General features: G+C 49.4%; 3 protein-coding genes across 5 annotated transcripts; 1 reads left to right on the top strand and 2 right to left on the bottom strand.

The window, feature by feature from the left end:
- The first annotated feature begins 20,537 nt into the window (after positions 1 to 20,537).
- On the top strand, positions 20,538 to 33,286 carry CUNH17orf114 (chromosome unknown C17orf114 homolog). Of its 3 annotated transcripts, XM_088459519.1 has the most exons (5): positions 20,538 to 20,629; positions 21,026 to 21,096; positions 27,516 to 27,806; positions 30,126 to 30,207; positions 31,426 to 33,286. In XM_088459519.1, exons 4-5 carry the CDS (start codon positions 30,132 to 30,134, stop codon positions 31,593 to 31,595), a joined length of 246 nt encoding a protein of 81 aa, XP_088315645.1. In that variant the 5' UTR covers positions 20,538 to 20,629; positions 21,026 to 21,096; positions 27,516 to 27,806; positions 30,126 to 30,131; the 3' UTR covers positions 31,596 to 33,286. The 3 variants fall into 3 exon arrangements, with proteins under 3 accessions (XP_088315645.1, XP_088315643.1, XP_088315644.1); XM_088459517.1 differs by lacking the exon at positions 27,516 to 27,806; XM_088459518.1 differs by lacking the exons at positions 20,538 to 20,629; positions 27,516 to 27,806 and adding an exon at positions 20,671 to 20,679.
- A 3,634-nt stretch (positions 33,287 to 36,920) lies between these two features.
- On the bottom strand, positions 36,921 to 46,486 carry PSMB6 (proteasome 20S subunit beta 6). The gene is made up of 6 exons (XM_088459508.1): positions 46,344 to 46,486; positions 38,869 to 38,936; positions 38,627 to 38,758; positions 38,349 to 38,478; positions 38,118 to 38,262; positions 36,921 to 37,136 (listed from the first exon to the last, which is right to left on the bottom strand). Exons 1-6 carry the CDS (start codon positions 46,437 to 46,439, stop codon positions 37,009 to 37,011), a joined length of 699 nt encoding a protein of 232 aa, XP_088315634.1. The 5' UTR covers positions 46,440 to 46,486; the 3' UTR covers positions 36,921 to 37,008.
- A 7,810-nt stretch (positions 46,487 to 54,296) lies between these two features.
- On the bottom strand, positions 54,297 to 66,491 carry LOC148473744 (dnaJ homolog subfamily C member 18-like). Its single transcript, XM_088459520.1, has 2 exons — positions 65,229 to 66,491; positions 54,297 to 58,716 (listed from the first exon to the last, which is right to left on the bottom strand). The coding sequence occupies exons 1-2, from the start codon at positions 65,718 to 65,720 to the stop codon at positions 57,730 to 57,732; spliced, it is 1,479 nt and encodes a 492-aa protein (XP_088315646.1). The 5' UTR covers positions 65,721 to 66,491; the 3' UTR covers positions 54,297 to 57,729.
- Positions 66,492 to 71,138: the final 4,647 nt, after the last annotated feature.

Raw genomic sequence — 71,138 nt, 5'->3', positions numbered from 1 at the left:
ATTATGATGCTTTATTATTGTTATGGTAAATGATTTAAATGTAATAAATTGTTCACTTGCTTTTATATATACTGTACATGTGATGTGTTCCTAATTCAAAGTGCCCCCTTAGACTTATTAGTCTAAAAAAAATTTTTTATTTAGCTCTTGTGCGTGTGAGCTTCTGATTTAGTCATATGAAGCCATCTAGCCAATGTTTGTTTGTCGGCTCTCCATTCCTTCTTGTGAAATCCAAAGAGCACAAATAAGGAGTCCGATTTCCGAAGGGAACTGGTCCGGTCCACATAAACTTTGAGAGCACGGACCACATCCAAAGAGGCCTCACCTGCCGAGAGGTCAGATGACTGAAAGGCCGGTACTATAATTTGCTGATTAATGTGGAAATTACAAACCACTTTAGGAAGAAACTCAGGGTGAGTGTGAAGCACAGGCCTATCCTGGTGAAATATCAGAAATGGAGGACGACAGGAGAGCGCCCCCAATTCTGACACCCTCCTGGCAGATGCAATTGCCAGAAGAAGTAGAGTCTTAGCCGATAACCACTTAATTTCCACCGAATCTAGCGGTTAAAATGGAAGGCCCTGGGCCTGAAGAACTACCGGCGAATCCCAAGGAGCCACTGGAGGGACAAAGGGAGGTTGAATCCGGAGAACAACTTGGAAAAAGGTGTGGCTATCCAGGAGCAGAGCTATCCTTCGTTGGAACCACACAGACAGCAGAGACATGCACTTTCAATGAGGCCAGGCGGAGGCCGAGGTCCAAACCAGTTTGAAGGAATGCTAATATTCTGGAAATACAAAACACTTGAGGGTCGTAATCCCTTGTGCGACACCACTGAAAATATGTATGCAACACTATGTGGTAGATCCTGGCTGAGGCAGGCTTACGTGCTCAAAGCATCATGGTGATGACTGAGCTAGTGAATCCCTTGGACCTTAAGATGGATGTTTCAAGAGCCAAACGTCAAAGACAGACAACCCAGGTCCGGGTAAAGCCAAGGACCTTGAGACAACAGGTATGGACATTGAGAGAGTAGGAATGGAGTGTCGATGGAGAGACTCCTAAGATCTGAGTACCAATGATGTCTGGGCCAAGCCGGAGCCACCAACAGGACCGTGCCCCCATCTTGCTTGAACTTCCGAAGAATCTGAGGATGCAGGGATGCTGGAGGAAAGAGGTTCGCAAACTGGAGGGTCCACTTCACTGACAGAGCGTCCACTAAGCTTGCTTCGGCATCTCTTGTCCTGGACCCGTGCACTGGCAACTTCTGATTGTGACGGGAGGCCATGAGATCTACCTCTGGGCCCCATTTGTCCACAAGGAGTTGAAACACCTCTTGGTGAAGAGACCATTCCCCTGGATGCACGTCGTGAAGGCTGATGAAGTCCACTTTCCAATTGATGACTCACGGAATGAACACTGCCAAGATGGCCGGGAGGTGACACTTCTGTCATTGCTGCCCTACTTCGAGTGCCTCTTTGATGGTTGATGTATGCCACCATGGTGGCGTTGTTGGACTGAACCTGCCTGGCTTTTCCCTGAAGGACGTGTCTTGTCATCATGAGGGCTCTGTACACAGCCTGAAGTTCCAAAATGTTGATTGGAAGAATTGCTTAGTCCACTGTCCAACAGCTCAGAAATGAGTGTGGGCCTGTCACTGTGCCCCAACCCTGGAGACTGGCATTCAGAAGTACCCAGTCTGGGATCCAAAAGGGACGACCCTCAGTTAGGGAGGACTTTTTCCAATTGATCAGCCACTCGTGCACTTGTAGACAAACAATCAACAGGTGCAGATCCTGCTGAAGTACTTCCTGAGAGCCTGCCAGCAAGAGGAATGTCATCGAGGTACGGCAGGAGTCGAATACCCTGACTCTGTAGGTGGGCTGCCATGACAGCCATAATATTGGTAAATACCCTTGGAGCCATGGAGAGGCCAATGGGCAGCGCCCGAAACTGGAAATATTGTTGCAGAATAGCAAACCACAGATAACGCTGGTGAGAAGGCATTATGGGGATATGAAGGTATGCATCCTGAATGTCCAGTGATACCATGTAATCCCCAGGTTCCACAGCCATTATGATGGATCGCAAAGTATCCATCCTGAACCTGGGCACCCTGAGGAACTTTAGGTTGAAGATAGGCCAATGAGACCCATTCATCTTTTGAACCAGAAACAAAGTAGAATAGTAACCAGTCCTGCGCTGAGATAGTGGAACTGGAACAATTACCCCTGCTTTTAACAAGGACTCTATGGCTTCCTGGATCTGCAAGGCCTTGTTCTTGTGCAGAGGAGGGCTCATGCAGAAAAACTGGTGGGGAGTTCTTCGACGGAATGGGAGAACGTTCCCCTGTGAGACCACTTATTTTACCCAAGCGTCTTTGGAGGTGAGGCACCAGCGCTGGGCGAACTGAAGAAGTTAGCCTCCCACTTCGGGATCCCCCAGAGGGAGGCCCGTCCCATCAGGCTGAAAGTTTATCCTCTGAAGGCGCAGATACCGATGGCAGAAAACCTGATTTCGCCAGTGTGTCCACAATTTTGTCCAAGCCTGGGCCAAACAATATCTCCCCATTGAAGGGTAAGGCCTCCAGGGCCTTTTTGGAATCAGCATCCGCCCTCCAGGAGTGTAACCACAGGGAGCGAGCAGACACGGCTGCGGCTGAGACCCTGGAGGTCAGTAGACTGGCATCCAAAGCAGCCTCACCAATATAAGCAGCTGCATCCCTCATGTGGCCCACTAAAGACCTTTGAGCCTCAGGAGCCTCCTCGGGGAAGGTGTCCTCTAGAACATTTTCCCAGCTCTCCATAGCCTTGGCCACCCATGAGATAGCCATGGATTGACAGGCCACAGCTCCTGAACGAGAGTAAATCGATTTCAGGCATGTATCTACCTTCCTATCAGTAGAATCCTTCAGGGAAAAAATGGAAGGCAATAGCAGCGTAGTACTTTTAATCAGGCGAGTAACATGAGAATCTACCACAGGCGGTGATTCCCAGTTCTTGCAATGACCCTCAGGGAATGGATAACATGAGGCCAAATGCTTTTGCGGTTGATACCTCTTACCAGGCGACTACCAGGCCTCCGCCATGTGGCCATGTGGTCTACCAGCTGGTCAGAGAGAGGGAAAACTGCCAAAGTCACCTTTGCCTGTTTAAACTGAAGCTATTTGGATTTAGGGGAAGAAATGTAATCCTCAATATCAACTATGGATCGGACCTCCCTTACCAAGGCTGGAATATTAATATTTGATTTAGGCTCCACATTCTGTGCAGGGGAATCAGAATCCGACCCCTCAGCCACTTTCCCATCACCTGATGATGCATCTGTGTCCGATAGCTGAATAGACTGGGATGACAATACATGACATTTAGATGCCTTCTGAAGTTTTGCATTCCGCAACATGGTCTGAAAGGCCCTGGACGAAGCTGCCAAACTCTGAACCGAACTAGATAAAACATCCACCCAGGGTGGTTGTCCAGCTAGCGTAAGTCCCTCGAAGGGAATGACAGAATGTTGTGGTACCAGAGGGGATTGCATATAGTGTGGTAACCCTTAGTAGGGAGCAGAGCTGTAACTAGACTTTTTGGTGCCCTGTGCCAGAGAGAGCATTGCCCCCCCCACCACCTATTTTTTAAATAGGAAAATAAGATGGTGTAGGTGAAAAAAGTCCATGGCCTCATGGGGAAGGGCCAGGGGAGAGATAGGGGAGGCCAGGAGATGCTGGGGATAAATAGGGACATAATATAGTGCACCTGAGAGAGGGCCATGGCCTCATGGGGAAGGGCCAGGGGAGAGATAGGGGAGGCCAGGAGATGCTGGGGATAAATAGGGACATAATATAGTGCACCTGAGAGAGGGCCATGGCCTCATGGGGAAGGGCCAGGGAAGAGATAGGGGAGGCCAGGAGATGCTGGGGATTAAAGAAGAGGAAGATACAAGTGAGAATGATAATAAACAGGAAAATTAACAGGCTCAAACAGCGCCCCCTGCACTGCCGTGCCCTGTGCCACTGGTCGCACTAGCCTAGTTACGGCCCTGGTAGGGAGTGACAGTCTGTGGCACAGGAGTAGACTGCAATGACTGCAGGATACCCTGAGAGGGAAGGATGGCTGGTCGGGGTAACCCCATATGGGGCAAAACAGTCGGGACCGTCAGGCGATCCGCAATGGAGGCCAGCACCTGAGAAAAAGCGGCACAAGGGGGATCCTGTCCCATCATTGGGGGGTTTTAGGGGCCAGGCAACTGATAGCACCTCACACATAACCCATCCTGAGATAAATCCTCCTTTCCTACCCCTGCAGCATATCGCTTGCAGGAGAGCAGAGTGGCTGCAGTCGTGCGCTCGACCTCCTCGTCAGACATGTCCAGCAATATATGAAGAAAAAGGGAGACAAGGACAAGCGCCTGATAGTGTAGTTGTTAGTGTTAACTTAAATTAGATACATATATATTCATATGCGCGTATCATGAATATGCTTGTATATTAAGCATATAAGGCACCAATCCTCAGATCATACACGACCGGTTTCCACAGGAGTCTTAACCTTCAGCCAGATTTCACCCAGGGAATAGCTGACCAGATATCTACAACCTTTTTGGAGTAGAAAAATTTGTTTCCATAGTGTGGTATGTTTTATAAGTATATGGTTTTTAATATACACAATATATATGTCACACACAAAAACAAACATGAGAACGTAGCTTATCTTATAGGTCGCAGTGGTCAGTTCCAGTAGTAGTACCTCCAGGTACATCTAATAAAAGTCCATATAAGTCCCTTCAGGGTAAGTCTGGATGGTTTGTAGAGTTGGTGTAGCTTTCTCAACGCGTTTCGCCTTTAACAAGGCTTCCTCAGGGGTTTTACATGATAAATTTCCAGGGGGCTTTTTATACCTGTATGGCTTCCAAGATTTTACACCACGGGTAGGGACACCACTGTCTATCTCATATCTATCTATCTCATATCTAATGTGACACAGTCAGGATAGGGGTCCCTCTCTTGGGGTAGATGGACTCCCTCTGTACACACACAGCAGCTGTAGAAATAGGATACAAGTCTGGGGTTCTCGTACAAACTGGTCGGTGCGAGTCTTTATTGTGCCAAATGAATATAAACACAAACAAAAGATAAACATAAGTCCTAGCCCGGCTGGGCACTAGCTACACAGCAGATTCCCTCTCTATAATAATGGTAGGGCCTATTGCCCTCACCATCAATAAAACACGTGCACAGTACTTACAAGGAAAGTAACCAAGTGTCTCTGAACAGGCTAGTCTGCCTGCTCTCCCAGGTGTGAGACACTCAGCCACAAATAAACCATGCTTATAGTAGCATTACCAGCTGCAAGCCCTAATAAGCCTGTTACTAGGCTGAAAGGGCCAAAACCTGGAGTTGCTTGTGGATGCAGCCCTCCCTCTCCTCACATCCACACCCCCAGGACCCAAACAGGCTTTTCCCTAAAGCCGACATTTCTAGTCTGTTTTTTCCAAACAGACTTCTCCTGGGGGTTTCAGAACACATATGACAGGAACCTAGGACACACATAGAAGCCTTTCCACACTTCTCCAGTGCTTCTATCACACTATCTCATATCTATCTAATATCTATCTATCTAATATCTATCTATCCGATATCTATATATATTATATTTATTTATCTCATATCTATCTATTCTGTAAAACACATGGAAATTATGTTTTTGTGGGTTTGTTGTGTTATTTTGTATATCTCTTGGTTATGTGAGTTCTTGGGTCCAACAGGCGCCATGACATCAGTACTACGCTGATCCTCTACGGGACTGGCCGAGATCGGCAGAGACGGGACTTCTCTCTCCCCATTCCGACAGCTAATATATTAATACATATCTGCGCTGCTGCTTCCTACTTCACCTCGTAAAAATATCCACGCAGAAACTGCTTTAGTGGCACGGTATGTGCTGTAATAATACATCTCCCCCAATATCTCTGTGTACTGCCTATGAAGTGTTCAAGATGGCTGCCTGGCCGATCCTTTCATAATTAGGATGAACAGTCCATGGGACCGATATCATTCCTTCAGTGTCTCATATTTTGTATTCACCCACTGTGACCATTGTACTGTGTGCGCAAGATGGCTGCCTCCAGTGTAACATGGTTTATTTCCTGCAAATGTAAAGCACTTTCTTCTGGAGAAAACCCCCTATAAACAGTAATATATAACGTCAGCTGTATATCTTCCCTAAGGGAAACAACAAAATCAGGATATGGACATTTGAGCATGAGACTGTTGAATGAGGTGTGAAGAGGGTGCGCTACGTGTTTTTGGTAACGTGTCACATTCCTCCGTCCCTATCACATATGTATCATGCTGTGTCATCATGTCACAGTGTCTGCTGTAGAGAAAGCGCTGTGATTCCTTATATAACAGTGCTGAGTATATCCAGCCTTATACTGACACTGCAAATGGCTACCGAGATCCCATTCATTAGCAAGAGGGGCACAGACACATATACTGGTAATTATACATTTATCATATCGATCTTATAAATGAGCAATTGCTCAGGGTAACGTTCCCACAAAGGTTTGTCAGATCGCCATTACGCACAACGCTTCATCGAATAAATGGCGCATTAAATACCTAAAATGTCATTTCATCCCCTCATGCGCGGATCATCCGCCTGATACATTGTGCCTCTACCTCCTTACAGGGCATATTTATTATACAATATTGTGTGCTCCCGAATATATCTAAAATAAAAACAACAACTTATCACTACATAGGTGCAGGTGGGGATTGCGACTTGGGATTGTGGCCCCCATTTATCAACGATACATAACCCCATTTAGCGCTCGCTAAAGGGGTTATGCCAGGTTTCTGGATTTAACAAACAGCAATAATCTAAGACTACCGCTATTTGTCAAGCATCGCACTCGCCATCTTTTAGATGGCGATAGTGATGCGGTTCCCCTTGCCGGCAATGGAAACCCAGTGGTGCCTTTCCGGCTTCAGCAAAGCTCTCCAGGTACAGCCGGTTCCCCGTGTCATGCGCATGCACAGACGGACCGTCGCGCATAACACTAGTGCCCCATCGCTGGCAGCGTTGGGCTGCCAGTGGCCCAGCAGAGGACGAGGACTTTGCAGGATCTCGCCGGAGGGGTAAGTACCGGTACATTTTTCATTTGTATCACAGTCATAATAAACAAAAAATTTCACTGGTTTAATATCGTTGATAAATGGGTGCCTGTGTGGGTGGGGTGTCTGTGTGTGCCTGTGTGGGTGGGAGGGCCTGTGTGGGTGGGGGGCCTGTGTGAGCCTATGTGGGTGGGGGGCCTGTGTGGGTGGGGGGCCTGTGTGTGCCTGTGTGGGTGGGGGGCCTGTGTAAGCCTGTGTGGGTGGGGGGCCTGTGTGGGTGGAGTAATAAATTGTTTCAATGCAGCCCCATCCCCACTTTTCAAAACTGCAGCATTGTGCTGCAAGGGGGTGCGGTGAGGAAAACGCGTCATCAGGCCCTCAGTCTGCATATCGCTCGCAAGCGGTTCAATGGCCGGGCAATGCGCACGCGAGCCCCGGAGCGAGTGAGAAATCACTCGCTCCGGGGCTCGCTACAAGACGTGGCGGCTATCGATGTAGGCGGGTCAGGGGGGTGGCTGCACAAACGGAGGCGTTCCCGAAGGGACGCCTGTCGTTTGTGGCGGCGACCCTACTGACATCACACGTGATGTCAGTAGTGAACTTCCTGCTCTATTAGAGCAGGAAGTTAACTGGGGCTTGCGGTGGACGAGACCCTACGACAAGGGTCTCCTCGCAAGCCCGATGGTCGCGATAATCGTGACCATCGCCAGGCCGCCCGCTAAAGCTGGAGATAGAGGGAAAGGTGGGGGAAGCAGAGATAGGAGGTGTGTGGTTGTCTGTGTGTGTGTGGTTGTGTGTGTGTGTGTGGTTTTGTGTTTGCGGTGTAGACAGCCCGAGGGGGCCATATTCATTGGTCTCTTCTCTCCTTCTGTACATTTGTTTCATAAACAAATCTAAAAGTTTATTCTGTCATTTACAAAAAAAAATTAAAAATAGATGAAACACATGAGGTTTGATAAATCCCCCCTTTGTAAACTGTAGTGGGCGATGCTGGCTATTGCGATGCCAGCATCGATGTAGGCGATTTGTCGTTACAAAATAGCAAATCACAGGAAAAAAAAGAGATTTGCCCCCCAGCACACTGCAGCAAAAACAATACTTAAATCCTACATAATAATAGAGATTTAGAGGTATTGGTTACACATATTTGCAAATATATGAATAAGCGCCAGGCCAATCGTCAAGGCTCCTCTATACTGGCGTCCCTAATATTAAGGGGCTCACGTCCGAGAAGCAAGGCACCCCAAAAATATTCCAACCAAGGGCCATCCCCAGGGCATCACACGAAAAAGGTGATAGTGAAGTATGTAGAAAAGATGTGTAAGTATAAATCAATAAGTGTTAATGAAATGATAAAGAATTAAAATGACATAAATAATGTACAAACAAATAGAGAAGTGATACAAGTATTCTATGTGAATTAAGTGGTGATGCCATGAGAAAGGCCCAGTCAGAACCCCCCCAGGGGCCCCACTCCCAAATGCTCACCCCAAAATAATTATTGCTACATAATAGTAGCACCCACTCTGGGTCATATAATTACAATTGATGTACTGCATGATAACAGTACATATATAAGCTGGGAGCTAACTTACCTTGGAGGTACCCCAAGCAAATCAGCCTGACATCGCTCCAGTGTGTACCCAGATTTATTCATTGTCCTAGGATAGCAGTATATGTATAGATTGTAAGCTCCTAGAAACAGCAATATATCTCCTTCTGTCCCTTTGCTGGTTGTTGACTAATGAAAGCTATTTGCTTTTATTGACTTTAGTGACATTAGTGTCATTTAAGCTAATTACAGGCTGGAGGCTGCCAGTCTGCACTTTATCAGATAATGTCCTAGTAGTGCAATCAGTGTAGTTCTGCTTTGTGTCACTGTTATACTCCCTGGCACCAGAGCTTGCCATCTATTAATGGTGACACAGAATAATCGTGGGCATGTTGGCCTTGAACGGCTGAATGCTTGCTCCCTTGCTGAGGTTACCGCACACATTAAATCTTGTCTATGGGCATGGAAAGCAGCTGTGAAAATATGGTAATGAGCACCAGCGCAAGATGACGCCCACTTCCGCCTTCTCACATCCGTACAACGTCCCTTACCTGCGTAAATATCGGTAACATTGACACACATCGAGCGCCCATTTTGCTCTTGCGGCAGGTCTGACGTGCCACAGGTTTGGCAGCTCTTCTGACACGCGAGGGCTAATTTATGCACGCCCATATAACAGTGTTCAGACGGTCAGACACGCCTTTGTTTTTATGACCACCCCCCAAATGCTGACAGCCTGTCACTCACTTTGTGATGGATTCCTCTGTGCTTCCGTAATCACGGTGCGATTGCTGCGCACGTTCTACGTACGTAATCGCCATTGCGTTCATCTCTGATAAAGGCCCTATTGTGTGCTGTGATTTTATTTATCTCAGAGAAGAAACCACTAGGGGGCTCATTTATCAATACATCTCCGATACCTTCTGCGATCATCCATTCCCGCCGGAACCAACAACCGCGATGCTGCCATATGTACCAACCTACCGCCATGGGCTACACATCGCATAATTAGCCGGGAGAGGGTTCCGCAGGAAGATATAGAGCATAATCAGTACATGGGGGCCAAGACATGGGGCAATATTAAATTAATACAAGGGAGGTTATGACATTGGGGAAGTAGCAATGCGTGATGACAAGGAGCAGTATTAATACTGCAAACCCTGCCGCTACTTAAAAAATAATAAATCCCCCCCTATTGACGTTCCTGAATCTGACAGTCAACCGCCCCTCTCCTGTGGCTGGCGTGGAACACGCTCCTGCTGTACTTTGAGCACACGTGCACGCCCGTCCAACTTCCTCGTAGGCAGCGTCCCAGTCGCCAGAGGGAAGGATGCATAACGATTTTCGGTGCGTCCAAATCTGCTCGAGCCCCATAATATACAGTACAGTACACGTTAGCCTGGGTGAGGCACATTGATAAAGGTTTGATAGCACCATGGTGGTGTGAGTACAGGGCCGTGCTCCAGAAACCCCTGCACCAGCTGTCTCCGCAGGAGGACACGCCTCAGTCCTGCTGATGCCAGGGATGGAGGAGCAGTCCTGAGCCTTAATTCGACCAAAAAGCACAGAACCCATCTTATATTATACCAAGGCAAAGAGCCTCCTTGTAACCTACAGCATCCTGGCACCACCCCTCATCTGTATTATGGAATCAGGTATAAACCTGTCAGGAGAGAACTGAGGCAAACCTCCCGCCCAGTGGCATAAGTTCATCGAAGATGCCCGGAGGCAAGTTATATTTTGGTGCCCCCCCCCGTCACAGCCGCTGACACTGTAATGTAGCAATTCGCATGCAGAGAGGCTGTAAGTAGACGAAGGCAGCAGCTGATGGTCTTACATGGAGCTCTCCACTAGTGTATGGTGGCTTCTCAGGTGCCATGTATTGGGCGGCCATGTGATGGTACACTCCGGGTACATAGTTACAGCCCTATGTGGGGTGAATATGTTGTGGACAATGGAGCAGGTGCCCCCTTCAGAGCTGGAGCCCGGCGGCAGGCGCCTCCATTGTCTCCCATAGTTCTGCCCCAGCTCCTGTCAGCAGGCTGTGGAAAGTTATGTAGCTCAGCAGAGCACCACCCTAATGTCTATTACCAGTTACCTATATAGCTCCAGCGTATTCCGTGACAATGTACAATTGGGAACAATGGAGTAATAAAACGAGACTGGCTTACACTCTATAGAGAAAATGTATACTGAAAAGTCAAGCTTTAATGTAGCTGACTTTGTTACAATGTTTACTGTGAGCTATTACCCTCTGTTATCAGCCATATCTTCAGAAGACCCACAGACAGAAATCCCAGTGTGCCCTGTGCCCTTTATCTCAGATACATTCAGTTCATACTTGCTGAATTTCTGGCTGCCCCCCACTGTGGTTAGCTAGGTGGGTGGCGTGGGGCTGCAAAGTGGATGGCGCGGAAGGCATGGTAGGACAAAGTGAGCCGCACATACGCCGTGACCGCCGCATCATGACCCCTCCCCCGCGCTACACAATACCCCAATTACTGACAAGATTCAGCGTGAATTGCGGCATCGGCTGCCTGGACCGCCCACTTCACCAGGGAAGCGACAATCCTTAGCGCAGGCGTCCGCACCCGACACCCTCCTGGGCTTTCCAGGAGTATATAGGCAAGTATCAGTCAGCTCAGACAAGTTCCTTCATGTTTGAGTGTTACCGGTAACAGGTTTATATGAAGTCATCTGGCATTTTAGGTTTATTTCTATTGTAGCTTTATCACTAGTCTCCCCGCACTGATTGTGAACCTTTTATCACACAATCAGTGGCAGACAGCGGTGGAATTATATGGTCAGGTTACGTGAGATATACTAAGTTATCTCTCCAGTAATTTGTGGCTTTACATTGGTGACAACGTGTTAATTAGTAGTTAGGTTAATCAGGTTAATTGGTAACAGAACAGTCACTCAGGCCTTGAGCTGAATAAAGTCTTTATTGTGAATGAGTGCAGGCGGATTACATGAGGACGTTACTGCAGATAAGAACTGTACAGAAAAGATCGGATTAAATAAAGACTATTTTTTCAGCACCAATAAATAAATGTTATTTTCTGTGTGGAAGGTTGTATCTTACCATTATATACCATTATATATCTCCAGCATGTTCTGTTGCACTTTACAACAAAACAGAAATAAAAAAAAAAAAGACTGAGTAATAGGAAACAAAGGGGCATATTCAATTGGGGGCGAGGTTTAGCGAGGTAGAAAAAACTAGCACCCCTCGCGCCCAATTTTCGATTACTGCGGGTATACGCGCACCCGATACCCCCCCAAAAAAAATTATACTCACCTGATCGGGGGTCTCCATGGCTCGTGGTGGCCTCCCCATCATCTTGTCACTGGGGAGGGGGCTGCTGGGGGGCACCTGGGTCAGTTGGGTGGCGCAAGGGCTGCTGGGAGATGTAGTTCTCCCAGTGCCGGCTCCAGGGTGGGTAATACACTTTTACCCCTTTTACACCGGAGCTACAACCCGGGTTATTGCAGGGTTGGGAAGGGGGTCACACACACACACCTCCCAAAGCGGGATGCAGAAGACACTGCACCGGAAGGTGAGTGATACCCCTTTAACACCGACCTAAAAATCCAGGGTTGATGCTCATCACCCCGGGATTTTTGTCGGTGTAAATAGATCCACCCGGATCGGGTAGTTTGCAGGGTTGGCCAGTGGTCGTTCCCGTGCCACCCTGCAGTGTAAACGTTGTGATCCGGGTCACGATTACCCGGATCGTGCCGCATGCCGACCCGATTGGCCGACTTCAGCGGCACTTGGAGATGACATCATCTCCAAGCGTCCACTGCAACGCCGGAAGAGCCGGCAAACTGCAAACCCTACACTGTTGTGAATGGCGCTGACTCGGGAATAACCTGGGTCGGCGCCGCAGTCTGAAAGGGATTATTTCCAGGTCTGGTCCAGATTTGAACTGTTCCAAACCTCGGGTCAGACCCAGAACTTTAGTCCTTAATCATACCTCTTTTATACCAATTAAGCTAATTGGAAACTTCCAACTGATTAATTAGTCATTAGGAGGGGTGCCGGTGGGGTCCCAGAGCATTCCCCGACCACTTTTCCTAAAAATATGGATTTTAGGAAAAATTGGTCGTGCTCTGGAAATGCGCAAAAAAAAAAAAAAAAACCTCCCAGCGCTCAAAATAGGAGAAACTCTGCGCCTAATTGAATAGCAAATGTCGGTGGGTGCGTACTAGCGATATGTCTGTGACCAACATTGTTCACAGACACATCACGTTGGCTGTCATGCAGTCTATATATCTGCAGATATATCAGCACCTCGTGCTGTGTGTACGAGGCGGTCAGCCCGACGCATCGTGTCAGATAGGATGGCGGTTGGGCCGATCCGTCGTCCTAGTGTGCGGGCTAAAGCTAGGTACTCACTTGTTTAATTATACTTTCGATGCAATTTTACTGTCCATTGCACTTACGTTCGGTCGTCCCCATCAAAGTGCCGATTCATGCGTTCAGACCTTTGCAAATTAACTTGCGATCCAGGAAACTCATCTGTCTAAAATATCTGCTAAAAAGACACACAGGCGGCGCTGCGGCTGGGGGAGTCTGGGCATAAGCATCGGGCAGGATTTTGGAAAGTGCGCACACACTTCACTTTATGTGAGATATTGTACCGTGGAATCTGATGCTGCACATAAAACCTGATCTTCAGATGCGACCAGTTTTCTGCCGATTAAAACACATACGGAGGTGCGTACATACTGTTAAGATACCACATGAACGGAGCGGTAAGGGGAGCTCTGCAGGGCCAGGCTTTCTGGATATGCCCATAGGTAGCTTGGCTACATTTATTGGCATAAAAGCCGTTTTTTTACTAGGTGAGGATCACTCTCCACCCTGCCACGCATCGCAGAGCAGCACAATGTCCCCAACAGTCCCCACCGTCAGGCCAAAGTCCTTGTGCAGGACAGAGGAACTAAGTGACAAAACTATCCCTCTATATAGAATTTCCATCTCTCCCATAATTACATTTCTTACTGCCCTGTACCTTTTATTTCTAACCCCTTCCCATTAAATTCCCATTGGTCTCCCCAAATAGTATTGGCAGACCTAAGGGGGGGGTTATAGATATGCCTTGGGGCAGAGAAGGCTGAGGACCCTGCCCCCTGCTGCTCCGTTTGTGCTTCAAAAATACCCGATTGGCTTTTACAGCCGCAGTTACTGGTGTGACAGTGTGGTAGATGGTGCTGGTCACCCACCAATCAGAATACAGGAGGTGGTGGGGCTACGACTCTGTTATATAGAGCACAGTGATTATTATAACACACTAGGTATGATTTATGTACATATATCCCTCTGCACAGGGGCTGCCCGAAAGCTGGGACCAAAGCAAGATAAACAAGTAACTTTGCACCATGGTAAAGCCATGTATCGCTGCAGCTGGGGGCAGATGTAAGATGTGCAGAGAGAGAGTTAAGCTAGGTACACACTTATAGATTTATCTGTCCAATCCGATTGGTAGGAACGGAAATCTGGTAATGTTCACTATGGGAGCAAATGACAATCAACCCAAACGCCGGGAAACAGACAAAAATGGTCGTTCGATTTAGTCAATTTGCCCGAATGGTCGATTGTCATTTGCTCCCATACGTCACCGGATTTTCGCTCCAACCAGCCAGATTGGACAGAATCTACAGCTGGCCATACACTAGACCAGTGGTTCTCAAACTCGGTCCTCAGGAGCCCACACAGGTCACGTTTTCAGGTCACCCAGCAGGTGCGCAGGTGTATTCATTACTCACTGACACATTTTGAAAGATCCACAGATGGAGATAATTATTTAACTTGTAATTCTGTGAGGAGACCTGGAAAACATGCACTGTGTGGGGTCCTGAGGACCGAGTTTGAGAACCTGTGCACTAGACCAACCTACATCCAACTAGCTGGGTTGGTTGGAATGGAAATCTGGTAAGGTACAGGAGCCAATCATAATCCACCATTTGCTCCCAAACCCCTGAACAATGGACAAAAACTGTTGTTTAAATCAAACATTTAACCAACTTTACTGAACGACCATTTTAATCTGTTCTCTGGCATTTGGGAGCAAAGTGCCGATTATTATTGGCTCCCATGTCTTACCAAATCTCCATTGCAACCAGCCAACTATTTAAATGGTTGGAGGAAAGTCGGTCTCATGTATAGTGTGTGCTGTATGCCTACAGTAGTGTTAGATTTGGGAGGGCCATGTCCAAACCCATATCTAACTTGCATTGTAAGAATAAAGCTCCTGAGCATCCGTGAGCTACATGCACCAGCAGCCGGTATTTACCCTGCATGCACACATAACACATGTATGTAGCAGCCCTTGTATTGCAGCATGGTTTGCCCAGGTGCAGTTATTGCTCTGCCCCCAACAAGACAGGCAGGCGCTGATACTGTAATAAATATAACAGCAATGTCTGGCTATTAACTGTCTGTATTGTGCGTTCTACAATTAATATATCAATAATTGTATCTGAATTGCTGCACTCAGGAATACATAGTCTACTAACTTTGTGTTTTACATTCGAGAAGATTAGAAACACGTACAATGAAAAAAGCGTGATCAATGGCAAATACAGAGGAATACACGAGCCAGCCAAATATTATGGAAGAGATGGAAAGTCTGCTGCAGCCTGTGTCGGCAGAGTAGTCTCTCCCAGTCTGCTCCTCCTGGAGACATCATTCCGCTGGATACGTGTGTGGACGATCTCACTTGTGACCGTTTCCTTTCGGTCAGAGGTTGACATTACTTTGATATTTTTATTTTTTATGTTTGTGCTGCTAATAAAACTAGCTGCGGATGCTGGTACCAGGGCCCAGGACTGGTGTACTACTACACGGCTGCTGCAAAGACAAGGGCAACCGTTTACTCCAGCCGACGGCACCTTTACCCTGAAACTGCCTACAATGGTGGAGAATGCGAGCATTGCACCTAAATAGTGTGTCCTGATGTCTGTGTATTAGGAGGAGGGGAGAGGTCAGTGTCCCCTGATGTCTGTGTATTAGGAGGAGGGGAGAGGTCAGTGTCCCCTGATGTCTGTGTATTAGGAGGAGGGGAGAGCTCAGTGTCCCCTGATGTCTGTGTATTAGGAGGAGGGGAGAGCTCAGTGTCCCCTGATGTCTGTGTATTAGGAGGAGGGGAGAGCTCAGTGTGTCCTGATGTCTGTGTATTAGGAGGAGGGGAGAGCTCAGTGTGTCCTGATGTCTGTGTATTAGGAGGAGGGGAGAGGTCAGTGTCCCCTGATGTCTGTGTATTAGGAGGAGGGGAGAGGTCAGTGTCCCCTGATGTCTGTGTATTAGGAGGAGGGGAGAGGTCAGTGTCCCCTGATGTCTGTGTATTAGGAGGAGGGGAGAGCTCAGTGTCCCCTGATGTCTGTGTATTAGGAGGAGGGGAGAGCTCAGTGTGTCCTGATGTCTGTGTATTAGGAGGAGGGGAGAGCTCAGTGTGTCCTGATGTCTGTGTATTAGGAGGAGGGGAGAGCTCAGTGTGTCCTGATGTCTGTGTATTAGGAGGAGGGGAGAGCTCAGTGTGTCCTGATGTCTGTGTATTAGGAGGAGGGGAGAGCTCAGTGTGTCCTGATGTCTGTGTATTAGGAGGAGGGGAGAGCTCAGTGTGTCCTGATATCTGTGTATTAGGAGGAGGGGAGAGCTCAGTGTGTCCTGATATCTGTGTATTAGGAGGAGGGGAGAGGTCAGTGTGTCCTGATGTCTGTGTATTAGGAGGAGGGGAGAGGTCAGTGTCCCCTGATGTCTGTGTATTAGGAGGAGGGGAGAGGTCAGTGTGTCCTGATGTCTGTGTATTAGGAGGAGGGGAGAGGTCAGTGTGTCCTGATGTCTGTGTATTAGGAGGAGGGGAGGGGTCAGTGTGTTCTGATGTCTGTATTAGGAGAAGAGCTCAGTGTCTTGATGTCTGTGTATTAGGAGGAGGGAAGAGGTCAGTGGGGTTTCCTGATGTCTGTGTATTAGGAGGAGGGGAGAGGTCAGTGTCCCCTGGTGTCTGTGTTTTAGGAGGAGAGGAGGGGTCAGTGTGTCCCCTGATGTCTGTGTATTAGGAGGAGGGAAGAGGTCAGTGGGGTTTCCTGATGTCTGTGTATTAGGAGGAGGGGAGAGGTCAGTGTGTCCTGATGTCTGTGTATTAGGAGGAGGGGAGAGGTCAGTGTGTCCTGATGTCTGTGTATTAGGAGGAGGGGAGAGGTCAGTGTGTCCTGATGTCTGTGTATTAGGAGGAGGGGAGAGGTCAGAGTGTCCTGATGTCTGTGTATTAGGAGGAGGGGAGAGGTCAGTGTGTCCTGATGTCTGTGTATTAGGAGGAGGGGAGAGGTCAGAGTGTCCTGATGTCTGTGTATTAGGAGGAGGGGAGAGGTCAGTGTGTCCTGATGTCTGTGTATTAGGAGGAGGGGAGAGGTCAGAGTGTCCTGATGTCTGTGTATTAGGAGGAGGGGAGAGGTCAGTGTGTCCTGATGTCTGTGTATTAGGAGGAGGGGAGAGGTCAGTGTCCCCTGATGTCTGTGTATTAGGAGGAGGGGAGAGGTCAGTGTCCCCTGATGTCTGTGTATTAGGAGGAGGGGAGAGGTCAGTGTCCCCTGATGTCTGTGTATTAGGAGGAGGGGAGAGGTCAGTGTCCCCTGATGTCTGTGTATTAGGAGGAGGGGAGAGGTCAGTGTGTCCTGATGTCTGTGTATTAGGAGGAGGGGAGGGGTCAGTGTGTTCTGATGTCTGTATTAGGAGAAGAGCTCAGTGTCTTGATGTCTGTGTATTAGGAGGAGGGAAGAGGTCAGTGTGTCCTGATGTCTGTGTATTAGGAGGAGGGGAGAGGTCAGTGTGTCCTGATGTCTGTGTATTAGGAGGAGGGGAGAGGTCAGTGTGTCCTGATGTCTGTGTATTAGGAGGAGGGGAGAGGTCAGTGTGTCCTGATGTCTGTGTATTAGGAGGAGGGGAGAGGTCAGTGTGTCCTGATGTCTGTGTATTAGGAGGAGGGGAGGGGTCAGTGTGTTCTGATGTCTGTATTAGGAGGAGGGGAGAGGTCAGTGTGTTCTGATGTCTGTGTATTAGGAGGAGGGGAGAGGTCAGAGTGTCCTGATGTCTGTGTATTAGGAGGAGGGGAGGGGTCAGTGTGTTCTGATGTCTGTATTAGGAGAAGAGCTCAGTGTCTTGATGTCTGTGTATTAGGAGGAGGGAAGAGGTCAGTGGGGTTTCCTGATGTCTGTGTATTAGGAGGAGGGGAGAGGTCAGTGTCCCCTGGTGTCTGTGTTTTAGGAGGAGAGGAGGGGTCAGTGTGTCCCCTGATGTCTGTGTATTAGGAGGAGGGAAGAGGTCAGTGGGGTTTCCTGATGTCTGTGTATTAGGAGGAGGGGAGAGGTCAGTGTGTCCTGATGTCTGTGTATTAGGAGGAGGGGAGAGGTCAGTGTGTCCTGATGTCTGTGTATTAGGAGGAGGGGAGAGGTCAGTGTGTCCTGATGTCTGTGTATTAGGAGGAGGGGAGAGGTCAGAGTGTCCTGATGTCTGTGTATTAGGAGGAGGGGAGAGGTCAGTGTGTCCTGATGTCTGTGTATTAGGAGGAGGGGAGAGGTCAGTGTGTCCTGATGTCTGTGTATTAGGAGGAGGGGAGAGGTCAGTGTGTCCTGATGTCTGTGTATTAGGAGGAGGGGAGAGGTCAGTGTGTCCTGATGTCTGTGTATTAGGAGGAGGGGAGAGGTCAGTGTGTCCTGATGTCTGTGTATTAGGAGGAGGGGAGAGGTCAGTGTCCCCTGATGTCTGTGTATTAGGAGGAGGGGAGAGGTCAGTGTCCCCTGATGTCTGTGTATTAGGAGGAGGGGAGAGGTCAGTGTGTCCTGATGTCTGTGTATTAGGAGGAGGGGAGGGGTCAGTGTGTTCTGATGTCTGTATTAGGAGAAGAGCTCAGTGTCTTGATGTCTGTGTATTAGGAGGAGGGAAGAGGTCAGTGGGGTTTCCTGATGTCTGTGTATTAGGAGGAGGGGAGAGGTCAGTGTCCCCTGGTGTCTGTGTTTTAGGAGGAGAGGAGGGGTCAGTGTGTCCCCTGATGTCTGTGTATTAGGAGGAGGGAAGAGGTCAGTGGGGTTTCCTGATGTCTGTGTATTAGGAGGAGGGGAGAGGTCAGTGTGTTCTGATGTCTGTATTAGGAGAAGAGCTCAGTGTCTTGATGTCTGTGTATTAGGAGGAGGGAAGAGGTCAGTGGGGTTTCCTGATGTCTGTGTATTAGGAGGAGGGGAGAGGTCAGTGTCCCCTGGTGTCTGTGTTTTAGGAGGAGAGGAGGGGTCAGTGTGTCCCCTGATGTCTGTGTATTAGGAGGAGGGAAGAGGTCAGTGGGGTTTCCTGATGTCTGTGTATTAGGAGGAGGGGAGAGGTCAGTGTGTCCTGATGTCTGTGTATTAGGAGGGGAGAGGTCAGTGTGTCCTGATGTCTGTGTATTAGGAGGAGGGGAGAGGTCAGTGTGTCCTGATGTCTGTGTATTAGGAGGAGGGGAGAGGTCAGAGTGTCCTGATGTCTGTGTATTAGGAGGAGGGGAGAGGTCAGTGTGTCCTGATGTCTGTGTATTAGGAGGAGGGGAGAGGTCAGTGTGTCCTGATGTCTGTGTATTAGGAGGAGGGGAGAGGTCAGTGTGTCCTGATGTCTGTGTATTAGGAGGAGGGGAGAGGTCAGTGTGTCCTGATGTCTGTGTATTAGGAGGAGCGGAGAGGTCAGTGTGTCCTGATGTCTGTGTATTAGGAGGAGGGGAGAGGTCAGTGTGTCCTGATGTCTGTGTATTAGGAGGAGGGGAGAGGTCAGTGTGTCCTGATGTCTGTGTATTAGGAGGAGGGGAGAGGTCAGTGTGTCCTGATGTCTGTGTATTAGGAGGAGGGGAGAGGTCAGTGTGTCCTGATGTCTGTGTATTAGGAGGAGGGGAGAGGTCAGTGTGTCCTGATGTCTGTGTATTAGGAGGAGGGGAGAGGTCAGTGTGTCCTGATGTCTGTGTATTAGGAGGAGGGGAGAGGTCAGTGTGTCCTGATGTCTGTGTATTAGGAGGAGCGGAGAGGTCAGTGTGTCCTGATGTCTGTGTATTAGGAGGAGGGGAGAGGTCAGTGTGTCCTGATGTCTGTGTATTAGGAGGAGGGGAGAGGTCAGTGTGTCCTGATGTCTGTGTATTAGGAGGAGGGGAGAGGTCAGTGTGTCCTGATGTCTGTGTATTAGGAGGAGGGGAGAGGTCAGTGTGTCCTGATGTCTGTGTATTAGGAGGAGGGGAGAGGTCAGTGTGTCCTGATGTCTGTGTATTAGGAGGAGGGGAGAGGTCAGTGTGTCCTGATGTCTGTGTATTAGGAGGAGGGGAGGGGTCAGTGTGTTCTGATGTCTGTATTAGGAGGAGGGGAGAGGTCAGTGTGTTCTGATGTCTGTATTAGGAGAAGAGCTCAGTGTCTTGATGTCTGTGTATTAGGAGGAGGGAAGAGGTCAGTGGGGTTTCCTGATGTCTGTGTATTAGGAGGAGGGGAGAGGTCAGTGTCCCCTGGTGTCTGTGTTTTAGGAGGAGAGGAGGGGTCAGTGTGTCCCCTGATGTCTGTGTCTTAGGAGGAGAGAGCTCAGTGTCCCCTGGTGTCTGTGTATTAGGAGGAGGGGTGGTTGATATATACAGATTTAATTGTATATAAATATTGTATATATAATGTATAGAAGTAACTGGTAATAAAATAATAAATTGTGTATATCAGCACTGAGTGTTTTCTATAACATAATGTATTATTTATACGGATACAATTATTGAAATGAACAGTTAAAGGGGCGGAGCCGCATGTATACACACCTATAGCTATGTCTGGTAGGCGTGTCCTGTGTGCATATAGAGGAGATAAGGGAGCGGAGATTAGGTGAGGAGACCACAGAGGGAGGGGAGTCATGTGATGTACACTCACCCACAGTCTGCAAAAGTGTCATCTGGGATATACACACAGGAGACCACAGGGTAAGTGTGACACTGAGATACACACATATATATATACAGGAGACCACAGGGTAAGTGTGACACTGAGATACACAGACACAGGAGACCAGGGGGTAAGTGTGACACAGATTGTGTGCAGCCTGGGGGGAGCGTTTATGTCACATAATGTACATACATAGCTTGGTGTGGAATAGATAAGCACATACAGTACTAATCACACATAATGATGTTATATCTATGTATATATCTCTATCACTATACACACACTCATACACACACACATCTATCTGTGTCAGAGCAGAATTCTGTGCAGCGGCTGACAGAGACCCCATTGATGTGTGTGAGGTAACAGGGCTCAGTCTGCGGGGTGTGAGGTTACACACAGCCAGAAGTGGATAAACCAGTTTCTCTCTATAGGTCCCCCCGTGGGATTTCCCTGCATTGAGGACGTGCGGAAAAGTTTGCGCCCCGGAGCCACGGGAGAAAAGGTGAGACCGCGCTGTAATAGGCGAGGGGAAGAATGCAAGCTCTTGGGTACAGTATGCCTGCAGCAAGTGGGGGATGAGAGCAGTGCACACGGAGTAGTGAGTAAAGTCTGCTCACACCCTCCTAGTCCCTGCTCTGCTGACTTTCCTGTTAGTTTATTTACATTCATTTTAACCTTGTTACTGACCTCTCACATCTGCAGAACATTGCCCTGTTCCATCTACCCCTGATGGATACCTGGGGGTAAATTTACTAAAGTGAGAGTTTTTTGTAGAAGTGAGTTTTAAAAGTGATGTTGCCCATAGCAACCAATCAGATTCTAGCTACTATCTTCTAGATGGTGCTAGTTACATGTTAAGTAGAATCTGATTAGTTGCTATGGGTAACATCACTTTTAAAACTCACTTCCAAAAACTCTCACTTGAGTAAATTTACCCCTAGTGTTAGAGTCTGCAATTTAATATATTACTGACCTCTCTAGAGATCTGCAGAACATTGCTCTGCTTCATCTGCCCCCCCCCCCCCCTGACAGGCACCTAATGATAATATTCTGCAGATTATTTCTTTACTGATCTTTCTAGAGATCTGCAGAACATTGCACTGTTCTGTCCATCTTGCTGGCTAATTTGGTTTGGAGGGGTGTCAAATCATGTTGTTATTCTGCCAAGTGATGGTATTATGTTGTGTGCCTGTGTGGGGAGGGGGTTCTTTAAAATGGACAATGTAGCTGAATGTATCCATTGGAGATATTTAAGTAACATGCTGTTACAATGACTCCTGGCTCTGATCGGACCCTAGTTATTGGTCATTGGATGTTTTCTGTATGATCTACTCATCACCCACCCTCCTGTAACTTATTTACAGGGTATCTATATAATCGCACAATGCAGCCGTTACTGGAAGCCCCTCACAATGGGCAATCTTCTCTTTCTATTTACTGTGCAAGTTGTGTATGGGGGTCTCCTCCCATTTCGTATCAGCTGCTATATTTGCTATTATGCATTGATGTAAAACCAATCATCATTACAATATACTTACCATCACCGGCGAGCATTAATACATATCCACATTCTTTGCTGGGTCCCAATTCTAATAGCAAAAATGAAAAAAAACAAAAACCAACAACTATATTTAAAGGCGACAATTGTTTCAAAAGGCAAAACCAACCCGATCTGGTAAAAAAAGAAATAAAAGAATTGCCGCTTTAAATCACGGGGCTTAAATCGCCAAAATCCCAGCACTGTTCCACAACCCGCGGGCTATTACATTTGGCCCACGGAATGCTCAGTGCGGTAGGTTCTGCTCAGATCTAATGGGATATAAATTGTGAAGCGTCAGAACGTAATTATTCTAATTTGGAGCGATGAGGCGCTACGCATTTTGTGAAGTGACCAGCGCCTGTGTGGCTCTGCCGTATGTAAAAATCCGCAATACTGAAGCTAAACATGACTATCTGCATTTGTGAACTTTTGTTTCGTGTGGACTTGAAAACTTTTTTTTTTTTTTAATTCGGATAAAGTTCCCCACAGCGACCTCCATAGCTCACACACCACCTGGCCCATTACAGACAGAAGTAATGTGCTACCGTTCCTTTAATGGGCTCAGCGTGGGCTCTCTGGGATTACAGGATGAGAAATGTTTATCCAAAGTCCCCATTAACGCTCCAGTCTCAGGGGGCCTAAACAGGGAAAGGAGAGAAACGCTGGCACGGTTCCCTCTGAGCTGAGCGGTCTGGAAATCACAGTTTTAGAAAAAGGATCCTCGTATTACAGGAAGACCCATTATACAGGGTCACACTGTACAGCAGATTATAAATGCACACCATCAGTCATTCAGGGGCCAATTTACAAAGGGCCAAAGGGGTTATCTTCACTTCCTCTGTATATGAAAAGGGCTTCCTCCGGGGGAATAATTATCTTTGCATGGGGAAAATATGATATATTTCAATGCAGAATAAGTCAGTATGGGGCCTATTCATCATCGAAGGCCGTATGGTCTCCAATGATGAAGTATGGAACTCGCTGCGATGGACACTTAAGTATCCAGCTCGCAGCGGGGGAAAAGTGACACCGGAGCAATTCATCATTGCTCCGGTGAGGGGACAACTGCTCCGAAAAGCAGCTGTCCCCGTGGTTAGTATCGTAGCCACCGAAGTAGCTGCGTTACTTATCTGCTCCCCGTCACACATGTGTGACCTCAGGTCAGGCATGCACAAAGCCGCCGGGGGGAGGGAAGTGAGTAATCGGCGGAGGGATCTGCTAGGATCCCTGTTCGCATCCCCGGAACTCCTTCCCATAGGAAGGATCGGGGATTCGAGAACAGGCACCGTCTGAAGATGGCGCTTGTTCTCGGCAGCAAACTCTGAAAACTTTCAGTTTTCGGAGTTTGTTGAATACCGGGGGAAGTCCTATCGGAACCCTCATGATGAATGGCCCGGTAACTTAAATATGCGGAAACAAGCGCTTCCACATGGTTACCGGGCCATTTATCGTTTCACAAATAGGCCCCTATGGGCGTATTCATTACTGATCGCAACTGCGATTAAGCACTCAATCGGCCATTTGTTGAGCTCTGCGCGTGCATTGCAGTGCGCGTGGCCCTCACTACGATCGAGACTGCGATCGCAGTGACTACACAGACCCATGGCAGCGTTTGACAGGAAGTGACCGTTTAGGGGGTGGTGACAGGTCGGCGGTCAGCGAAACGCAGGCGTGCCAGTGCATTTGAATGCCGTTGCATAAATTAGCCACTGCGATGCCCTACGCAGCCTGAGGCCTTATAGCGTGTGATGAGGTTAGCAATTCCTGAGTAAGGTCAGGGCTTGTGCATGTGTCCGTGAGGCTGTGATCGTACTCCATGTTACTGATGGTGTCTCAGTCTTGCAAAGTATTACGGATGTGTGTAAGGTAAAGCGGCCGTCCTTATGTTTGGCTGCAACGGCATAGCGATTGCAATCATTAGCATATATTCACAGTGACACTGCATGCGTATTCGCAACTTTGATCTATAATAATTCAGGCCCTATGACCGGTCTGGTTAGCTTTCGCTGTGGCAAATAGTGGTGAAAATAAGTTCCCATCACTGCAATGTTGTGTTAGTAAATAGGCCCTTTCAGCCTCTTCCATATGTCAGAGGACATAAGGCCTGATTCAGTGCCGCTCGTAAGCGGCTGCTCGTTCGTTCATCTGCGCATGCGTACGGATTGTAATACGCATGCGCGAACCAGTCAGTGCGGCCGAAAATCGTTTGTTCGCTATATAGCGAATGCCTATTTTGAGTGACAGAATGAGGCGTATGTGGGTGGTAACAGGGGAAGGTGCTTGAAAACGGGGTGTGGAATTAGATCGCAGGCGTGCTTAAAGGTCAAAACGGGCGTTTTATGGGTGTGCATAATTAATACAGCAGCGTCATTGACCACGTCACTGGGTTATTTTATAGTCAGAACTGCTCGCAATATAGTGGTAGGAAACACCAACCACAAGAATAGCGAGCATTTCATGCGCTGTTCGATGTACTCGATTAATCTAATAAATAGCGGACATGACGTATGGTGCGAGCGGCCAGGGGGCGTATTTTTCAAAATTACAACCGCAAGTTTTGCTCGCTCGTTCAGACTTAGAGGCGTCAACAGACCGCAATGAGCGAACGGTTCATTTGAATAGTCACCCCTTTTTCCAGAAACGAACGACCGCAAATAGCGACTGGCTCTGAATGAGGTCCATAGTGTAGAGATAACAGCAATGGCTCAATCAGGGGTTCTTCTTATTGGGGGAATCACACGTCAGAAGACTGATTCGTCCCTACATTTATTGCATCTACGCCGCCTGGAGAACTGACGGTAACAATCAGGGTACAATGATCATCCCTTTACAGCAATCTGCGACCCCTACCGCTATAAGATATACTGGGAGTTACAGCAGGGATTGCTGGAACTTTTAGTTACCCCACAGTCTCGGCTTGCATAGTAGGACAGGTTAGCCTGTAGCTAGCGCATAATCCAGGTGCAGAACACACCAGCACTGCAGGGCAGACTGATAAATCACCATTTACAAGTTCCTCCATAGTTCACCATAGATTGACATTTTGCACACGTATCTTTTGTTTTGCTCAGGTAACGTGGGAGGGTGCAGGTATGAACGTGTACTCCATGTACAGATACTGAAGCAGCCCATAATTAAAATAAATCAGAGGGAGGTGGTAAAGGCTGGGACGTGATTAGTCCAATGCCAATAATGCAGCACACAGTCGTACAGCGCATTTTAGTTTTGAACTGTTACCCACGTACGAGGCCGTATTGAAAACTGTGAGTTACAGATCTCAGTGCCATTAATTGCACAAAAATGTGCCACCACAATTGCCCAACATAACCCGGACTATTGTTTTTTTATTTTGATTTGCCCCCAAACTCTGCCCTAAACGGCTCCAAGCATGGCCACAAAACTGAGACTTATGACCTGAAATGCTGAATATGGCTCTTATCACAGAAGCACAGGCCCTGATTCAGAGCCGGACGCTCTGACCAGAGCGCTCGCTCTGAATCAGGGCCCACCTCCATAATTATGGAGCGTCCTCCTGGACGCTCGTATAGCTGTGGGTCACCACCCACAGCCTATACGAGCGTGCAGGTTGATGGCCGCGATGGTCTTGACCATCGCCACTGCGAGCCGGAGCCTGCGGTTGAGTTTCTCAACCGCAAGGCCCGGAGTGATTTTGGCTCTATCAGAGCTAAAATCACTCCCACTGACATCACTAGTGATGTCAGTGGGCCGGCTTCTGACGGTAGGCGTTCCCTTGGGAACGCCCCTGTCTGGGAGGCACGCCCCCGGCACGCCCACCAAAGGGGGCGTGCTGTCAATCAACATCAACAGCACGCCCCCTTTGATCAGACACAACGAGCGAAGGTAAGTCCTTCGCTCGTCGCGTCTGGCGCATGTGCACGACGGAGCTCCCGCCGTCGTGCGCATGCGCAGTGCACACCATCGACCCACTTGCGAGCGGACAGCCGCTTGCGAGTGGGTCTGAATGAGGCCCACAGATCATTCAGAGGCTGATTTACATTTAGGAGCAAGTCTAGCTGCTGGGTGTAACATTTGCACCTAGAACAACCAACCTGCCTTTCCGCAAAGGACATTTATATGTGACAAAATGATTTGAGAGTTGTAAGTAAGGGAGTAGCCTAGCCCAATGCTAAAACGAGCTGGCCAGGAGGGGTGTGCAGAGTGCAGTATTAGCCCCACATACAAAAAGGATTTGCATTCGCCATCTCCATTACTACTCTAATAGGTTTATAAATCAACAAAACCCCAATTTCAGGGAAAAGCCTGACCATGTAGAGAAGAATTATTATCCTTTATTTATATGGCGCCACAAAGGTTCCGCAGCGCATTACACAGTACATAAATGAGCACACAAGAGAAACAGTTAATAGTAATACAAAACAATGCAGGACAAGGACATGGTATATATACAGTACATTACAAGCAGCAGGGTGTCAGCAACCAAGTGTTAGGTGCCAATTGGAGAGTAAAGGTGCGTACACACAACGATTTTTTTTTTAACAATTTAACTATAACGACGTCGTTATCGTTAAATAGTTTGTAAAATCGTTCATCTTTTTAAGGTGAACGATGATCGTTCATGCGCGTTCACGTTTGTAGTTTATCGTCCATTCTGACTGTCCAACAAACGATTTCCATTCAGAAAACCGTTCATGTTGTGCAGAATGAACGATAAACGATGAACGATTTCCATTCACTGGATGCACAGTTTAAAAAATCGTTCATCGTTCATGAAAATCGTTCAGTAATTTAGTAACCAACGATTTTTAGTGAACGATTTTCGTTCACTTTTTCAAGGGAAAATCTGAACGAGAATCGTTCACTAACATCGTTGGTTACTAACATCGTTGTGTGTGTATGGAGCTTCAGGAGTAAGCAAAGGTACTATAAGTAGGGGGGGAGGAGAAGCACGTGAGGGACGAGGGCCCTGCTCGTGAGACCTTACATTCTAAAGGGGAGGGGCAGACAGACAGGGGTTACACAGATGGGGTAGATAGTGAGGAAGGAGCATGGAGCAGTGGGTTAGGATATGTGCTGCGGAATGTGTATAAGATGACCTGATGTTATGTCAAAATTAAGTCCTTCATTCATCTATCACTATGACAGAAAATAGATTATGTGTTATTTACTTCAGAGTTGTACAAAATAAAGTTGTAGCGCTTTAAATTGTGTTACATTCTAGCATCTAAATACATCCTGCTAAAAAATTTCGCTATTATGGGACTGTCCCGCCATCCTAATACAGTAGTGACTACTTTAGTCCCAGCTAAAGAATGACAGAAAGATATTGAGGGAGATCTTAAGAATAAATCGAATAGAACTTTGTATTAAATAACTAGTTGAAGGATTTTCCTTCCAAACAGCATATGAGCAGAAGACATCACATCCAGAAGGCAACGTCTGGTGAGAGTGTAGAGAGAAGGCCAATCAGCCTCTCTGGAGAGATCGTTCGGTCAGGCCTGAGCTCTGCGTGCCGGTGACGTTACCGCCGCTCTCAAAAAACGTGCGTTGAGAATATCCGGCACTTTAAGCTTGTTCCTCTTGTAAGAACGTGCAACCCTTTCTCTGAATCCATCTCAGGAGAGTATGTTTGGATGAACCGGGAAAGATGAAAGACCTAACTCTGCTTTACTGGTTTCCTTTGATCTGGAAAGGTAAGCGGAAATCTCTACAATGATAACCCGGGTAAGCAATTGTTCTTCCATGTTGTTCGATGGCTGCGGGCAGAGACGTACGATCTCCGGTTTGATATGGAAAGTGGAATCTACCTTAGGTAGGAAAGCAGCATTAGGAAGCAAGGACTCTCTCGTCTTAGAAAAAGGCTTCTTACACCACAAGGCATGTAAAGCCACCGCTCGAGGAGCAGATGTGATTGCGAACGAAGAAAATACCTGAAGTTTGAGTAACGTTTTCTGGACCAGTAACCAAAAAAACCTCTTTGCCCAAAGCTGATTCTCATTGGCTATGCTGTCGTCTTGCCTGGCAAATGAAGCACAAGAGAGAGGTACCCCAAATGGTCTTGTGTCCATGACATGACTTCTGATACCTATGACCTCCTGGCCCTGCTCCTGACGGTGTATGAAAGCAATCTATGGTTCGGTTGGTGGAAAAGAACTTAAGATGGTTTTGTCGTAAAAAAAAAAAGACCTGACAGTGTTGACCAACATGCAACACTACCCTCATCTCCGGTGTGTTTGGTGGTAGCTGCCTAAAATTCTGGAGCCACGTGCTCTGCATGACTTCTGTAAGGTGATGAGAGCCCCATCACATTGAGCTAGACTGTCATGAGCATAATACATTATGTTAGTGAGACACGTCAACGTCCTTCAATCTTGGGTCCTGCTGCCAGTTGAGGAACTCCATGGTAAGCCTTGTAAATTTGATGTCATGATCTCAAGAAGTTATACTACAATCCCATCGAGAGCTTACGAAAAAATAAGAAAACACCAGGGGAAGGAGAAGTCGCAAGGAGGTGTTTATTCTTTTGAGGTCTGCTCAGCTGACTAGCTAGATAACCTATTCTGTTGGCTGCCATGAAGTGAAGAAATAAAACCAATCATCACCGTGTCATGACAAAAAAAAAAAAAAAAGCATTGGTGGTGCACCAGAGGGATACTGGCCCGGGCTTTGCAGACCTGCACCGCCGAGCCGACCAGATCGTAACGGAAAAAAGTGCTTGGTGGCCCAATGTGATAGTCACACAGAGATAGGGGCTTGGGGCATCCAAGAGTTTCTGGAGTATAGATGCAAAAGTCTGAGTGAATTGTCTATAGGGAAGGTCATCGTATAGCGAAGACCAGGGAGTGTTTTTCAGGAATTTGATGAGCTGCCTAAAAAGGGAGAGTTTTCAGGAAACGCTTGAGGGTTGGGGGCTAGGTGACATTTTTGTTGTACGCTGGAGGGAATTCCACTGAACGGGCGCAGCCTGACAAAAAGTCCTGTGGGAGCAGGTAATGTGAGATAATGAAAGGCATAAACTGAATATACATAACAAAAAAAAAAAAATTACCGTCCAAAAAAACCCCCAAAAACAACAGATAAAAACAAGACTCCCTTTCGCCAGATTTAATGTACAGACAAATTCACAAAACAAAAAGGTTAAGCAAGTTTTCAATCACTTAAGTGAATAGGGGGTAAATATGTCCAATACAAACACATGGACGGACAGGGTTCTGTGCGGAGAGCACTACTTTATCTTAGGACTGAAATAGAAGTATGTGATGTTCCTATAAGGTTCTGCGGTGCAGCTGGTACACAGAATAATATAGAAACATATTCTCCGCCGTTTCTCCAGACCTCCTAATTAGAAACATATGGGGATTTGCCGCACGTTGATGTTATTCATCGCTCTAATATATGCCTCAACTCACCAGAGTATTCTCTGCATGTTTCTCCCCCCTGTCTGTCTGTAAGGCTCTATGTTCTATGGGACAGTATCCCGGCCTGGTCACAGCTTAGCTTAGATTTCTCTTTATTTATCATTGTATAGTTGCATGCCCCAATTAGCTTCTGTTCATACCTAAGGCCCATGTGGGAAGCACAGGGCTGCAGTTTGACAACCCCGTGGCTTTCAGTACTGAGGCAGCCAAAATACTCCAACCGTGCGCACAAGATGCCCGCATAGGGAGCTTTATATAATAACCCTGCAAGTGCACGTGTGTTTTATGGCACCGTATGGTGAAAATACAGAGAAGAGGCTTCCAGGACCTGCTCCGTGCAGCCAATGTGTGGGGCAGGGGCCCGAGGTGAGCACGATACAATATATATACAGTACGTAGTGTGTGATATGAGGTATGACTGGTATGTCAGCTATGTCTTTCTGTACGTCCATGGAAACCCTCCCACGCCTATCACTACGCTGGCTGCTGTACATTTATTTGGCTGAGATATGAATTAGGGGGGTTATACAGTGTACTCAGACATAACGTTACAGTATATCCCTCAGTCACCCCCTTTCTCTCATGTTACTTCAGGCCAGGATGGGGGTGAAAGCTCTGCAGTGTTTTCGCTGGTACGGAAGGAGGAAAGCTCGGAAAAGAAGCAAAAGTCCGGAAGGTAAGTGTCCACAGGGTGGGTTACCGCTGGGCAGAGGTGTGAGGGGAAAGGATAGTGTCATTGTATAGTGCATACATCAGGTGATGGTAAGGGAGGAGAGTGACTGTATAGCGTGTAGCAGGGTATATACACATAGGGAGGAGAGTGACTGTATAGCAGGGTATATACACATAGGGAGGAGAGTGACTGTATAGAGTATAGCAGCGTATATACACATAGGGAGGAGAGTGACTGTATAGAGTATAGCGGGGTATATACACATAGGGAGGAGTGTGACTGTATAGTGTATAGCAGGGTATATACACATAGGGAGGAGTGTGACTGTATAGAGTATAGCAGGGTATATACACATAGGGAGGAGTGTGACTGTATAGAGTATAGCAGGGTATATACACATAGGGAGGAGTGTGACTGTATAGAGTATAGCAGGGTATATACACATAGGGAGGAGAGTGACTGTATAGTGTATAGCAGGGTATATACACATAGGGAGGAGTGTGACTGTATAGAGTATAGCAAGGTATATACACATAGGGAGGAGTGTGACTGTATAGAGTATAGCAGGGTATATACACATAGGGAGGAGAGTGACTGTATAGAGTATAGCAGGGTATATACACATAGGGAGGAGAGTGACTGTATAGTGTATAGCAGGGTATATACACATAGGGAGAAGAGTGACTGTTAGTGTGTAGCAGGGTATATACACATAGGGAGGTCTGGTGACTGTATAGAGTATAGCAGGGTATATACACATAGGGAGGAGTGTGACTGTATAGAGTATAGCAGGGTATATACACATAGGGAGGAGTGTGACTGTATAGAGTATAGCAGGGTATATACACATAGGGAGGAGTGTGACTGTATAGAGTATAGCAGGGTATATACACATAGGGAGGAGTGTGACTGTATAGTGTATAGCAGGGTATATACACATAGGGAGGAGTGTGACTGTATAGAGTATAGCAGGGTATATACACATAGGGAGGAGAGTGACTGTATAGAGTATAGCAGGGAAAGTGGGAGTGAGATTACATAGAATAACTGGGGGGTGGGAGAGGACTATTGAATCATTGCCCAGTAGACGGGACATGAACCAGATACCAGGGTCTGATTATAGACGTGATAGGTAAAGTGTGTAGACTGGATGCAGGGTTTGGTTCTCTTGTTGCCATCATGGTTACGATAGTAACGCAACGTTCTCTCTCCATCTCCCAGAGACGCCGGCAGCCTCCCCTCAGGAGGAGAAGCCCAGATTATGCTCTACTAATTCAGGGGGCAGCGACACAGACGCCCAACAGGGCCGGGCCTACTTCAGCGGGAAAGCCAGAGTCTCCTTCCGCCATGAGATGGACTCAACCATGAACGCTAACGACTCCACCTTCTGACCACAGACAGAATTACGGCTGCCGCCTTCCCCTGGTTATGGAGATTCCCGATCAGTCATCATGCAAAGCTCCACGTGAGCCGCCCCCCTTAACACTATATCAGGTTACTGCTGGAGGCTGAAGGGCACAGAAAAGACGTAATAAAAGGGCCGCTGATAAAAAAGACAACGGCAATGCACGGTGTGATTGCACTGTGACGTATAGATGCAGCAGCCAGACTTTATAACACACCGCTTACATCCTGGCTGTACTCTAACCCCCCCCCCACATTCTGGACTGGACAAAGCCTGACACCCCCGAGCAATCTAACCACTGCTAATGTCTTATCCCGTATCTGGCACCGAGGGGGGTCTCTAGTGACCGCAGCCAATAAATGCACATCTAGCTCACTAGACCTAATAACCGATGAACTGATCGAATATGAATTTGCTACTTTGTTAAATATAAAGACAATTTTCCGCACCATGTCAGGAGCCGAAGTGCTGACGTATGCAAGACGTCTGCATGCGTCAATACTTTGCACGAGCGGAATCCCGTAGGGTTTATCAGCTTTCCATTAAGGTGTTAAAGAGTCTGCTTTACAGTGCGCCCCGTTCAGGGTGGCGGCCATTCATCCCGTCTTTGCCACACGTCTCCTCCCAGAACATTGCTGCCGATGATGCTTTATAAGCATTACTGAATGCAATAGCCCGGGGGGCAGGGTCAGGTTCTGGAGTACTAGGACCACATCAGAGTGCGTGCTAAGCAGATCGACAGTGACATCCGGTGGCGAGATTGGGTATTGCAGCATGTAAAATAACACGTGTAACATGTCAGGACTGGGTGGAATAAGGTATAAATGTTTTCTGTTACAATTTGGACGGCTACAGCCTTGGACCTTTATAGTGATCAAAGGGGCTGATTCCTTACAGATCGCGGCTGGATTTACGCACGCAGTCTCCGCTTATCTCTGCGATCGCAATGCCGTCGCAGCAAAACATAAGGACGCCCGCCTTACCTTACACACATCCGTAACGTTTAGCCAGATTGCGAAGCCATCGGTAACATCGAGCAGAATCGCAGCCTCACGCACAAGCTCTGACCATACTCAGAAATTGCCGCTGTTGTAGCTCGAGCTGCGTATGGCATCGCAGTGGATCATCTAAGCCCGCCCACGCAATGGCGTTCGAACGCACTGGCACGTCTGCGTTTCGCCCCACCCCGTTACCACCCACAAACGGCATTTCACGTCAATCACTCTGCACAGTCCCCATCGCTGTGGCGAGTTTGCGCACTCGCAATGTGACGTATATGCAGAGCGCAACGATCGGCCGATTGCGTGCGTAATTGCAGTTGCGACGGGTAGTGAATCAGGCCCATTATCTGTTACCTCCACTAAAGATAGGCAACCGGTGTGACTACAAGTCCCAGCATGACCTGGTTTAGCTAGCTGAAGAGCATGAGACTTGTAGTTCTGCCACACCAGAGTAGACGCAGTTTGCAGGAGTAATAAATAACCGCTGTAACGCTGTATTCCCACATCCAGAGCCACATGTTGTATACGTTTTATATTGTTACACAGACATACGAGTAAATGGGACGTATAGATATTTACCTATAAAATGGGGGATTTTTGGGATTATGTGAATTTTTAAACTGGAGTCCCAATAAGACAAAACTTCTTGTATGCAGTAAAATTTTTAAAAAGCAAATTCTTCTAATTTATTTCATTTCACCCCCTCATACAGACTATATTACATGCCGGTGTGTGGGGCTCAGCCGCTCATACAGACTATATTACATGCCGGTGTGTGGGGCTCAGTCACTCATACAGACTATATTACATGCCGGTGTGTGGGGCTCAGTCACTCATACAGACTATATTACATGCCGCTGTGTGGGGCTCAGTCGCTCATACAGACTATATTACATGCCGGTGTGTGGGGCTCAGTCGCTCATACAGACTATATTACATGCCGGTGTGTGGGGCTCAGTCGCTCATACAGACTATTACATGCCGTGTGTAGGGCTCAGTCGCTCATACAGACTATATTACATGCCGGTGTGTGGGGCTCAGCCGCTCATACAGACTATATTACATGCCGGTGTGCGGGGGCTCAGCCGCTCATACAGACTATATTACATGCCGGTGTGCAGGGGGCTCAGCCACTCATACAGACTATATTACATGCCGGTGTGTGGGGCTCAGTCGCTCATACAGACTATATTACATGCCGGTGTGTGGGGCTCCGTCACTCATACAGACTATATTACATGCCGGTGTGTGGGGCCCAGCCGCTCATACAGACTATATTACATGCCGGTGTGTGGGGCTCAGCCGCTCATACAGACTATATTACATGCCGGTGTGTGGGGCTCAGTCACTCATACAGACTATATTACATGCCGGTGTGTGGGGCTCAGTCGCTCATACAGACTATATTACATGCCGGTGTGTGGGGCTCAGTCGCTCATACAGACTATATTACATGCCGGTGTGTGGGGCTCAGCCGCTCATACAGACTATATTACATGCCGGTGTGTGGGGCTCAGCCGCTCATACAGACTATATTACATGCCGGAGTGGGGGGCTCAGTCGCTCAGGTGTGTGGGGCTCAGTCACTCATACAGACTATATTACATGCCGGTGTGTGGGGCTCAGTCACTCATACAGACTATATTACATGCCGGTGTGTGGGGCTCAGTCGCTCATACAGACTATATTACATGCTGGTGTGTGGGGCTCAGCCGCTCATACAGACTATATTACATGCCGGTGTGTGGGGCTCAGTCACTCATACAGACTATATTACATGCCGGTGTGTGGGGCTCAGTCGCTCATACAGACTATATTACATGCCGGTGTGTGGTGCTCAGTCACTCATACAGACTATATTACATGCCGGTGTGTGGGGCTCAGTCACTCATACAGACTATATTACATGCCGGTGTGTGGGGCTCAGTCGCTCATACAGACTATATTACATGCCGATGTGTGGGGCTCAGTCGCTCATACAGACTATATTACATGCCGGTGTGTGGGGCTCAGCCGCTCATACAGACTATATTACATGCCGGTGTGTGGGGCTCAGCCGCTCATACAGACTATATTACATGCCGGAGTGGGGGGCTCAGTCGCTCAGGTGTGTGGGGCTCAGTCACTCATACAGACTATATTACATGCCGGTGTGTGGGGCTCAGTCACTCATACAGACTATATTACATGCCGGTGTGTGGGGCTCAGCCGCTCATACAGACTATATTACATGCCGGTGTGTGGGGCTCAGCCGCTCATACAGACTATTACATGCCGTGTGTAGGGCTCAGTCGCTCATACAGACTATATTACATGCCGGTGTGTGGGGCTCAGTCGCTCATACAGACTATATTACATGCCGGTGTGTGGGGCTCAGCCGCTCATACAGACTATATTACATGCCGGTGTGTGGGGCTCAGCCGCTCATACAGACTATATTACATGCCGGTGTGTGGGGCTCAGCCGCTCATACAGACTATATTACATGCCGGAGTGGGGGGCTCAGTCGCTCAGGTGTGTGGGGCTCAGTCACTCATACAGACTATATTACATGCCGCTGTGTGGGGCTCAGTCGCTCATACAGACTATATTACATGCCGGTGTGTGGGGCTCAGTCGCTCATACAGACTATATTACATGCCGGTGTGTGGGGCTCAGTCGCTCATACAGACTATTACATGCCGTGTGTAGGGCTCAGTCGCTCATACAGACTATATTACATGCCGGTGTGTGGGGCTCAGCCGCTCATACAGACTATATTACATGCCGGTGTGCGGGGGCTCAGCCGCTCATACAGACTATATTACATGCCGGTGTGCGGGGGCTCAGCCGCTCATACAGACTATATTACATGCCGGTGTGCAGGGGGCTCAGCCACTCATACAGACTATATTACATGCCGGTGTGTGGGGCTCAGTCACTCATACAGACTATATTACATGCCGGTGTGTGGGGCTCAGTCGCTCATACAGACTATATTACATACCGGGGTGGGGGTGCGCAGTCGCTCATACAGACTATATTACATGCCGGGGTGGGGGGCGCAGTCACTCATACAAACTATATTACATGCCGGTGTGTGGGGCTCAGCCGCTCATACAGACTATATTACATGCCGGTGTGCGGGGGCTCAGCCGCTCATACAGACTATATTACATGCCGGTGTGCAGGGGGCTCAGCCACTCATACAGACTATATTACATGCCGGTGTGTGGGGCTCAGTCGCTCATACAGACTATTACATGCCGGTGTGTGGGGCTCAGTCGCTCATACAGACTATATTACATGCCGGTGTGTGGGGCTCAGTCACTTATACAGACTATATTACATGCCGGTGTGTGGGGCTCAGCCGCTCATACAGACTATATTACATGCCGGTGTGTGGGGCTCAGCCGCTCATACAGACTATTACATGCCGTGTGTAGGGCTCAGTCGCTCATACAGACTATATTACATGCCGGTGTGTGGGGCTCAGTCGCTCATACAGACTATATTACATGCCGGTGTGTGGGGCTCAGCCGCTCATACAGACTATATTACATGCCGGTGTGTGGGGCTCAGCCGCTCATACAGACTATATTACATGCCGGTGTGTGGGGCTCAGCCGCTCATACAGACTATATTACATGCCGGAGTGGGGGGCTCAGTCGCTCAGGTGTGTGGGGCTCAGTCACTCATACAGACTATATTACATGCCGCTGTGTGGGGCTCAGTCGCTCATACAGACTATATTACATGCCGGTGTGTGGGGCTCAGCCGCTCATACAGACTATATTACATGCCGGTGTGTGGGGCTCAGCCGCTCATACAGACTATATTACATGCCGGAGTGGGGGGCTCAGTCGCTCAGGTGTGTGGGGCTCAGTCACTCATACAGACTATATTACATGCCGGTGTGTGGGGCTCAGTCACTCATACAGACTATATTACATGCCGGTGTGTGGGGCTCAGTCGCTCATACAGACTATATTACATGCCGGTGTGTGGGGCTCAGCCGCTCATACAGACTATATTACATGCCGGTGTGTGGGGCTCAGTCACTCATACAGACTATATTACATGTCGGTGTGTGGGGCTCAGTCGCTCATACAGACTATATTACATGCCGGTGTGTGGTGCTCAGTCACTCATACAGACTATATTACATGCCGGTGTGTGGGGCTCAGTCACTCATACAGACTATATTACATGCCGGTGTGTGGGGATCAGTCGCTCATACAGACTATATTACATGCCGGTGTGTGGGGCTCAGTCGCTGCAGCAGTCCCCAGGCAATCACCATGTACAACGCTGGGTGACAGACACTTGGCAATGGATTACAATCGGTCTTTATTGTGTAATATCATCCTAGTAACAAAACATAACAGCTGAACATACAGGGGGGTATATGGGGCGCTCTCAGGAGACTGGGAATTGAGGTAGCTGGTTACCGAGAATAACTTGTCGCTCTACCCCCGCTTCTGTGATGGCGGCGAGACGGATGACGCCCCCACTGGATCCATCCCGCTCCATAGCCAGAGCAAGAGCTGTAAGACACACACACACAGACATTACCCCACATGGCAAAGACACCTCGTTATTACACCCCACTGTCACCCTGCAGGGGGAGGGACAGGCTCATAGCTCCCTTCTGTCTGTGTCACCCTGCAGGGGGAGGGACAGGCTCATAGCTCCCTTCTGTCTGTGTCACCCTGCAGGGGGAGGGACAGGCTCATAGCTCCCTTCTATCTGTGTCACCCTGCAGAGGGAGGGACAGACTCATGGCTCCCTTCTGTCTGTGTCACCCTGCAGGGGGAGGGACAGACTCATAGCTCCCTTCTGTCTGTGTCACCCTGCAGGGGGAGGGACAGACTCATAGCTCCCTTCTGTCTGTGTCACCCTGCAGAGGGAGGGACAGACTCATAGCTCCCTTCTGTCTCTGTCACCCTGCAGGGGGAGGGACAGGCTCATAGCTCCCTTCTGTCTGTGTCACCCTGCAGGGGGAGGGACAGGCTCATAGCTCCCTTCTATCTGTCACCCTGCAGGGGGAGGGACAGACTCATAGCCCCCTTCTGTCTGTGTCACCCTGCAGGGGGAGGGACAGGCTCAAAGCCCCCTTCTGTCTGTGTCACCCTGCAGGGGGAGGGACAGACTCATGGCTCCCTTCTGTCTGTGTCACCCTGCAGAGGGAGGGACAGACTCATGGCTCCCTTCTGTCTGTGTCACCCTGCAGGGGGAGGGATAGACTCATAGCTCCCTTCTGTCTGTGTCACCCTGCAGGGGGAGGGACAGGCTCATAGCCCCCTTCTGTCTGTGTCACCCTGCAGGGGGAGGGACAGACTCATAGCCCCCTTCTGTCTGTGTCACCCTGCAGGGGGAGGGACAGGCTCATAGCCCCCTTCTGTCTGTGTCACCCTGCAGGGGGAGGGACAGGCTCATAGCCCCCTTCTGTCTGTGTCACCCGGCAGGGGGAAGGTATAGGGATACAGACTATGTAGGAGTAATGTACCTGGATGTGATGTACTTACCGTTGGCTGTGAATTTCAGACATTCTTCCTTTGTCATTCCTGATTTGTATGTGGAATCCACGAAGCCGTATATGTAGGAACTGCCGGAACCTCCTATAGAGAATGGCTGGTGGACCATCATCCCTCCCATGGGCACGGTGTACACCTGCAGGAAGAGGCAGACACGCATATAGTAGGGGGACACATATATACACACAGTAGGGGGACAGACAGACAGACAGGAGACCTCACCTGGCCGCCCTTCCTCTGGTCCCACCCAGCTACGATGATCCCGGCCATGAGATCCTCCCGATACTTGTAGCACATCTCTTTGAATAGATTGGCCGCCGTGTGTACGAGGGGCAGGGTGCCCAGCTCAATGCTGGAGGGAACACGGGTACAAGATCAGGACACACCCGGCCCTTTATGCACAATCACAACGTTCTCCTCAGTATATATTATATAGTACAGTATATATTAGACCACTATATACAGACAGAACTGCTATGAAAGATTCTTAAAATCGTTACCTGTGGAAGCCCAGCTGGTAAGTGACGGCATCGGCGATGGCCTGGGTGTCTGCGGCACTGCCGGAACGGCAGCAGAATATCCGGTCGTGTATAGGGGTGAGCTTGTCCGTCACTCTGTTGGCGATGTACGCCCTGCGCAGAGGAAAGACGTGCGTCTCAGTACACAATGGCGCTATGCCACTCTACACATAACCAGCTGGCGATATACAATCTGTGATGTGAATCATCGTCACCGTACGTACCCAGTGGTCGTCCTGGAATCAGCGCCCATGACCACGCCGCCATCAAACTCTACAGCCATGATCGTCGTCTGCAAAGAAAGAAGGAAATATTTGGGTAGTTAGGAGCCCCCCGGGGGGTGTTCTCTGGGGATTTTCCTAGATGTATCACAGGAGGAGTGTAAGTGTAATGCTTATATAAGGGGGTATCCACCTTCAGGTGACTTGTAGGCGCCATCCTGCAATATTTACTGATAGCTTTCAGCCATGCCGTTACATCATCAGGCAGGACTGTGTCACTCCCCCTTCCCTGGGAGACCACTCTATGCATGGGGGGGAATGTCCCCACTGAGACTGTGCACGGGCCGACGTCTCACCTTCCAAAGTGGAGAAATTGTCCATAGCAACCAATCAGCTTATAGCTATCATGTATCAAGTACATTCTATAAAACGTTAGCTAGAAGCTGATTGGTTGCTATGGGTAATGTCTCCACTCTTTACAAGGTTTGATACAGCCCCCCAGGTATCTTAAGGCAAGCACGATGATATAAAGACGGAATATCGTCCATATGTGCCCGTGCACCGCAGGTCTTTGGGCACCGAAAAATGCACGATATGAATGACGACGATATGATCGACATCGTTATCGTTCATATCTTTTAAACGTACCGTGTGCACGCACCTTTAGTCAGTTTTTATAGTTTAATGATACTGTAATGGATATTACTGAAGAACTTCTCTAAAGATTCATCAAATGATAAATAGCCCGTATCCGCATATTTAGGTTACCGGGACGTTCATCACCAGGGGTCTGAACAGGACCACCCCATATACAGCAAATTCTGAAAGCTGGAAGTTTCCGGAGTCTGCATGCAGAACAAGCTCCTTCTTCAGATGCCGCTTGTTCTAACCCCTCTGCTTCCTATGGAAAGGAGTTCCGGGGATGCGAAGAGAGGAATCCCTCCGCCGCCGCCTCCTCACTGCCTCCCCAGCGCATACAAGCGGCGACAGGGGCCAGGTAAGTAAGGCAGAACCTTCTGTAGCTGCGCTAAAAATCGCAGGGACAGCTGCTTTTCCCTGCACCGGAGCAATGATAAAATGCGTGTTAAGTATCCCCCGCAGCGAAAATGGATACGTCATCATCAAGGGCCATACTGCCTCCAATGATGAATGGGGCCCTTAGGCTCAGTGAGAATGAGTTATATAAATTAATGCCTTCACTTTGTTAGAACCAGTGTTAATTTTGACAAGGATTTTAAATTTACTTTTAATGACTTATTTAAAATTCAGAGATTGTCATAAATTCCGTTATCATTACAATTTAGTCCTCAAAATAATATATAGTAGTCGATAATTTTGTCGACAAAAATTCTGACTAAAAATAAACACTGGTCCCATGATTACAATAATTATTATTGGCAATGCTGCTCGCGGAGCAGGGGAGCGGAGCCAGGCGTAGATTTGGGGGGTACACTTTGTTATTCCAAATTGTACAATGCCTTTAAACCAGGGGTTCTCAAACTCTATCCTCAGAACCCCACAGTGCATGTTTTCCAGGTCACCCAGCAGGTGCACAGGTGTAGTCAATACTCACTGACACATTTTAAAAGATTCACAGGTGGAGCTAATTATTTCACACTGTAATTCTGTGAGGAGACCTGGAAAACATGCACTGCTTGTGGGGTCCTGAGGACCGAGTTTGAGACCCTGTGCTTTAAACAAACTGGCAGCACAAACCACAGAATACCTGCATGACAACAAAGTATTAGCGCTCCCGCTAGGCTGTTTTAGCGGGGCGCGGCGCCCTGCCCTCCTTCTGGAGGGCAAAAAGCACCCTGTCCTCACAGCCTGCGGGAGCCGTTCTCACCCGCGGGATGCAGTGTCCCGCGGGTGGACAAACATGCGGTGACCCGGTCACCGCCGGAGAATAGACGCCGGGCGCATGCGCCCGGCATCTATTCTCCCTTTCTGCAGCGCTTGGGGGCTGCCCGGCATGTCCGTAAGCGCCAGGCACGCCCCCAAGTATGACGAAAAGGGGACGCGTCTTATAGACACGCCCCCTTTTCATGACCACGCCCCCTTTTCGTGCGTGCGCACAAGGTTCCCCTCTCTAGCTCCGGCGCCCTGCCTGCCGCCGGAGCTAGAGTGAATTGTATATATATGCCCCAGATTATACAATCAAACTGCGTTCACAAAAACATAGCACTAGCCCAAAGAGCTGACCATCTAAAGTATACATCGTCCTCTCTATGGTTCTCCAGCATAAATGGCCGCTCTCAGTGCCGCATGTACTGCCTGTGTGATGTCAGCTCCTAATCTATCCGGTGACATTACCTGCAAGTAATATAAATAAGCTAAGAGCTCCCTCCCAATATCTCCAGCCTATCCCGGGTTCTGTTCCCTGCTGTCATATGCACCCGGGCAAATCAGGGACCGGTCTCGGTCTGCATTCTACCCAACCCCATAGCTACTTGTACACATATAGTGTGAGCATGTCTGACTCCAGACAGCCTTGTGCTGGCACCAACAGCTCCCACTGCAGGGGAATGGAGAAACGCGTTGTGGGAAAGTGAGGCTTGGGTCAGCGTCATGTGCCACTGACCCCTCCCCCTTCCTAACGGCTTCCACTGAAGCAAGGGAGACGAGATAGATCACCGGGAGGGGAGGACCATTGCACCGGAAACGGGGGAAAAGTATAGAGGGAGGGGGGTGAACTGGGGTGCCATATTACTAGTACACACACACACTGAAGTACCAAGAGTCATGGGAGAGATGCCCTGTATCGTGTAGGACCCCCACTAGCCTGGGGAAGTGCAGAAACTCAACGTAACATCGATTCCACAACAGGACAGAAGACCTCTGGAGAAATGATGACCCATGCCGTCCGGATAGCTTCCCACAGCTCCCTGATATTTGTAGGTGCAGGGTCTTGGGTGTGAATGGATCCCTCTCCACCATGTCCCATAAACGCTTCATTGGGTTCATGTCGGGCAAACGTGGTGGTGACAACTATTGTGAAGCTCTCCAGAATGCTCCTCGTACCAATTCTGGACAACTTGGGGCCGATGACACGGTGCATTATCCTGCTTCATTATTCCATCTTTGTGGGGGTACATGAAGTCCATGAATGACTGCAAATGGCCATCAAGCAATGCAGGGTAGCAGTTACCAGTCAATGATGTGTTCAGATGGACCAGTGGACCATCCCATGGAAGCTAAGGAACGCTGCACTGGCCTGCTGGATATGCATCTGGTACCTCCTGCACTGAATGTGGATGTGATGGGAGGCAGTGTCACTTGTCTGTTATCATGGACAATTCTAGTCAGATGCCCCTGGTCATGATTATTAAGCACCGCTGGTCGGTCACTGTGCTGTCCACGGTGGGTGGTAATGCCTTCCATTGATGTATTTCCAGTACACACATGACACTGTAGATCGAGGAATGATTAATGTCCACACAACTTCGGAAACAGAATCAGCCGAGCACTCACCATCATGCCCTAATCGAACTCCGATAATTCACGCCGCCTTGCCATGAGCAGCCTAGCCGGTGTTCAAACTGACTCATGATGTCAGATTACAACTGATGCAGGTCTGGGCATTTCCAAGACGTCACAGTACGGTGGCACCACCTACCATTACATACTGCTATCCCATGACTTTTGGCACCTCAGAGTGTTAATATAGATATATTACATACACACACACATATGTAAGTATATTTACATAGTGGTCACTCTACGCCAGGCTGCCACCAAGCTCTTCCTTCTCTGTTAATAGATGCCGCATGCGCCCGCCATTTATTTACCGGCGGTGATCGCTGCACCACTTTTCCCACCCGCGGGACACTGCAGCCCGCGTGTGGGGAAGGCACCCGGAAAGTTAATTTAGCAGGGTGCCGCCAAAAGGGCAGTGCGCATTCTGCCCTTTTGAAATCGAGCAGGGCGCCCCGCTAAAACAGCCTAGCGGGAACGCTATTTACATCATACACTCACAAACCGCAGTGTCAACCGATTTAAACTTAAGGTGCATACACACGGGACGATTCGCTCCATGAATTAAATCGTCCCGTGTGTCCCCGGCAGGGGTGGGCTCGGTGTTGGTAATGACCCTGAGCACAAACACTGAACGAAATGAAGAACGATACCGCTCAGTGCCGGCTCCCTCCCTCATCCCCGAACATGTTCAACCTGACAATATCGTCAGGCTGGACGGGAGGTTCGGGCGATGAACATTAACTACCAACTACAAACGGGAGCGCGCATTGGTAGTTATCAGTCATCGTTTTGGGGCTGAAACTGAACGGTTTCTTGGACGACTGAACGATAACGTTATCGTTCAGTCGTTCTAAAAATCGCTGCGTGTGTGCGCACCTTTAGTCTCTGCACATATGTAGGTAACAAAGTCCTCTGTAACTGTTGTAGATGTCCCAGCATAAGTCATATTCTGAGACACTCCATCTGCTGTGGCACTACATGTCCCAGCATACCCCATTATACTGAGACTCTCCACCCACAGTGGCACTACATGTCCCAGCATACACTCTTATTGAGACTCCCCACCGGCTGTGGCACTACATGTCCCAGAACAACCTGTCATACTGAGACTCTCCATCGGCTGTGGCACTACATGTCCCAGAACAACCTGTCATACTGAGACTCTCCATCGGCTGTGGCACTACATGTCCCAGAACAACCTGTCATACTGAGACTCTCCATCGGCTGTGGCACTACATGTCCCAGAACAACCTGTCATACTGAGACTCTCCATCGGCTGTGGCACTACATGTCCCAGCATACACTCTTATTGAGACTCCCCACCGGCTGTAGCACTACATGTCCCAGAACAACCTGTCATACTGAGACTCTCCATCGGCTGTGGCACTACATGTCCCAGAACAACCTGTCATACTGAGACTCTCCATCGGCTGTGGCACTACATGTCCCAGAACAACCTGTCATACTGAGACTCTCCATCGGCTGTGGCACTACATGTCCCAGAACAACCTGTCATACTGAGACTCTCCATCGGCTGTGGCACTACATGTCCCAGAACAACCTGTCATACTGAGACTCTCCATCGGCTGTGGCACTACATGTCCCAGCATACACTCTTATTGAGACTCCCCACCGGCTGTAGCACTACATGTCCCAGAACAACCTGTCATACTGAGACTCTCCATCGGCTGTGGCACTACATGTCCCAGAACAACCTGTCATACTGAGACTCTCCATCGGCTGTGGCACTACATGTCCCAGAACAACCTGTCATACTGAGACTCTCCATCGGCTGTGGCACTACATGTCCCAGAACAACCTGTCATACTGAGACTCTCCATCGGCTGTGGCACTACATGTCCCAGAACAACCTGTCATACTGAGACTCTCCATCGGCTGTGGCACTACATGTCCCAGCATACACTCTTATTGAGACTCCCCACCGGCTGTAGCACTACATGTCCCAGAACAACCTGTCATACTGAGACTCTCCATCGGCTGTGGCACTACATGTCCCAGAACAACCTGTCATACTGAGACTCTCCATCGGCTGTGGCACTACATGTCCCAGAACAACCTGTCATACTGAGACTCTCCATCGGCTGTGGCACTACATGTCCCAGAACAACCTGTCATACTGAGACTCTCCATCGGCTGTGGCACTACATGTCCCAGAACAACCTGTCATACTGAGACTCTCCATCGGCTGTGGCACTACATGTCCCAGCATACACTCTTATTGAGACTCCCCACCGGCTGTAGCACTACATGTCCCAGAACAACCTGTCATACTGAGACTCTCCATCGGCTGTGGCACTACATGTCCCAGAACAACCTGTCATACTGAGACTCTCCATCGGCTGTGGCACTACATGTCCCAGAACAACCTGTCATACTGAGACTCTCCATCGGCTGTGGCACTACATGTCCCAGAACAACCTGTCATACTGAGACTCTCCATCGGCTGTGGCACTACATGTCCCAGAACAACCTGTCATACTGAGACTCTCCATCGGCTGTGGCACTACATGTCCCAGAACAACCTGTCATACTGAGACTCTCCATCGGCTGTGGCACTACATGTCCCAGAACAACCTGTCATACTGAGACTCTCCATCGGCTGTGGCACTACATGTCCCAGCATACACTCTTATTGAGACTCCCCACCGGCTGTAGCACTACATGTCCCAGAACAACCTGTCATACTGAGACTCTCCATCGGCTGTGGCACTACATGTCCCAGAACAACCTGTCATACTGAGACTCTCCATCGGCTGTGGCACTACATGTCCCAGAACAACCTGTCATACTGAGACTCTCCATCGGCTGTGGCACTACATGTCCCAGAACAACCTGTCATACTGAGACTCTCCATCGGCTGTGGCACTACATGTCCCAGAACAACCTGTCATACTGAGACTCTCCATCGGCTGTGGCACTACATGTCCCAGCATACACTCTTATTGAGACTCCCCACCGGCTGTAGCACTACATGTCCCAGAACAACCTGTCATACTGAGACTCTCCATCGGCTGTGGCACTACATGTCCCAGAACAACCTGTCATACTGAGACTCTCCATCGGCTGTGGCACTACATGTCCCAGAACAACCTGTCATACTGAGACTCTCCATCGGCTGTGGCACTACATGTCCCAGAACAACCTGTCATACTGAGACTCTCCATCGGCTGTGGCACTACATGTCCCAGAACAACCTGTCATACTGAGACTCTCCATCGGCTGTGGCACTACATGTCCCAGCATACACTCTTATTGAGACTCCCCACCGGCTGTAGCACTACATGTCCCAGAACAACCTGTCATACTGAGACTCTCCATCGGCTGTGGCACTACATGTCCCAGAACAACCTGTCATACTGAGACTCTCCATCGGCTGTGGCACTACATGTCCCAGAACAACCTGTCATACTGAGACTCTCCATCGGCTGTGGCACTACATGTCCCAGAACAACCTGTCATACTGAGACTCTCCATCGGCTGTGGCACTACATGTCCCAGAACAACCTGTCATACTGAGACTCTCCATCGGCTGTGGCACTACATGTCCCAGAACAACCTGTCATACTGAGACTCTCCATCGGCTGTGGCACTACATGTCCCGGCATACCCAAATATACTGAGACTCTCCACCCACAGTGACACTACATATCCCAGCTTACGAGACTCTCCACCAGCTGTGGCACTACATGTCCCAGCACACCTTGTCATACTGAGACTCTCCACCAGCTGTGGCACTACATGTCCCAGCTTACACGGTCCTTGAGACTCTCCACCTGCTGAGGCACTACATGTCCCAGCACACCCTGTGGCTTATAGTCATACAGCAGCCAACGAGCCCCGGGGCTCCCATCACCCATTATCAGCCCCGGCTGCCCTATTGGCCCATGACACTGCTGCATCACCGGCCTAGCCACCCGGCTTCCCCGCGGCCTCGCGTACTTCCCCAGCCCGCCCCACAGCGCCCCCTTGCCCGTACTCACCCCGGTGGTGACTTCGCGGCTCATCCAGTCCAACTCCAAGGGGTCCCCGCCGGTCAGAGCCGCTGCCCCGGGACTCAGCATCTTCATTGCCGCCATGATTCTTCCACTGTCTCTGCTGCTGCTGCCGGCGGAGGAGGAGGAGCCTGAGACAAAGCAACGCGATACCGCGGGGGGGAGTACCAAGATGGCGGATATGTCTCAGCATAGGCGCGTCGTCATGGGTGTACAAACATGGCGGGAGTGTCCCAGCATAGGCGGTGCGTCGTTATGGGTGTAGAAAGATGGAGGGGACGTCTGGTGGGAGCGTCTGGTATGCTGCGTGGTGGCTATCAATTGGGTGTGTCAATATGGCGCATTGGCGCGCTACAGAAGATATATATATAGGTGTACAAAGATTGCCAGCTCTAGTCTACGTGATTGGTTGCCGGGATCAATTGGGTGTAGCAAGATGGCGGAATAACAAGCAGTTATTAGAAAGTGGTGTACAAAGATGGCTGGTAAATTATATCTACTTAACTATAAATATAACTTTATATTATAAATAGAATATTATCACACTTAAAAGGCTGATATAGGTTGGCAGATACAATGGACAACCTTTACTGGCTGGGGTCAATTCATACAATGGCCTACCCTCCAACATGACCCATTCCATTAGGGTTGCTACCATTTTCTATGTGGCTAAAGGACCTCTGTGACGTATCCACCACATGACCGCTGCAGGAGGCTGGACCGCTCTTGCGTTGCCATCCACTAGGGCATAGAGGGGGAACAAATATTTGTGGCGAGCCACCGTGCCCGAAGCGTGGCGAGCGCAGCGAGCCCGCAAGGGGACACTTTTGGTCCCCCGTTAGCATCCCCGCCCCTCCCCCTTTGAGGCCGGGTCACGTGGGTATGACGTCACAGGTCCATCAGTCTAGACCTAACCATTCCATTAGGTACACAATGCTCTCATAGTTGCCAAGTCAACTTATAACAAGCGGAATTGGGCTTCTTTTATTTGGAAGTAGCTTGTTGCTTGTTTTGGGGCTTATTTTTTTGTGTGCATTGCCGAGGCACCCCTAGGGGTAAGTAAGTGTGTGTGTGTGTGTGCATTGCCGAGGCACCCCTAGGGGTAAGTAAGTGTGTGTGCATTGCCGAGGCACCCCTATGGGTAAGTAAGTGTGTGTGTGTGCATTGCCGAGGCACCCCTAGGGGTAAGTAAGTGTGTGTGTGTGCATTGCCGAGGCACCCCTAGGGGTAAGTAAGTGTGTGTGTGTGTGCATTGCCGAGGCACCCCTAGGGGTAAGTGTGTGTGCATTGCCGAGGCACCCCTAGGGGTAAGTAAGTGTGTGTGCATTGCCGAGGCACCTCTAGAGGTAAGTAACTGTGTGTGTGATGTGTGTGTTTTGCACTGGTAGTGACTGATGGAGGGGGGATGGTTGTGTCTGGGGTATAGAGGGCAGTAGCTGGGTACAGGGTGAAGTTGGAGGGGGCAGGCATGAAGGAGAGGAAAACTAGATGATGGAAATGAGGCAGGTACATGGGGGTGAGTTATAATGACTGAGGCTGTTATAGTGAGGGGATAATGGAATTAGACAGGTGACAGGAATGAAGGCGGTAAGGAAGAGGGGTGAGAGAAATGCGGAGAAGAAGAGTCCGGTAAAGGAAAGGTGGGTACACACTAGACAATATGTTGCCTGATCCTGCTGATTGGGCTGACATATCGTCCACATCGGCCAGTGTGTACCCACTATACATGACCCTGCGCACTCTTGCGGGTCGTCCATCGGGGTCGTTCCGTCGGCCGATGGAACGACCCAGATGCCGACGCTGGCATAGTGGATTGGGCTGGTGCCCAAGATATCGGACGTTTGGACACCACATCGTGCAGTATGTATCGACCGCCCGATATATATTGCGTGGTCGGGCGTCGCATCGCTGGGCACACATCGGCAAGTGTGTACCCAGCTGAAGACTGGCAAGGGAATGAGGTATGAAAAGAGGGAGGAGGTAAGAATATGGCGGCTGGTGTAGAGGGAGAAGAGTAATATAGGCAGATAATAAGGCTGTGCACACACTAACATATGTAGGTTAGAGAAGAGGAGGAATAAAGGAAGATAGGCAGGATGAGGACAAAGAGACACCCCCATACATTGGGCTTTTTTATTGGGCTTTTTAGGATTGTGTTGGGCTTGTTTTTTGCTTATAGGTTGCTTGTTTTCCATTTCAGAGTTGGTTACACTGAATGCTCTGCTCCTGGACTTCCCACCTAATGTATGATTGCAGCCACCTGTGATGAACTAGGTAATGGATGAGACAGGTGTTTCACCACAGGTGGCTGCAATCATACATTAGGAGGGAAGTCTAGGAGCAGAGCAATGATAATGATAACAATGGAACGGGTCATGTTGGAGGGTCTGCAATGGTGCCACTTTCTCTACCAGAACCCCTGGGGCCCGGCCTCCTTCCCTTCCAAACCGTCCCCTCTTTGGGCCTTTCCTATCCGTATAAATGTAATATGGGAAAAGGCCTCCACTGGCCCTTAAACTGATACTGCTAAAGAGCCCCAGGTGGCTGCTCTTGGGGGGAGGGGAACTTTGTCTGCTGTTCGGGGGGAGCACTCTGCCACCACTGTTGGAGGGGGGGGGCATCTGCTACTGCTATTGGGGGGGGGGGGAATTCTTCCACCTCTGTTGGGCATAGCAGATCAGAAGTGAATGGATGACCCAGGAACCCAGCGTAACGAGAACAGGGGCATGACACTCAGTCACGCCCCAAGATGTGCGCAACAGGGTGCATGGCCTAGCGCGTCGTGAGGCACACGAATGTTCCAACCCCGTCCTCTCCGGTATTGGGAGGCATGAGCTAAGTCCTATAATAGTGTGACATGCAGGAAAGGTTACCTCAGCTAATAACTACCTTACCAGGAGGTATACACTGTAGGTTTGACAACCACATTTAGGGCCTGAATCTGGGTCACATGCAAAGCTGATGGTGATGGAGTTGAAAGTGGGTGTCTCAGCCCTTGCTCATTCGGGCGCACAGACTTACACCAGGGAAGGGCTTCATAGCGGCACCAATACACGCCGACACTTCTCCATCAACCTCAAAATTCGTCTCTTAATGTGGGGTCTTGTATGTATCAGGGGAATAACTTAGCGTGACCGCCCGGCCCCAATTGCCTTCATCTCAGCTAACGGGCGCATTATTCTCAATAACTCTCAGTAACTCATTTTCAATGATCACTTCCCACGTTCCCGGAACTGAATTTCACAAATCCCCAGGATGGGCCCAGCGGGGTAATTACAAGTTACAATCATGCGCAAACAGCTGTTTCCGAAGGAATAAGGCCCCTTTTTCTGTAACGTGGCCATTTGCCAAAGGCTGAATCAGAGATGGGCAAACTCACAGCTCCCTTCTGCCTGGGTCCACGTTTCGTGGTTCACATTTTGTCCCCGACCACCGCGCAACAGGTAAGAGCTCTCTGGGCACACAGAAGAAGTTATGTGCCGGGTACACATTTAACGATGTGTACCCAGCCGATCTATCGTGCGGCGAGGACCTGTCGGGGGTCCCGGCGTCGGCATACACACAAGCCTTTCACTCACACGGTAAGGAAATGATACAGTCCATGAGCAGGGTCCCAGTACTGGAAGGGGACATGGCCAACTCGGGAAGGTATGGCCAGACCCCCTCCTTACAAAAAATCAACGCACCGCACGGGGCCAGGTGCCGATGGCAGATCTGGTGGTGCGGGGGGAGCAAGTCTCTTCTCTCTTCCTGCTCGAAGTGCCTTATTCTTTTACGGAGGCAGGGAGGGGGCTGCAGGACCCTGGCCCTCCAATGGTTACGGGCCCTGCAGACCCTCCCTGCCCCCAACAGCGTTGGCAGAGTGCCCCCCCTCTAGGCGCGCCTGTCCATGAGGTCTATTCGGTAAGGTGACTGAGGGGTAAAAATCTGCTACATCAAAGCAACCACTCATGCGCTTATCAGTCTGGTGTAAGATAGGGGGCGCTATTTCCTGCCACTCTCCGCTGAGCAACGTTTAACCTCTGCAATCTGGTTGGATCAATATGAAATATGTAGCACTTACCCTTGTATATCACACTCTTATTGCCCTATAGATTGTAAGCTTGTGAGCAGGGCCCTCTTACCGGTATACGTTCAGCCTATCGACATTCACAATGTAGACACTAGCAGAATGCCAACATTGAGAATGTTGACAGACAATATTAGGGTTAGGCTGCGGTCAGGGTTAGGCTGCGGTCAGGGTTAGGCTGCGGTCAGGGTTATGGTGCATACACACGATCAGATTTTTCCTTCAGATATGAACGATAACGATTTAAAAATCGTTCAGTCGTTCATATCTGAAGGAAAATCGTTCATATCTGACATGCCTGAACGATGGACGATCAACGATGCGCGTTCCCGATGGTCAGATAACGATTTCTGATATCTGATGTGTTTGCAGTCAGACTTGGACGATTCCATTCATTTTAATGCAGTCAAAAATCGTTCAATCGTTCAAATCGTTCAAAACTTTGGTAAAATCGTTCAAATCGTTCAAATCGTTTAATCGTTCAATCGTTCATCTGACAAATCTGACAAGTCTGACAAATCTGACCGTGTGTGTACGCTCCATTAGGCTGCGGTTAGTGTTAGGCTGCGATCAGGGTTAGGCTGTGGTCAGGTTTAGGCTGTGGTTAGTGTTAGGCTGTGGTTAGGGTTAGGCTGCAGTCAGGGTTAGGCTGTGGTTAGGCTGCGGTCAGGGTTAGGCTGCGGTCAGGGTTAGGCTGCGGTCAGGGTTAGGCTGCGGTCAGGGTTAGGCTGCGGTCAGGGTTAGGCTGCGGTTAGGGTTAGACTGTGGTTAGTGTTAGGCTGTGGTTAGGCTGCAGTCAGGGTTAGGCTGTGGGTTAGGCTGTTGTTAGGGTTAGGCTGTGGTCAGGGTTAGGCTGTAGTTAGGGTTAGGCTGTGGTCAGGCTTAGGCTGTGGTCAGGGTTAGGCTGTGGTTAGGGTTAGACTGTGGTTAGTGTTAGGCTGTGGTTAGTGTTAGGCTGCAGTCAGGGTTAGGCTGTGGGTTAGGCTGTTGTTAGGGTTAGGCTGTAGTTAGGGTTAGGCTGCGGTCAGGGTTAGGCTGTGGTTAGTGTTAGGCTGCGGTTAGGCTGAGGCCAGGGTTAGGCTGTGGTTAGAGTTAGGCTGCAGTCAGGGTTAGGCTGTAGGTTAGGCTGTTGTTAGTGTTAGGCTGTGGTTAGGGTTAGGCTGCGGTCAGGGTTAGGCTGTGGTCAGGATTAGGCTGTTGTTAGGGTTAGGCTGTGGTTAGTGTTAGGCTGTGGTTAGGCTGTTGTTAGGGTTAGGCTGTGGTTAGTGTTAGACTGTGGTTAGTGTTAGGCTGTGGTTAGTGTTAGGCTGTGGTTAGGGTTAGGCTGTGGTTAATGTTAGGCTGTGGTTAGGGTTAGGCTGTGGTTAGTGTTAGGCTGTGGTTAGTGTTAGGCTGTGGTTAGTGTTAGGCTGTGGTTAGGGTTAGGCTGTGGTTAGGGTTAAGCTGTGGTCAGGGTTAGGGATAGGCTGCGGTTAGGTTTTGGGTTAGGCTGCAGTTAGGTTTAGGGGTAGTTGACAAGTCAATGGAATGAGGCATTTTCAACATGCTGACCGAATGGCGACATTCCGACCATAGTGAAAGTCTGGTGTCTGCATTCTGAATGATTTACCATACCACGCCCCCTCTTACCTCTCACTTTGGGCCGTATTCAATTTGAGGCGTTAAGTTCAGATTCGCGGTAATTTACCGCCGATGACGTAATTATCGCCTGTTTTAGTTTTCCTCCGTATTCAATTTGAAAGACTTTCCGCCTAGGCGTTAAGTCAATGCAATGTAATAGGCGGTAAAGTATCGCCTATGAATGGCAGGCTTTAAAAAGTGCAGAATTGGGGTTTGGGGGTGCAACATTTGAGGAACCCCCTTGCAGCTTTCAGACAGTCCCCCAAAAGTAATCTGTGTCAAAAAAAGTAAAAAAAAAAATTAAGGGCACCCCAAAAATTGACTTTGAAAAAGGGGGTGACAAAAAAAAAATTGTCAAACAAAAAGCCAAACTAATGAAATTAATACTGGTGGGGTCCCCAAGTATGTGGCAGGTGTTTTTTTTATTGCGCAGAGTAGCGGCAGGTGTATTTTTGCAGAATTTATAAAATTACCTTTAGGGACTTAAAAATATAATAGTACCCATTTTCATGTACCCCAAATTTGATGGGACCACTTTTAAGAACGAAAAAAAAAAGCTAAATGCTCTTCTGCATCACTTCTTCAAAGTCGGGAAAAAAACACCAGCCGCGGCTATTTAAAAACCCCGACTTTCTTCTGTAGGCAAAAACGGGGGTAACCATAGTGATCCCCGAGGTCTGGACATCTTTAGGGGGGTCCTACAATTTTTTTCCCAAAAATTCCCGTTTGTTTTCGCCGATCCAAGTTTTGCCGGGTCCCATTTTCGCCTACTTTCAAATTGAATACGGGGATACGCGGGCACGCGCGCGATACTTTAACGCCTACGAAACAGGCGAAGCCGGCGGAAAGTCCGAGCCACGTTAACGCGGCTCGGCTCAAATTGAATAAGGGCCTCTGGCTCGCTCTGAATCAGGGCCGTCCCTCTGTTTTTTTTGAGCGGCCTCCTGGCCGCTAAAAGATGGTCATGATGGTCAAGACCATCGCGACCATCAGGCTTGCTACGAGACCCTTGCGGTAGGGTCTCGTTGCCGCAAGCCCTGGAGTGCTTTTGGCTCTATCAGAGCCGAGAGCACTCCCACTGACGTCACTAGTGATGTTAGTGGGGCCGGCCCCAGACGGTAGGCGTTCCCATGGGAACGCCTCCGTCTGGGCAGCCACGCCCCCGGCACGCCCACCAAAGGGGGCGTGCTGTCACTCACCATCGACAGCACGCCCCCTTTGTAGCGAGACCCGGAGCGACAGCTTGGCCGTCGCTATCCGGGTCTCATTCATGCGCACGACGGGGCCGGCTCCCTCGTGCGCATGCGCACTGGGCCAACATCGACCCACTTGCGAGTGCTCAGCGCTCGCGAGTGGGTCTGAATCAGGCCCTCTGTCTGTTATTACCCAGTCTTGTTCTCTCGCTGTTTTGTTTCCCAATTGTAAAGTGTCACAGAAAATGCTAGCGCTATCTAAGTAACTGATAATAAAGTATTTCTCATAGCTGTCTTTGTGGACAACATAGCATAAAGTTTCCATGTATCCTCCTTTTCACAACTCAGTGTTTTTGTTTCCGCTTACAATGATCAGTGGCTCTTAATGCTGGGTTATTTCTATAGTTATTTACCGTTATACTGGAAGCCGTAAATGATGATTAAGTTATTGCTTGGTGAGGCCACTAGGTGGCACAGTCCTGTTGTAGGCTTTATAGACGAACAGAGCGATTGATACGACAGCTCTTATCTAATGTTACAGGTAAACGTGTACAATTTTTGTTTTTCTTTATACTCTTAGCTGGAACTAGCAGAATGGTGGGGTACGAAGGTGGTGACCCTTAGAAATTAAATGTTCACCTCTCCCTTTGAGGTTGACATGACTGGATAATCTGTACTGGCAGAATTACGTCATGGGTTTCCAATGTGTTGCTGTATAAAATGAAATATTGATTTTTACCATATTCCTTATATATGAATATCAGACTTATGAGATATCTGTGTCTCAGGGGCGTTTTAAGAGAGGAGGGGGTCCTTGTGCAGCCTCCCTGCGGACCCCCTCCTCTCCGGCAGTGCAGTAGACTCTGCATTTGTGCCAGATTCTACTGCGCAGGTCTCCGGGAACATGGCGTCCTGAAGACATCTCTAGTGCGGCGCATGCATAGATCACTGGGAAAATGGCCGTCGCACCATTTTCCCAGTGATTTCAGTCTGCCGAACCGGCCGACGCGGGACACCCTGCACCCGTATAATAAATATATGGGTGCAGGGGGCACCCACAATAGACACGCCAGTGCTGTCTCTCTTGATATGACTTATGGTTATATTAATGTGTTACATACCATATGTATGTAAAGTAATTGACAGGGTTCCTCTATAAGTATCTCAGTCTGGAGTCACACAGAAAGTTTATTTCTTGCAGAAGTAAGGGAACAATTATTGCATGGACAGGTAACGATTATGTACGCTGTGTGTGCTAGCAACTAGATTATTGCTCTCATTAGCCCGTCTTCATCTTCTTCTCAAAGCAATCATCTGATTGGTTCCCGTGAATGACAAATCATGTGACTTCTGCCTTCCATCTTTGCTCTAGGTTGGCACTACTTAAATAATGTGGTCCATCATCTGTCCTCTGTTTCTTATAAGGTAATTTTATAAAACCCAACAATGCCCACGTTCGCTGGCGCGTGGTGGTGCTGCTCCGTGCCTTCCGCTGGCAGCATGTGGCAGGTGGTCTGCAGGAGAGAATCGTTTGGCAGAAATGAGGGAAGACCCCCTATATGTGCCTTGTACCCTCTTCTCTCTCCTGCCGCCCACTGAGAACACGGTGCCAGCGTGAGGAAGCAAGCAGAACGGGGATGGGCCGTATCGCACGAAAGCCGCACCCCGGCTACATCATCTGCTGAGTTCTGCTTCTACTTAGGATATTGAAGGTGGAATTACCCTTAAACGTCAGATCTCCGGACCGAATCGCTCGCGTCTGGAGTACAAAGTGGATATTTCCCTGAATGCTGTCTCTAATGACATCGGCACAGTAGCGGGTCCATCCTGACAGACAAATGTTACTCCCCAACCCAAATACTCCTGCAATTAATGCACTCTCATTGGAGAATAACGCTTTCACATTTTTATCTCTTTAAGGGGTCTATTTACTAAGCAGTGTTAGGAGACAGAGTGAATGGTGATAAGGTACCAGCCAATCAGCTCCCAACTGTCATTTTTCAAACACAGCCTGTGAGATGACAGGAGCTGATTGGCTGGTACCTTATCACCATTCACTCTGTCTCCTAACACTGCTTAGCAACTAGACCCCTAAGTAACCGCTTTTCCTGTGTATGGAGTCTGGACTTTAATGACTATGGGCCAGATGTACTAAGGGCCAGATTCACTACAGAACGCAATATTGTGTACAACTGCGATAGTATGCTAATCCATTGCGATCGCAATGCAATCTCAGCGCAAGATAAGAACGCCCACTTTACCTTACACACTTCCGTAGTGTTTAACAAGTCTGCGAAACCATCGGTACAATCGATTACCATCGTAGCCTCACACACACTTGCACAAGCTCTGACCTTACTCAGAAATCGCTAACATCCGCGCACGCTATCAGGGCTCAGGCTGCGTAGGGCATCGCAGTGGATAATTTATGCACGCCCCTGCAACGCTGTTGAAACGCACTGGCACGTCTGCGTTCCCCCGACCCCCCCCCCCCCTTCGTCACCACCCACAAACGGCACTTTTCTGGAAATCACTCTTCGATGGGTCTGCGTAGTCGCTGCGATCACTGTCCCAATCGCAATGGCTAGTTCGTGCACTGCGATGATACGCAGGACGCAACAATCGGCCGATTGCGTGCGTATTAGCAACTGCGTTCCTTGCTGAATCAGGCCCTAGGCCTTGGAGAGTGATAAAGTAGAGAGAAATAAATTGCCACACAATCAGCTCCTAACTGTCGTTTTTCAAACACAGCCTGTAAAATGACAGTCAGGAGCTGATTGATTGGAACTTTATCCCACCCCCACTTTATCACTCTCCAAGGCTTCGTACATCTGCAGTATTTGGACGGTCTATTGTGTGTTAGGAAGTGGAAACCGATGACTGCTTTGCGTGTGATGGGTGACTTAGCACATGGTCATCTCTGCGGCTGGTGCAGAGTGAGCGCAAGGCCTGTTAGCGCGGCTCATCTTGCCTAAAAACGCTGTGCACATTCCCTGAAAGCATTACGTACCCATAAGGCGACTTGTGGGCTTCTGGCCCTAACGCCCGCCCGTGGCCGGTAGAGTGGGTCTGCGGAAGGTAGAGGTGTTCTAACGTAGGGTAAGTATAGTAAGGACATCTTGCGAACACATGACAAACACAAGTGCACCTCAGAATATCGTATTATTTTTGGGAAGACGGTCGCCTGCGCTAGCGAATCACTTCTGGTAGGATATTTGTGAATGCACCATGGCGCAGTTTGGAGCTATCCTCTGTGCTCAGGGTATAGATTATACTTTTGCTTACGTAGGCCAGCATTTCTTTTTCCGCACACGAGACAGAGGACCTCATTCAGTCAGTCGCAAGAGCCGATGCGCTCGTAACCGACTCGATGGTTCGTCCTGTGCACGCGCAGCGGCCGCACTGTGCGTGCGCAAGCCCTGGAGCGACAGAGAGACTCCTTAAGGAACGCCTACCGTTTTGTGGGCGGCCGCACTGACATCATCAGTGATGTCAGTGGGGAGTTTCCTGCTCAAACAGAGCAGGAAGCTCCCAGGGGCTTACGAGTGCAGAGACCCAACCCTAGGGTCTCGTCGTAAGCCCTGATGGTCGCAATGGTGATCACCATCGCGACCATCAACCTGGTCGGTCGTTAAGCTGTGGGTGGTAACCCACAGCTTAACTAACGACCAGAAGGCCGCACTTAAAATTGAAAGCGGCCTCCCTCATTCAGAACGAGCGGTCGCTTCTTGCGACCGCCTCTGAATGAGGTCCAGAGAGCTATTTATGCTGTATAATCCAGGCTTTTGGGGGTGAATATGCTATTTTGTTTACGTTCTGTTAACTTAACACCCAGTTTTCGAACAACGCTGCACCAGTCTCCAGCCAATTACTTAGTGTTGTAGGTACTTTTTTGGACAAGATCACCTTACCTATTGTGATGTACTATATAATATGAAATTTTTGCTACTCCAAATGCTCTGTGTTCTGCTTAGTGTAAGTCTCTGAGTGCAACATATAGCGTAATATAAATAAAAGTATACATAGACACATACATACAACATTTCTGCCAAAAAAGAATCGTCTGACACCTGTTAGAGCCGTTCTGCTACATCGTAACTGTGTTTCCTCTTCTGTCCAGTTAGGGAATGTTCTGCGGCTTCGTGTAGGGAATAAATTAGGGTTTGGCACTTTCTTTGTTCAGCAGATTTTGAGTCTATATTCACAGTATGCGGAATATCTACATAAAAGGTACCTCTAAAGTATAATACGTCCCAGAAGATGTCTAAGACAGTTCAAACTACTTAGTAAACAAGAGAGGAAAACTCAGGCAAGTAGGCTAACAAATGGTAGAAGTCCTATTCATCTCTAGGTTTAGTGGTGCAGATATTTGCAATATTCCTATTGGCTTTCATATGAACTGTACGCGTTTGATAGGGTCTTGTTCTCAGTTCCGTGAAAAAGTCCTATTGAAGATCAGTAGACAGACCCCACCACACTTTTCTGTACACTATCAGCCTCCCCTACGTAAGCCTATGAGGTCCGACAACTTCCTGCAGTTCTCCATCTTGAAGGTGTCGGCCTTCTCCCTGAGTCTTTCATCTCCATAAAGCCGAGCCAGATTGGCAAGGTCTGACCTCTGCTGTTTCTCCTTCCAGCATCCAGCTTGTACTTGCTCTGCGTACTCCTTCTCCACCGCCCTCTCCAGCTCCACCAGAGCTTGTCCGCGGTAACGGGCCTGAAAATTGTGGCCGACGTAATAAGGGACTCCACGGCTGCTTGTCTCTCTGGAGATAGTTAAGCCAAAAGAGGGTCTAGGATGGAGGCTGTAAGGTGGACTGTTGGCAGTCATCTGAGCCACCACAGATACCACCACCAAGATCAGTACCGGCAAGACCTGGATGAAGGCAGAGTATGCCGTTTTAGGGCGTCCGCCTTCTTCTTCCTCCTGTCTCCTAGGCCGTCTGATATTGTTCTTCTCCATTTCCTCACGCCATCTTGACTTTTTGGTCTCTTGACCCTTCTTATTCCACCATTTTGGACTTGACCGTCCAGCATCTTCTCTCCTTTCCTGTTGAGTTTTAGGTCTTCCTGCTTCTCGTTTGGCTTCTTTCTGGCACTTTGGTGGCCCACCATCCTGTTTCTGCTCTCTTTCCCACTGCCATTGCCGTCTCTCTTCATTATATACCTCATCTCTCCATCTCCTTTCTTGACTGTTGTCTTGTCCCATGCCCTCCCTTTGCCATCTTGGCCTATCTTGTGTGTCCTCGTCGGATGACCACCTCTGCCGTCTTCCAGCCTCGTCTCTTCTAGTTGGCCTTTGCTCTCGTGGATGACCGGCGTAAGCTGCCCGCGCTGGAAAGTGACCCCTGAAGAAAAGATCAAAGAGCTCGTCGGTCGTCAGGTCTGGGTCCGTGGCTGCGTGCGTCCGGCCTTGCGAGTCGTCATATTGTTTTCTCTTAGCTGGGTCGCTGAGTACGGCAAATGCTTTCCCAATCACCTAAAAAAGACATAAAAGGTATTCAGTATGGACGCAACCCACAAACGTACTTTGAAGTAGAAGTTTTGTGCACTTGGTATGTAAATGGGGGTGACAAAATACATAATAAACAGATCAGTGACCTGTCACATGCGCCCCCAATGATGCTAATGTTTGGAATGGCGGCTTTCCATCTACACATGTCAGGCTTTACCTCCCTTACAGTAAAGATTCCTTCCACATATATTTGTATTGATCTTAGATATATTTGTTCTTAATTCTGTCACCTCTTAGGCACCATTTTTCCACAGTAACAAGTCTTTCTAAGCTTCCTTTATAATTTGACCCTTCCATACCCCGATTCTAACCCGGAATCGGCATGATTCACCGTCGCGGCCGGCGGTTCAAATCCCAGCAGCGGCAGCCCGACAGAGGAGGAAATCCCGATCGTCCCCAGGTAAGTATAAACCTAATTTTACCCCCTAACCCTAACCTCCCCCCTGTGCCTAATCCTAATCCCCCCTCTAAGTGCCTAAACCTAACCCACCCTTCCCCGATGCCTAGCCTAACCCCTGGGGGGTGCCTAGCCCTAACCCTCCCTCCCCCTAGCCTAACCCTAATCTCCCGGGGGGGGGGCCTAACCCTGTCCCCCCCGGGAGCCCTAAACTTAACCACCCCCCCCCGCGCGGCTGTCCGCGCCCGGCAACCCTTCGATCGGGATGCTGGCCGTCAGTCTCCCAGCGTCGGTAAAATGCATTAACCCGACGGAAACTGGCTTTAGCGCAAAGTTAGTAAATCAGGCTTCCAGGGCATCACACGGACACAACCCTTTGCGTCCAACTCAGAATAAGCCCCAACATGTTCACGTAATGTCATGTGTTCCACACTTTGATTTGTCTTAGATGCTGTTGCCTGGCAACTGTCCTGCTTACGCACCTCTCTGCCATTCTGGTATTCCTGAGGTAATTTTTTACCCCCTTTTTTTATATGGATTGGAGACGGCGGACGCAGTGAGGATGTATTAGCAAAGCGAGTAACAGGTAGCATTTGGGGGAGATAACGTGGGATGGCTACAAATACGCAGGCGGGCCGTGATTGCAAATTCGCACGCAGCAGGAGAGGCCCCGGCGTCGGTAGCTGAGGCGGACATTCTGAGACGGCATAGGCTTGCTCAGATGCTCGACGTGCGACGGATGTTTCCGATGTCTTTTGCACGACAGCAGCGAATGTGAGGCGCCGAACATCAACTAAGTCATTAGCATATGTCCGCAAGTCCACTTTGTCCTTCCACCTCTGAATCGGGCACATCGTTACTACAGCCTGACTGCAAAAACATTAATCTACACCTTCTCCACACTAAGGGGGATATTTACTACAGTGAGAGTTTTTAGAAGTGGAGATGTTGCCCATAGCAACCTATCAGATTCTAGCTATTATCTTCTAGAAGGTGCTAGTTAAATGTTAAGTAGAATCTGATTGGTTGCTATGGGCAACAACTACACTTCTAAAAACTCTCACTTTAGTAAATATCCCCCTAGAAGCCTGAATCTGAGCTGCACGCAGCACTGATATTCGCACAGATGGTGGATATTTTCCAACTGTGCAACCGTCTAAGTAGCTAAAAAGTCGCACAGCGCACGCGGCCCAGCGATTGTGTACGCTCAGTGGCGCAATAGCGAATGAGAAGCACAATATCAGAAATGTACAAGCTTTCCTGGGCGGCAACTGGGAGGTGGCTTTTCAGGAGCGCGGAGATTTGCCGCCTTATGGGCGTATTCTGGGAGTGTTACGGCAGTTTGCAGAAGTGGTTGCGAACTCGGGGCCTGAATCAGAGATGGCGGCTAATTTGCCCACAGGTGCGATTTCGCACGGTACGCAGGTCGTAAACATGCTAATAGGTATCAAAGCTTACCCGAGCATAGGGGCGCCCACTGCGCCTTCTCATCTGCATACGACGTCACGTATATCGGTAACGCCAATCGACCAGCCATGCTGCGGCAGGTCTGACCTGTGTAAATTACAGCGGCTCTCCTCACACGCATGCGTATGAGGTCACAATGGCTAATTTATGCACGCCTATGTAATGGCGTTTAAACTGTCAGACATCCTTGTTGCAGTCGCGTTAAAAAGCCCCTCTCAGCGCTCCGTGCACTGTGAAACTTTGCTAGCGCCGGGCGTGTTTTGTTCGTCTTTTTTCACTAGAAATGCGTCTAAGTCGCAATGTGACTAGGAAGCACCAGCAGGCTGCGCCGATTCATTGGATATGCGACACGTGTATACTTAAATATACCGGGGCCGATTCAAAGATGGACGCTAATGCCGCGGCCGCAGGTGTGAATCTGTACGCAGCGGCCGTGTGAAAAGAGGCAAGTGTCTCAGCCGCTGGGATTTGTATAGAGACGCCCACTGGCTGCTTAGCAAATCCCAGCCACTGCGCACCAGGACCCAGCTCGGTCGCAGCTCAATCGATTATCGGCCTCCTGAATAAATTATCGGCCTCCTGAATCACGCAAATTGGGGGCGTCGGAATTGAGACGCTGGAGCAGTAGCGCACACAGGGGGGGGGTTCTGAGTACCCAGAAACCCCCCCCCCCTGACAGAGGGGAGAGCAAGCACCACCATGTTATTAAGCCCCGCCCCCTCGCAACATTAGCGTCCATCTCGCGGGTCAATGGGGAGGAGGCGGAGCGCACGACATCTGTTCACTAGTGTAGGGAGAGCCTGGGGGGCTGCCCAGCATCTCGGAGAGTGCTGGGCACGCCCCCTATAGTGATGTAAACCGGGGGTTGCTGTGAGGCTCCGCCCAGGTTTCTAGATGCCCCACCCCTTTTTGGAAAGCCCCACCCCCTTTTTGGATGCGCACGCCTTAGGTGCGCGAAGGGTCCCTCTTCCCGGCCTTCAAAAGTTGGGTGATATGCATATATGTGTGTGTGCTTATATGTATGTATACAAATTATATATGTGTGTATATATATATATATATATGCCAGTGTGTGTGTGTGTATATATATATATATATATATATATATATATATATATATATATATATATATATATTAGGAACCCCCCCTTAAAAATCCGACGTTTGCCCCTGCTGGAGCCAATTTCACTGCGTATGGGACGCCCCAAACACAGGGCCTGATTCAGAGCCGCTCGTAAGCTCCAAGCGATGTTCGCACAACTGCGCATGCATATGGGTCGGAATGTGCATGCGCCAACCAGTCATTGCGGTCGGAAATCGAGCGCTCGCAAAATAGCGAGTGCCTGCTAATTTGAGTGACAGGATGAGGCGTTTGTGGGTGGTAACAGGGGAAGGTGCTTGAAAACGGGGAGTGGAGATCCGAACGCAGGCGTGCCAAACGGTCAAAATGGGCGTTTTAAGGGTGTGCATAAATAACAAAGCAGCGTCATCGGCCACGTCACTTGTTTGTCTCTTAGCCTGAACTGTTCGCATGATTGCGGTAGGAAAATCCAACCACAAGCACTGCGAGCAGTTCAGACGCCTTTCGATGTACTCGATTAATCTAATAAATAGTGGAGATGATGAATGATGCGAGCGACCAAGGGGCGTCTTTACAAAATAGCGAGCGCATGTTTCGTTCGCTCGCTCAGACGTAGAGGCGTCAACAGACCGCAAAGAGCGAGCGCTCAATTTAAATAGCCGGCCCCTTTTTCTGAACGAGCGAGCGCAAATAGCGTCCGGCTCTGAATCAGGCCCACAGTCACAACACACCTCCGTTTGAGTTGCCGCCCACAAATGGTCCCTGTCAGTCACTGCACAAATGAATCTTCACTGTGATCGCCATCGGTAATGACACCTGACACATGCACAGTGTGACTCCGATGGGACAGTGGAAGGGCCCCGGCTGACTCCATGCTTACATTAATGGCTATGGAAGGACATTTGCGCTATATAGTAACTGTGAATAAACACGGTTATAAAACATCCCATTGTCAATTGTTTAATTAAACCCAGCTACAAAACATCCCTTGTCGATGCCATTTGCTTATGTACAAAGGGCCTGATTCAGAGCCGCTCGTAAGCGGCCGCTCGTTCGCTCCGAGCGATGGTTGCCCAACTGCGCATGCGTACGGATCGTTATACGCATGTGCGAACCAGTCAGTGCGGCTGAAATTCGTTTGTTCGCTATATAGCGAGTGCCTGCTATTTTGAGTGACAGGAGGAGGCGTATGTGGGTGGTAACAGGGGAAGGTGCTTGAAAACGGGGAGTGGATATACGAACGCAGGCGTGCTTAAAGGTCAAAACGGGCGTTTTAAGGGTGTGCATAATTAATACAGCAGCGTCATTGACCACGTCACTGGGTTATTTTATAGCCAGAACTGCTCGCAATATAGCGGTAGCAAAAACCAACCACAACAATAGCGAGCAGTTCATACCCTGTTCGATGTGCTCGATTAATCTAATAAATAGCGGACATGACGTAGGATGCGAGCGGCCAGGGGGTGTATTTTTCAAAAAAACGACCGCAAGTTTTGTTCGTTCGTTCAGACCTAGAGGCGTGAACAGACCGCAAAGAGTGAACGGTTCATTTGAATAGCCACCCCTATTTTCTGGACGAGCGAGCGCTAATTGCGTCCGGCTCTGAATCAGGCCCAAAGCTCCAGAGCAACTGTGCTGTACTCAGCTGCCCTGGTGATCATATGCCCAGAACGGTAAGGGTTAACTTGCCACATTGCTGGACCAGTCTGCGCCGAGGTGCACGTGCCGGGGGCTATCTGTCTCGCGCATGCGTACTGGAACTGGAGGTGGACTAATATGTTTAAAATTAAAAGGAAAAAATAAAATAGAATAAAAATTTAAAAAACCTTTTCATGACGATCTACGCCTACTTTGACAGTCTGTCCTGCAGCCACAGGATATAGCAGTTATAGAGTTAGGTCCTGATTCAGAAGTGGATGCAGTACCAACGTCGGTCGCCGTGAAGCGTTTTTTCTTTTTTGCTACTGCGCAGGCGTCAAAGCAGAACTGCGCACACGCAGCGATTAGTTAGGAGGATTTATTCGCAAAGTGAGTGACAGGTAGTCAGCATTTGGGGGGAGGCAACGGGTGGGTGGCTACAAAAAAAAACGCAAGCGTGCGCCAGTGAGCCTCCACCAAATCGTGTGCAGCCGGAGAGGCCCCGGCCAGTTAGGTGAGACAAACATTCTAATATGGCCTAGGGATGCTCAGAGGTTCGATTGCGCGACCGATATTTCCGATTTGTTTAGCATTTGTATATAGGCGGCGGATGCGAGACGCCGGAGGCGGGCGTCTTTGTACACAAGACGGCGGCAGAGTACTTAGCATATTTTCACAAGTCCGCTGTGTACGGAATCGCAGCAGCGACTGTCATTGTGCGTATCTCTCGATCAGGCCCTTAGTTATATATTTAGTCAACATCCAAGAAACATTAGGAGATGCAGAGGATATAGTTATTAGCATATACTGTATGTAACGTCTGATCATCTGTCTCTGTGGTGTTGTCTAAATTATTTTATGATGTAATAAAATAAATACTTGACCATCAGAGATAGTGCTCTCTCTCCCCCCACTCTCTCCCCCTCTCTCTCTCCCCCTCTCTCTCTCCCCCCACTCTCTCTCTCCCCCCAATCTCTTTCCCCCCTCTCTCTCCCCCTCTCCTCTCTCTCTCCCCCCCTTTCTCTCTCCCCCTCTCTCTCTCCCCTCTCTCTTTCTCCCCCTCTCCCCCCTCTCTCTCTTTCCCCCCTCTCTCTCCCCTCTCTCTCTCCCCTCTCTCTTTCTCTCTCCCCCTTTCTCCCTCTCTTTCTTTCTCCCCCTCTCTCGCCCCCTCCTCTCTTTCTATCCCCCTCTCCTCTCCCTCCCCCCTCTCTCTCTCCCCCTCTCTCTCTCCCCCCTCTCTCTTTCTCTCCTCTCTCTCCCCCCCTCTCTCTTTCTCTCTCCCTCTTTCTTTCCCCCCCTCTCTCCTCTCCCCCCCTACTCTCTCTCCCCACCTCCTCTCTCTCTCCCTTTCTCCCTCTTTCATTCTCCCCCTCTCCTCTCCCCCCTCTCTCTCGATCTCTCCCCCAGTTTACTTTTGTTCTTGTTCTTTGCATATCTCAGACTGAGGGCACAGGCTGGCATGATATCTGGGTCTGTCTTATCACTTAGGGGTCTATTCACTAAAGATGGGTACACACCTGATAGATATTATATCTGCAGATCGACTGATAACATATGTTCTGCATACAGTCTGCACGATCGTCGGTGACTGATGTCACAAAAGGGGCGGGCATTTACATGAGCCCACCCAGTTCAGCTGTCAATCACCGCCGGCCCGTGCAGCAAGTGTATATTGGGCATAGGCTGTGCAGCACGATATGTCGGCCAGTGTGTACCCAGCATAAGCCTTGTATGGAGATAAAGTACCAACCAATCAGCTCCTGACTAATTTTCAAACAGCCTGTAAAGTGACAGTTAGGAGCTGATTGGTTGGTACTTTACCTCCGTCCACTTTATCTCTCTCCAAGGCTTAGTACATAGTACCATTATCTGTGTCTCACTATCCATAGTCACCTTAAAGGCCTCTGTAGCCCCCGGAGAGCTGTTCTTGTCAGGGTGGTACCGCAGCGCCAGTTTCCGATAAGACTTCCGAATCATCTCCTCGCTGGAATTCCTCCTGACGCCCAGGACGCTGTAATAATCCTCACTGTCTTGAAAGCCTTGCGTCACTCTCTCCTCCTCTTCCTCCTCCTGCTGCTCCTCCTCCTCCTCTTCATCGTCGTCATCGTCTTCTCGCCAAGCTGGTCTGCCGCAATTCCCGCAGCCCGCACAGTGGTTATGGTTGCCCCAGCATTCACCCTCCTCATAGTCATCGTGGGTCGGTTGGAAGTAGGCGCCATCGGCTTCCAAGTAACCACCGCGAATGGCCTGTATCAGGGCCGCAGCAGTCCGCGTGGGGTAAAGGCTTTGGGCCTGGTAGAGATAATTCAGTGCGTCCCCCGTCCTTCCGCACTCGAGGCGCACCCGCGCAATCTTTATCAACATCTCGGCCCGCTGGCGCTCCATCTTAGCCGCTCTTCCAGCAGAGACCGTATTCGGGGATTTAAATGGTCTCAGGGGAAAAAGTTCCAGATGATCACTTTTAGCTTCAAAAAGTTCTGCTTCTTTTTTTGAATTTCCAATGCAATAAATAATAAATGGAGTTAAGTTAAAATATCCCGCAGCGATCGTTAAAAGTAAGCCTTCGTTTCAGCAACACGGCGACCAATCGCTTTGCAGGGCGGTGACGCGGGTCCATGCAAATGAGCGGAGCGGCTTCTCGGACGGGGAGGTGTTATGAACGTTTGGAAGCGCGGACGGGTAAAGGGCATCTTCAGGTCCGGAGAGGAACCCACTGGCCCGGAAACCAGAAATCTGCAACGATCGGACACAAAGCCGTAGATTTTTTTTTTTTTTTTTTAATGCACCGCCCAGTGGGGCTCATTAAACATCTCTCTGCAGCTTCCTCGCCGGGTTCCGTCAGCGTCAGCAGAAAGATATAGATGCAGCTGCCACGATATAGCTCTTCTCCAGGGATTCACTGAGCGCTGCTGAATCCAGTGCATTTAAACCGAGCAGTCGGGGGATGAGAGGCCGACGTTGCTGCACCAGCCACCTGCACAGTAATGCAAAAATAATGCTTTCCCCACCCAGCCCCCCTCCTCCTTTGCAGATTAATTAGCCACAGTCCCAGAGCAGGGCATCCTGTGTCACTGGCTCCTTTCCATCTGCCAACCCCCCCCCATCAGCCAGCTCTATAAAAAGCCATACTAGAGGCCGAACAGCATCAGTACTACTGACAGCGGCAGCTGATCCCCAGGCCCACGCTGCTTCCTTCCTGGCCTGAAGCATGCTGGGAGATGTAGTTTTCCCAATCAGCAGGCAGGACTTGGAGCTGTGTGACCTATATGTAACGTGTGCTGTTATTTCTCACACGTGTGGGGACATTTATCAAATCTTGGAGAGAGATAAAGCTCCTAACCGTCACGTTACAGGCTGTGCCGGAAATATCTCCCCCCCACAATCACGTATGTTCATTTCTGAGGACCCCGCCGCATAGTAGAGGACATTTTCATTAGAAATAGAATAAAATTTAACACCAAGGGCCGGACACAATTAGACGCGAAAACGTCTGTGCGAAGTTCGCCCGAATGTGTCACTTTTCGCCACGCTATCGCGTATGCGGGTCTTCGGGCAAACCTGTTACAAAAGACGCGAAAAAAACAGTACGGTGAAAAGTGCGCCTGAAAATGGGGAAATGTGCCTGTACCCCCCCAAAAAAGAGGTAAACTAACATGGGGTAATTGTTTAGAAGTGTATTATTGGGCAAAGATTAAAGGGTTTGGGGTTTTTAAATTGTGTCAAATGGCCGTTATAGGTATATTTCCCTTACTGTGGAAAAATGATAGAATTTTTTTTTTGGGGGGGGGGGCAAAATAAATGCTCCAGTTAAATTAGGGGTACATAAAAGTGGGTGCAACCGGGGCTGTTTTTTAGCAGGAACTCAGGGCCTGATTCTGCTCGCAAGCAGCTTAGCTATTCTGCCTGTGCTGATATGGTAACGCAGGAGGAGGCATCGCGCTCCCCGTGCATTACGTATCCAACACAGCATCGGATACTCTGCGGACCATCGGCCGGCTAAGGTGACCCCGTCGGAGCTGCAGGGAAGAGGCCAAGAAATCTCCGTCAGCCGACGGAGATCCTGGCTTCTTCCCTCCCCCCCAACGGCGGCGACACCCCTCCATTTCAGGAAATGGAGGTCATCGCTGCCCCCCTGCCCGCCCCCAAACGGCAGTAAACTGTCAAATACTGACAGTCTGCTGCCAGTTTATGTTTGGGCTCGCAGAACCGTTCTGCACATGCGCCAAAATTTATTTTCCATAAAATAAGTTTCATTTTAAAGTCCATTTTGAGTGCTTTCTTGTCTAAATACTATATATATATGTGTTTTTCTATGGCTCCATCCCCAGTTACAGGGAGAGCAAGGAATGACTTTCTGAGGACTGATGCTGCTGTCAAGTTGTGCGCTGGGCTAGGGAGAGACGCTGCTGCAGTCAGTCCTCTCTCTCCCTGCGCTATGTGTGGGGGGGAGCAATTGTGCCACCACCGTAAGGAGGTGGTCTGGCCACACCTCCCCCGGTTGGCCACACCCCCTCCCTGTACCTAGGCCCAGCGGAGCTGTTGCGTCATGCCCCCCCCCCCTCTGGGGTCCATGCGCCGCCCCCCCCCCCCCTGCACCCTCTGAATAGTAGGCAGATCCTAGTGGAGTGGGCAGAATGTGAAGAGTCTCTGTGAAATTTGCGGGTTAATAGGGAGGAGGCGGTGCTAAATGATGCAAATTTGTGCCATTTAGCCCCGCCCCCTCGGCACAGGCCAGCATTTCGCGGGGTTTTCCTGTAAAGGGGACGGTGCCTGATGACAGCTATAGTCTCTCCCCCCCAAGGCTGGTGGCGGCAGGTCCTCTCCGGCTGCTCCCGGAAAGGATTACAAGAAAAGCCGGTAAGTAATAAGTATGCTGGAGTTGTGCACCTGAGATCTGTCTGTTTCTGTGCCTACAATTAGTCTCATCAGGTAGCGCCTCCCATTGTATATATATAGTCAGGTTGTGCAGTCCAGAAATCTTTCCCATATACTCCATTTAATGTGCTTTATTGCACTTCTGAGGGAAAGGAGACGCCCTCTGTCTGCTTAGCACCCTTCCTTATTGGTATAAAAGCTTGGAGTATGGTAATGTATATGCACACTGTATTAGGCACAATTCTAGGTAAGTCCTACAAGTTATATACTGTAGTGCAATTTTGGTTCATTTTTGGGGTGTGGGTCCCCCTGGATTGTGTTGGCTGATCTGTCTCAGGGCACCGCATTATAACACATTTTCCTTTATTACACAATTTAACCCTTCACTGTGTGTTTATTATACATGTGCTTCACTTTTTTATTTTCATTCTTTATATGCAGCTGCTCCGAACTATGGGCCTGATTCAGAGCTGAACGCTCTGACCAGAGCGCTCGCTCTGAATCAGGGCCCTCCTACCTTTTTTTGGAGCGTCCTCATGGACGCTCGCATAGCTGTGGGTTACCACCCACAGCTATAGCGAGCGTCCATGATGAAGACCATCGCGACCATCGGGCTTGCGACGAGACCCTGCGGTAGGGTCTCGCTGCCGCAAGCCCTGGAGTGATTTTGGCTGTATCAGAGCCAAAATCACTCCCACTGACATCACTAGTGATGTCAGTGGGGCCGGCTTGAGATGGTAGGCGTTCCCATGGGAACGCCTCCGTCTGGCAGGTACGCCCCCGGCACGCCCACCAAAGGGGGCGTGCTGTTAATCAACATCGACAGCATGCCCCTTTTGGTGCGAGACCCGGAGCGATGGAGAGCCCGTCGCTCGCCGGGTCTCGCGCATGCGCACGACGGAGCTCCCTCCATCATGCGCATGCGCAGTGGGGGAACATCGACCCGCTTGCGAGCGTACTGCCGCTCCCAAGGGGGTCTGAATGACCCCCTATCTCTTTACACTGCACTTTTCTTACTATGCTGGTGCCCTGGGGCGGCTTAGCTGGGCTAGTTTGGGTCCTGCGCTCTGGATTTGAACCTTAGTATGTTAGGGACCTACCCGAAAGAGGTTACCTGGATATGGTGGGTAGGCCCATAACCTTGGCCATGACTATGCTAAAAACCTCTATTGATTGCAAAATTTTATTGCATTTACATATTATTAGTAATTTGGAGTTGTGCACCTGAGATTTGTCTGTTTATGTGCCTGCAATTAGTCTCATTAGGTTCCCATTACATATATATACCGTGTATATAATATATATATATATATATATATATATTCAGGGTGTGCAGTCAAGGAATCTTTTCCAATAAGTGTGCTGTATAATCAGGGCGCCAAATTCAATGCACGGATCTCAATGATGCCAAAATACGCAAATGACTTCCTAAGCTTACCCGAGCATAGGGACACCCACTGCTGCCTTCTCCTATCCGTCTGATGACATAGAACAGCATAAACATCGGTAACACTGACGCAGATCGGGCGGTAATTGGTCAGACCTGCACTCGTTTGCCTAGCCACCCCCCCGTTACCTCCCCCAAACGCTGACTACCTGTCACTCACTGAGTGAGTCCCCTGTGCAAGCCTGACCACAAACCCCTGGCTGCGTGTGTGCACTACTGGTTTCACGCATGCGCAACGGCTATAAATCGCTCAATCTGCGTAAATATCGACATTGCGTAAATCTCTATCAGTCCCTCTTGTACACGTGAGCTGACTTGTGCTCCGAGCCTGTATAGCACACTGCGTTCCAGTTTACGTGATGCTCCGCTGGCCTCTTGGTACAGGGGGTGAATGCAGTTTTATCTTCCCGGCCAGCTGTATACATGTCGTTGGGAATAAACACGCTGACCTCTGGGAAATGTGAGACGCAGCAGTAATTGAACTGTTTACCATCTAAGCACAAGCACATAACTAGCTGACGGACGGCACTTGAGAGGTGACTGCTTTGTAGTTCGGCGACACACTACTAATAGTTGTTATTGTGGACAGTGAAAATGAGAAGGTACATTATTCTGTGGCTGCAGGATCATTAGCGGACTCACAAACCTCACAGTAGCTGCAGCCAGCAGCCCCTCTCTCCAGAGAGCGATCATCTGCGAGGACAGGGGTCACGTCTCAGCGCTGTCTCTGGCTCAGAGTTATTCGATAGGGCAGATACTAGTTCCACTGGCATAAGATTGTCTCCATGGTGTAGCAGTGGCCAGTGTGCTGGTCCGCAGGGGCGGCTCGAGGCATGTTCGACCAGTGCGGCCGAACAGGGGCGGCACCCCATAGAAGGCGCACCCCTCCCAACCATTCCCGATTTCAGCGGGACAGTCCCGTTTTTCGGGCACTGCTCCGCTGTTTCACCAAGGTGGTTGGGCACCTTCACCGCTGCAGCGGTGCCTGCCCCGGGGAAGAGGAATGGATGCCGCACGCATGTGCGCGGCATCCATTCACTGCAGGAAGAGTGCTAGGGGCAGCCCAGCTACTGGCATACGGACACGCCCCCATATAATGTCATTTAGGGGGCGTGCCCTATGGCAATTAGGCCATGGCCATTTTTGGTCACACACGGCTAAGGCATGCCTTCCAACATTTAAAAGGGGGGCGTGACTTGAGTAAAAGGGGCGGAGTCTACAGAAAACGGGGCGGAGCCTCATGGCTTCCCCCCGTTTTCGTCACTTTGGGGGCGTGCCCAGCACTCTCCGAGATGCTGGGCAGCCCCCAGGCAGTCCGTGCCCAAGAGAAACAGGCACCTGTTCTCCTCCTGCACACCCGCTGCTCTGCTATGCAGAGCAGCGGTTTGTGCTCTCCCCAACTCCCCCCCCACCGCGGGACACTGCGGCCCGCGGGTGGGACAGCGGCACAGTCCCAGAAAAATGGGACTGTCCCGCTGGAA

The sequence above is a fragment of the Taudactylus pleione genome, unplaced genomic scaffold (assembly GCF_031769625.1).
Source record: "Taudactylus pleione unplaced genomic scaffold, aTauple2 ptg000913l, whole genome shotgun sequence".
Classification (NCBI taxonomy): Eukaryota; Metazoa; Chordata; class Amphibia; order Anura; family Myobatrachidae; genus Taudactylus; species Taudactylus pleione.
The sequence above is the reverse complement of the archived record's forward strand: the minus strand, read 5'-3'. Positions and strand labels throughout refer to the sequence as shown.

What these genes read in the sequence shown, in the direction of transcription:
- CUNH17orf114 (XM_088459517.1), top strand. Translation starts at nt 30,132, where the DNA reads ATGGGGGTGAAAGCTCTGCAGTGTTTTCGCTGGTACGGAAGGAGGAAA. An exon ending in AAGAAGCAAAAGTCCGGAAG is followed by an intron (nt 30,208 to 31,425) that starts GTAAGTGTCCAC and finishes TCCATCTCCCAG; the next exon opens with AGACGCCGGCAGCCTCCCCT.
- PSMB6 (XM_088459508.1), bottom strand. Translation starts at nt 46,439, where the DNA reads ATGGCGGCAATGAAGATGCTGAGTCCCGGGGCAGCGGCTCTGACCGGC. An exon ending in GCCGCGAAGTCACCACCGGG is followed by an intron (nt 38,937 to 46,343) that starts GTGAGTACGGGC and finishes CTTTCTTTGCAG; the next exon opens with ACGACGATCATGGCTGTAGA. An exon ending in TACCAGCTGGGCTTCCACAG is followed by an intron (nt 38,479 to 38,626) that starts GTAACGATTTTA and finishes TGTTCCCTCCAG; the next exon opens with CATTGAGCTGGGCACCCTGC.
- LOC148473744 (XM_088459520.1), bottom strand. Translation starts at nt 65,720, where the DNA reads ATGGAGCGCCAGCGGGCCGAGATGTTGATAAAGATTGCGCGGGTGCGC. An exon ending in GGGCTACAGAGGCCTTTAAG is followed by an intron (nt 58,717 to 65,228) that starts GTGACTATGGAT and finishes TGTCTTTTTTAG; the next exon opens with GTGATTGGGAAAGCATTTGC.